Below are 71417 nucleotides of genomic sequence, written 5' to 3' on the forward strand. Positions count from 1 at the left end.
CAGACAGAAGAATGGCCTCTTTGGAACTCTCCTCTTGGGAGAGAATGTGGGAGATTAGAGAGAGAGATTAGAGTGTTCTAGAGGTTCTACTAGGGGAGTTGGTGTATAATACTGTATTCGTAGATACAACTCAAACCCAGATTACAACTGACAGGCCTATATCCTCTTGAGTTGAGGTGTGAATGTGGGATACCACAGTGAATTAATAGGGTCATTTATATGCCTGTGTGTGCAGATTTATAGTTGTCTGGTGTGAGAGCATTCTATTCCACAGACTCTCACAAACCCCAGAAGCCCTGTCATGACATTCCTCGTGTGTGTGTGTTGCCGACTATCTGTGGAGTGTATATGGTGGGTTTTGTTAACAGTGCTGACTCTCCTTCAGACCCGCTGTGTGTGTATGTGTGTGACTAGACTCTCCCTTGCTGAGTCAGTGGGAGTGTGTATGAGGATTCTGACTCTGAACTCTAACCCCTGTGACTTGCCTGACAGTTTGTAACATTCCCCAAAGAATGAGAGCAGGAGGAGACGGGGAGAAAGGAGAGCATTTTGGTTGTGGGTTTTTATATGGAAAACACAGGAGGGATGGAGGGATGGTAGGGAGAGAAGAGAAGAGAGATGGGCCTTTAAGTAGGGAAGAGAAGAGAGGGATGGGATGTGAATCTAGAGGGGAGAGATGTGATAACAGCAAGAGATGAGGAGAGGACTTCAAAGCTGTTGATCTTAATGAGGTGTTAAATAACTCACCCAAATCACCCTACTGTCATAACCACCTACCACACTCACACTCAAAGCAAACACACACATCTGTGACGCAGTAGCTGCAGTAGCAGCTCTGAGAACTGTTCAGTTCAGAGGATAGGTGAAGGGAGACTATCTTCCACCCTGGCTGTTTACACACACCTCAGTGAGACACACACACCTCAGTGAGACAGGCAGGCTCTGCCCTGATAAACAGATGTGCTCAAGTGCCTGGGCTGTGAGGCGGCCTGAATTCTGGTATTCAGAGAACCTCTCTCTCCCTCACACACGTGTAGCTATCACATTAACGCAACTCTCACTCTCTTGTGAACTGTCAGAGTAGAAGGACGAAGGAGAGTGAAAGACTATACTGTTCGGAGGGTGGGAGGAATGGGTGCTTGTGTTCCAGTTGTGAGTCTGGCCCTGTGTCAACTGGCTTCAATCAGCTGAACTTCTCCCAGATCCCTAGGCTGAGATTGCACACACACACACACACACACACACTCACACAACCCCTTCCATTGATAACTACGGCCGTCAACGTAAATCTAGCTTCATCGTGATTATTGTACAGAGTAAATTCATGGGCAACATGGACCACGTGCAAAATGCTGAGAGCCATAGTAGCTTCAACACACCTCACCTTATCACATCTACATCAGCCTCTACTAGTGAGCAGAGGACACTGAGCACAGCCTTGGGGCTAGAGGGGGTGAAGGATGGGCAGACTGGAGTCTAGTCAGCTCCAGGGTTTATGTCTTTGGGGGGAGTAATTACACCCTATTCAGAACCCTGTTGTGGGCAACAGCTTGGCCCCAGACCCCAGATAGCTTTTAATTAAGTAGGAAGAGCAACAAAGGGAGATCTGAAAGTGTGATTGTTTGTAGTGACTGAGATTAGCAACAGAATATGTGTTTTGACAGCTTTAGACAGGAACATGTTTTTAAGGAGAAGCTGTGATTAGTGTGGAAATCAGGTGGATTCCATTCAGTTAGGAGTCTCTTTACTCTACTGTAGCAGTGCAGTTCTCTCGTGCCGTTCGTCTCAACCCTGTCATTACCAGTCTGAGTCAAAGAAAAGAAATAAGAAAGGAACACAGATTTGTTTGTCAATTAAGCGCTTGAACCGCTGCATGCGAAGGCTAAGCCAAAGATATCATCCTGTTTTGAAGTGGTGTGAGAAAGAGGCTAATCTAGCTATTAGCCTTGGCTAATGAGCCTAGGTACGGGCTCTGCTAACAATACATGTTGTAACAGGCAGGTTACTCTCGCTAGGTCTCTCTCACACACACACACACACACACACAGTGGCAGGGGGGTTAGAGACCCACATGGAGCCAGTGTGTCTGTCACTTAAGGACAACAACAACAGTAGAGAAAGGAGGGATGGAAGGAGGGATGAAAAGAGGGAGGCAGGATACCAGATACCTCCTGTTCCAGGCTTTGATGTTTGGACACACACTAACACAACATAAACATGTATGAACTGGGTTCTTTATACGGTCTCTCTCACACACAAAGCTAGTGTATACATTACTATGAGCCCTTCCTCCCTAATTAAAGTGCCACCAGCTGCCTGTGATACAGACGCTCTCTCTCTCGTGGCACAGAACAGAGCCACACACCCAGAGTATGTGGCAGGGTGTTTGTGCTGTGGCCTGTGTGGATGTCTGTTCAGCCCAGGGCTGGGAACCAATGAGACTCTGACGTGCATATTCTACTGATTACATCCTCAGGGGTAACAAGCTCTTATCCACAAACTCAACCTCTCTTCCAGAAATGTGTGTGTGTGTGTGTGTGTGTGTACACACACGTGTACCCTGCCAGCACCACTGACTCCACTCGGCAACACAACTCATAGTCCCTGTGTGAGCTGAATCCTAATAGGCCTGGAGGACAGCTGGAAATCACTGTTTTAATTTGATACCCAGATACAGCACTTTGTTTCTTTCATCTCTCTAACTTTCCTTCCTACCAGAAATATACGTTCCACTGCTCTACCCAATGTTCTAGGGTTTATTTCATGAGGTGTGTGTGTGTTAGACATTTGTGTCCTTTCACGTGTATACCTCAGTAGATTGGAGGGGTTGACTAGAGGGAGGGAGGGTGAAACAACCACCACCACAACAACAGTTTAAAATCTAGAACTGAGATGGAGGGAGAGCTTAAAGAATCATAAAGTCAATGGAGGGTGAAGATGAAAATGAACCTCCATCTGGAGGGAGGAAGAAAGAAGTAGGAAGAGACAGAATCAGGGGTGAAGAGTCACTAGAGGAGTAAAAACAGTCACACCCACTGACACTCCAACAGGTGGAGAGGGAAAGAAGGAGAGGGACAAAGAGAGAGATGATAACTAACCCATTCAAATGACTTGTGTAGGAAGGGAAAGAGAGAGATTAAATGACTTGTGCAGACAGCGCATGTATATGACAGACAGACAGAGAGACAGAAGGAGAAACTGTCACTCAATCTATTCTCCATGGACACAGCTGGCCAGTGAAACTCTACTCTTAAAACAACATGAGTGGAACGCTCCAGAAAACTGATGAGGGATCGGCAGAAAGAGTGTAGGCGTGTAGTGGTGTGTTCTTGTCTAAATAAATACATCAAACAAGTTCAGCCAGTGACTCCTGATTGGCTACTCAGTAATTCTCATTGTCTGGGTGACAGGTCTACACTAAGACTCACGCAATCACACACACACACACACACACACACTGTCTGTTTGGGCTGAGTCTTATTAACAGCTTTTTGTGTTTATGATTGTCTGTGAGTGTTTATTATGAGTGTGTTTATGATTGTCTCTGAGTGTTTATTATGAGAGTGTGTTTATGATTGTCTGTGAGTGTTTATTATGAGAGTGTGTTTATGATTGTCTGTGAGTGTTTATTATGAGTGTGTGTTTATGATTGTCTGTGAGTGTTTATTATGAGAGTGTGTTTATGATTGTCTGTGAGTGTTTATTATGAGTGTGTGTTTATGATTGTCTGTGAGTGTTTATTATGAGTGTGTTTATGATTGTCTGTGAGTGTTTATTATGAGTGTGTGTTTATGATTGTCTGTGAGTGTTTATTATGAGAGTGTGTTTATGATTGTCTGTGAGTGTTTATTATGAGTGTGTGTTTATGATTGTCTGTGAGTGTTTATTATGAGTGTGTTTGAATAAGTCAGTTCTTCCATGCGTGTTTGTTCATGTGAGAGGAACAGCCCACCCAAACATGGGCTCAACTCTGTCATCTGGCTGGGAATGGGCTGTGATGATATTTCATAATGTTGCGTTTGTTCCTTCAGTCAGTCAGAGACGACTACTAGATGTAAGGTCATCTAAAGATAATTGCCAGCCATGTCACTAACCACTTTTCTTCTCTTCTCTCGCTCCCTAGTTTCCTATGGGATGAGTACACAGTGGAGGTGAAAATCAACGACTACCTGGACATCATCTGTCCTCACTACACGCGCGGGGAGCTGCCATCCCAGGAGGCCGAGCGGTACGTGCTGTACATGGTAGAGAAGGAGGACTATGAGGTGTGTAAGCCCCACTCCTTCGACCAGCTGCGTTGGGAATGTTCCCGGCCCTTCGCTGCCCACGCCCCCGAGAGGTTCTCCGAGAAGTTCCAGCGCTTCACCCCCTTCACCCTGGGCAAGGAGTTCAGACAGGGAGAGAGCTACTACTATATCTGTAAGTATATCAATACTATAGTAGTACTACACATTAACTAATACCACTACTGTCTATGTGCAGTACTTCTGAATGAATACTATCACTTAACTGTACAATAGACTACTCTAACACAATGCTTGGGTATTTGTACTAAACATCTCTTCTCCCTCTTCAGCCAAGCCGCTGCATCACCACGGCCAGGAGTGTCTGAGACTGAAGGTGGATGTGGTTGGACCTCATGGTGAGCTCCATTCCCCTGTCTCCGTCAACATGCTAGCATTAGCCTCTGTTAGCTTTAGCCTTTAGAGGGTTTTCCTACGGTAGCATTAGCTTCCGTTAGCATCAATGGCTAGGCTTAGTGTTCCCCATATTCAGTGGTGTTCATACAATCAAGTTCTTACCAATGACTTCTTGTCTTCTACAGGTTCTGGGAAGGCCAAGGCTGACAAAGACAAGGATGGGGCGATGGAGGAAGTGATGGATGGAGGAAAGGGAAAGATGGGGGGAGGAGTGCACAACCCCTCCAACAGGCTTCCAGCCGGTACGTCTCCCTTCTGTCCATCCAGTGAGACAGTCAGATGTACAGTAGAATTGTTCCACTTGTTTCTGATAATAACATGTTCTCTCTCTCTCTACAGATGACCCTACTGTGTTGGAGCCTAAGGTTCAGAAGAGTGTGGGTAGTTCAGGTGTTCAGCTGGTCTCCCTGTCGGTCTTCTTCACCCTGTTCCCCGTCCTACTATCCCTGTTACTATATTGACTGAGTTAAAGACCTAGCTACAACAGAGACACTGTCAACCCAATGCTGGACATTGGCACAGAGAAGATTTTTATATATATTTTTATATTTGCAACTGGACTGAGCTGCTGTGTGTGTGTGTGTGTGTGTGTGTGTGTGTGTGTGTGTGTGTGTGTGATTGGAACGTGGATCGTTCCAGAGACGATGATCTTCAAGAGTATTTTCTGAAGGATGTTTTTCTACATGTTTTTGTAAATGAAAGAGGATGGATGCTATTCTCCATTTGATCTGTATGGACACTTGGAAACCCCACTGACTCTGGAACAGATCTAACTGGAAACGTGATGTACTAATCATTATTAGAAAACTGACAAAGGGATAACTGTTTTCACGATTACCCTGAATTGAAGTTTAACAGTGATATACACTGGGTGTAAAAAAACATGATCAGTACCTTCCTAATATTGAGTTGCACCCCCTTTTGCCCTCAGAACAGCCTCAGTTCGTCAGGGCCTGGACTCTACAAGGTGTCGAAAGCGTCCCACAGGGATGCTGGTCCATGTTGACTCCAATGCTTCCCACAGTTGTGTCAAGTTGGCTGGATGTCCTTTGGGTGGTGAAAGATTCTTGATACACACACAGGAAACTGTTGAGCGTGAAAAACCCAGCAGTGAAACAGTTCTTGACACACTCAAACCGGTGTGACTTTGTACCTACTACCATACCCCGTTCAAAGGCACTTCAATATTTTGTCTTACCCATTCACCCTCTGAATGGCACACATAAACAATCCATGTCTCAATTGTCTCAAGGCTTAAAAATCCTTCGTTAACCTGTATCCTCCCCTTCATCTACACTGATGGAAGTGGATTTAGCAAGTGACATCATTGTCTGACATGGAAAGAGCTGGTGCTCCTAATGTTTTGTACACTCAGTGTATAATGTGGGTACATATGGTTCAATCTGAAATAGTTTGAGCCAAAGCCTACAGTAGTCCTCTGAAACAGCCTCATGTTTCCTCCTCTACATGTAGAGACTTGCTGTATATAGATGTATATGTATTAACTGACCCTCCTCTACATGTAGAGACTTGCTGTATATAGATGTATATGTATTAACTGACCCTCCTCTACATGTAGAGACTTGCTGTATATAGATGTATATGTATTAACTGGCCCTCTAAGCACGGTTAATGTCTTGTTTAGTGTAGTAGATACTATGTTTCTTCTTGACATGTCACTAAAATCAAACTACAGTGTATTTGTCACGTCCACAGGATACAGCAGGTGTGAGCAGTACAGTAAAATGTTTACTTGCAAGCTCTTCCTCAACAATGCAGTATTCAATTATAATTCACTGTACAAAACCCAATGATGTGACAGATGCATACTCTAAAGCACAGATTATCACACACTAGAACAAAACACACATTCTATGTTGTAGATATACACAGATATCTACATAACCAGATCCTCTGTCATTGAGATGGTACAACAGCTTCTTGTGAACAAATTGGGATTGTTTTAGTCATTGCTGGTTTGCTTTTGTATGTCTTTATGGTTTAGTGTTGAACAGATGTGTGTGTGTGTGTGTGTGTGTGTGTGTGTGTGTGTGTGTGTGTGTATAGGAACGAGATGGAGGGAATGGGAGTTGAGGGGAAGAAGGAGAGCAAAGCGCTAATGACAGGATTCTGAGTGGGTGTTGTGATTGCATGATGGCTGGGAGCTGTGCTTCCTTCCTTTACTGATGGTCATTCATTGCATACTCTGATATACTGTAAACAACGTCACACAAACAACATAACCGGTACACTGGACATTATGGTGTGTGCACAGCACAGTAGGTTGGTGGCACCCTAATTGGGGAGAACTGACTCGTAGTAATGACTGGAGTGGAATCGGTGGATTGGTATCTCATACATAAACACCTGGTTGCCAGGCGTTTGATGCCATTCCATTAGCTCCGTTCCGGACATTATTATGAGCCGTCTTCCCCTCAGCAGCCTCCTGTGGTTTACAGGTGTTACACAAAATGCAAAGGAAATCCCTACATACAGACACTGTATTGTAATTTGTTTTTGTAAATATTTGTATGGAAAATTTGTACATAGAAAAATATAGAAATAACAGCATTTGTTTAAAATGTGAAAACTTTAATGTAATTAAAAAACAGTGATATAATAAATCTGACTTGAGTGCTTTCAATTCTCACATTTTATAGCCAAAGGTAAAGACATTGATGGTCACACTTTCAAAGTTGTTACTTTTGACAATTCACAGCTGGAGTTAATCTTTCACTGCAACATTCTGTCACCCCCCCCTCTGCCCTCTGAAGAAATCTCATCCTTTCGCCAACTCCCCTCATGTCTTTCCTGTGCGTTTCTCACCTTCCCTCGCTTTTGCGATTTCTGTCTTTCACCCTGGGCTGGTTTTCTCTGGCTATAACATCACAGCCCTCTGGCCAAACATCGGTGTGGAGAGGGATGAGAGAGATACTATTTGGCCCTAAACAGAGAGTACACAGTGGCAGAATACCTGACCCCCTGTGACTGACCCAAACTTAAGGAAAGCCTTGTAACGAGTGCGCTGAGAGTCGGGAAGCAAGTTCAGGGAGTGAGTGTTTTAATAAATAAACAATTAAATACCAAACAAGAAACGCACAGAAATGATGATGCCTGGGGAAGGAACCAAATGGAGTGACCTATATACTCAGGGAGTGATGGAGTCCAGGTGAGTCTGATGACATGCAGGAGCGCGTCACAATGGTGACAGGTGTGTGCCATAACGAGCAGCCTGGTGACCTAGAGGCCGGAGAGGGCGCACACGTGACACTTTGACTATGTACAGACTCAATGAGAATTGCCTTGCTATTGAGAAAAGCTGCCATAGTCAGACATGGCTCTTGAGAAGACAGGCTATGTGCACACTGCCCACAAAATGAGGTGGAAACTGAGCTGCTCTTCCTAACCTCCTGCCCAATGTATGACCATATTAGAGAGATACATATTTCCCTCAGATTATACAGATCCACTGTTCATTTTTATTGTTTATTTCAGTTTTGTGTATTTTCTACTTCACTTGCTTTGGCAATGTTAACATGTGTTTCCCATACCAAAAAATACTCTTGAATTGAAAATAATAATAATAATTTGAGAGCACAGGGGGAGGAGAGAGGGTTGACAGGAGACCATGAGCAAACTGACTCCTGGGTATGAAAGTGCTACTCTCGCTCTCTCCCTCATACTCTCCCTTGCCCTTCTGTTTGATATCTTGTCTCTTCTCTCCCCTCCCTCCCTTTCTCAATCCAATTCAAAGGGCTTTATTGGCATGGGAAACATGTTGACATTGCCAAAGCAAGTGAAATAGATACACTTTTTTTTTAAAGGAAGTTAAAAAGTTCCAAAGGAATAGATATTTTGTCAATTAGGGTGTGCAGGGTGAGTACGTGGTCTGTCGTATGGTAATTCGGTAAAAAAAGATTTTTGCTCAGTACATTGTTTTCACTGAATAAATGTATGAGTCTGCTGTTAAGGATAATGCAAAGGATTTTCCCAAGGTTGCTGTTGATGCATATCCAACGGTAGTTATTGAGGTCATTTGTCTCCACTTTGTGGTTTGCGGTGATCAGTCCTTGGATCCAAATATTGGGGAAGATGCCAGAGCTGTGGAGGATGTTAAAAAGTTTAAGTATAGCCGATTGGAATTTGTTGTCTGTATATTTTATCATTTCATTTAGGATTACAACGCCACAGGCCTTTCTGGGTTTGTTTTTTGTATTCTGTAGTTAATTCAATGTAATCGGAGAATCCGGTGGGTTCTGGTAGCCTTTATTAGCTGATTCTAAGATTTGAATTTGTGAATGTATATGTTTTTGATGTTTGTTCTTAGTTATAGAGTCAAAAAGATTGGAGAAGTGGTTTCTCCATACATCTCCGTTTTGGATAGATTGCTCTTCGTGTTGTTGTTTGTTGTTTGTGTTCCAGTTTTCCCAGATGTGGTTAGATTCTATGGATTATTAAATTACATTAAGCTGTTTTCCTACGTGCTGTTCCTTCTTTTTCCGTAGTGTATTTCTGTATTGATTTAGTGATTTACAATAGTGAAGGCGTAGTCTCATGTTTCTGGGTCTCTATGTTTTTGGTTGGTTAGGTTTCTCATTTTCTTTCTTTGTTTTTTTGCATTCTTCATCTAACTCTCTCTGCCCTGTCTCCTGTGAAAACTCCACATCCCCTGGCACCATGTTGAGTTGGACTGCAGGGCTGCCCATATAGGTAGTACCACCTATATGTACCAACCCATCTTAATATTTTCTTTAAATTGGCCAGTCTGAGATATGGCTTTTTCTTTGCAACTCTGCCAAAAAGGCCAGCATCCCAGAGTCGCCTCTTCACTGTTGACGTTGAGACTGGTGTTTTGTGGGTACTATTTAATGAAGTTGCCAGTTGAGGACTTGTGAGGCGTCTGTTTCTCAAACTAGACACTCTAATGTACTTGTCCTCTTTCTCAGTTGTGCACCGGGGCCTCCCACTCCTCGTTCTATTCTGGTTAGATTCAGTTTGCGCTATTCTGTGAAGGGAGTGGTACACAGCGTTGTACGAGATCTTCAATTTCTTGGCAATTTCTTGCATGGAATAGCCTTCATTTCTCGGAACAAGAATAGACTGACAAGTTTCAGAAGAAAGTTCTTTGTTTCTGGCATTTTTATCCTGTAATCGAACCCACAAATGCTGACGCTCCAGATACTCAACTAGTCTAAAGAAGGCCAGTTGTATTGCTTCTTTAATCAGGACAACAGTTTTCAGCTGTGCTAACACAATTGCAAAAGTGTTTTCTAATGATCAACTAGCCTTTTAAAAGGATAAACTTAGATCAGCTAACACAGTGGGCCACTGGAACACAGGAGTGACGGTTGCTGATAATGGGCCTCCATTAAAATCAGCCGTTTCCAGCTATAATAGTCATTTACAACATTAACAACGTCTACACAGTTTTTCTGATCAATTTGATATTATTTTAATAGACAACAAATGTGCTTTTCTTTCAAAAACAAGGACATTTCTAAGTGACCCCAAACTTTTGAACAGTAGTTTATATTTATATAATTAAATACAGTAATATGAGATCTGTATTTAAAACGTTTACATTTGAATTTTAGTCATTTAGCAGATGCTCTTATCCAGAGCGACTTACAGTAAGTGCATTTATCTTAAGATAGCTAGGTGAGACAACCACATAGCACAGTCAAATATACAGGATGCTAACATTCCATTCCAGCTAAACAATGTATATATAGCATTTTGCACCAAAAAAAATCATACACATCTAAAATCTATTAATTAAAAATCGGAGAAGTTATATTTTACACACAGATGAAGGTGCCCATAAGCAATCATATGTGATGAAAAGGCGCTGGTGGAAGAGTTGGTGGATATAGCATTTTGGAAATAAACTCTTCCTTTGTTAAAGAAGACTGTAATGGGGACATTTAAGATACAGAAACAGTCCTTGACTTTTTCCACATTTTGTTGGGTTACAAAGTGGGATTAAAGTGGATTTAACTTTCATTTTTGATTAACGATCTACACAGCATACTCTGTAATGTCAAAGTGGAAGAAAAATTCTGACATTTATTACAATGTTGAAAAATAAAACACTAATACCTTGATTACATAAGTATTCAACCCCCTGAGACAATACATGTTAGAAACACAATGGGCAGCGATTACAGCTGTGAGTCTTTCTGGGTAAGTCTCTAAGAGCTTTGCACACCTGGATTGTGCAATATTTACCCATTATTATTTTAAAATTCTTCAAGCTATGCCAAGTTGGTTGTTGATCTTGCCATAGATTTCAAGCCAATTTATGTCAAAACTGTAACTAGGCCACTCAGAATTCAATGTTGTCTTTGCAATTCCAGTGTATATTTGTCCTTGTGTCTTAAGTTATTGTCCTGCTAAAAGGTGAATTTGTCTCCCAGTGTCTGTTGCAAGGAAGACTGAACCAGGTTTTCCTCTAGGATTTTGTCTGTGCTTAACTGAATTACGTTTCTTATCCCTAGTCCTTACCAATGACAAGCATGCCCATAACATGATGCAGCCACCACCATGCTTGAAAATATGAAGAGTGGTACTCAGTGATGTGTTGTGTTGGATTTTCCACAAACATAATGCGTTGTATTCAGGACAAAAAGTTAATTTATTTGCAAAAATGTTTTACAGTATTACTTTAGTGCCTACTTTTGTTGAAAAAAGGATGCATGTTTTGGAATATTGTCTATTCTGTGCAAGCTTCCTTATTTTCACTCTGTTATTTAGGTTAGTATTGCGGAGTAACTACAATGTTGTTGATCCCTCCTCAGTTTTCTCCTATCACAGCTCTTAAACTTTGTAACTGTTTTAAAATCACCATTGGCCTCATGGTGAAATTCCTGAGCAGTTTCCTTCCTCTCTGGCAAATGAGTTAGGAAGGACACCTATATCTTTGTAGTGATTGGGTGTACTGATACACCATTCAAAACCTAATTAATAACTTCACCATGCTCAAAGGGATATTCAGCGTCTTCTTAACAATCGGTGCCCTTCTTTGCGAGGCATTGAAAAAACTCCCTGGTCTTTGTGGTTGAATCTACTCGATTGAGGGACCTTACAGATAATTGTATGTGTGGGGTACAGAGATGGGTTAGTCATAAAAAATATATGTTAACCACTATTATTGAACACAGAAAGAGTCCATGCAACTGATTATGTGACTTGTTAAGCACATTTTTACTCCTGAATTTATTTCGGCTTGCCATAACAAAGGGGTTGAATACTTATTGACTCAAGACATTTCAGCTTTTCATTTTGTATTAATTTTCGAAATGTTTCTACAAACAAAACACATTTATGACATGGGGTATTGTGTGTAGATCAGTGACACAAAATCTCTAATAAATCTAATGTAAATGCAGGCTGTAACATAACGACATGTAGAAAAAGTCAAGTGGTGTGAATACTTTGTAAAGGTATTGTAACTAAAGTTCATATTCAGTTTAGACAAACATGTTTAGCATATTTGGAGTTTCTTTATTACACTTAATTTCCATTGTTCTGTTTGTGAAACTCAAGGTGTGAGTTGATGGTCACTAGTGTGGGTTGATGGTCACTAGTGTGGGTTGATGGTCACTAGTGTGGGTTGATGGTCACTAGTGTGAGATGATGGTCACTAGTGTGGGTTGATGGTCACTAGTGTGAGTTGATGGTCACTAGTGTGGGTTGATGGTCACTAGTGTGGGTTGATGGTCACTAGTGTGGGTTGATGGTCACTAGTGTGGGTTGATGGTCACAAGTGTGAGTTGATGGTCACTAGTGTGGGTTGATGGTCACTAGTGTGGGTTGATGGTCACTAGTGTGGGTTGATGGTCACTAGTGTGAGTTGATGGTCACTAGTGTGGGTTGATGGTCACTAGTGTGGGTTGATGGTCACTAGTGTGAGTTGATGGTCACTAGTGTGGGTTGATGGTCACTAGTGTGGGTTGATGGTCACTAGTGTGAGTTGATGGTAACTAGTGTGAGTTGATGGTCACTAGTGTGGGTTGATGGTCACTAGTGTGGGTTGATGGTCACTAGTGTGGGTTGATGGTCACAAGTGTGAGTTGATGGTCACTAGTGTGGGTTGATGGTCACTAGTGTGGGTTGATGGTCACTAGTGTGGGTTGATGGTCACTAGTGTGGGTTGATGGTCACTAGTGTGAGTTGATGGTCACTAGTGTGGGTTGATGGTCACTAGTGTGGGTTGATGGTCACTAGTGTGAGTTGATGGTCACTAGTGTGGGTTGATGGTCACTAGTGTGGGTTGATGGTCACTAGTGTGAGTTGATGGTAACTAGTGTGAGTTGATGGTCACTAGTGTGGGTTGATGGTCACTAGTGTGGGTTGATGGTCACTAGTGTGGGTTGATGGTCACTAGTGTGAGTTGATGGTCACTAGTGTGAGTTGATGGTCACTAGTGTGAGTTGATGGTCACTAGTGTGGGTTGATGGTCACTAGTGTGAGATGATGGTCACTAGTGTGAGTTGATGGTCACTAGTGTGGGTTGATGGTCACTAGTGTGAGTTGATGGTCACTAGTGTGAGTTGATGGTCACTAGTGTGGGTTGATGGTCACTAGTGTGGGTTGATGGTCACTAGTGTGGGTTGATGGTAACTAGTGTGAGTTAATGGTCACTAGTGTGAGTTAATGGTCACTAGTGTGGGTTGATGGTCACTAGTGTGGGTTGATGGTCACTAGTGTGAGTTGATGGTCACTAGTGTGAGTTGATGGTCACTAGTGTGAGTTGATGGTCACTAGTGTGGGTTGATGGTCAATAGTGTGGGTTGATGGTCACTAGTGTGGCTTGATGGTCACTAGTGTGAGTTGATGGTCACTAGTGTGAGTTGATGGTCACTAGTATGAGTTGATGGTCACTAGTGTGGGTTGATGGTCACTAGTGTGAGTTGATGGTCACTAGTGTGAGTTGATGGTCACTAGTGTGAGTTGATGGTCACTAGTGTGGGTTGATGGTCACTAGTGCAGGTTGATGGTCACTAGTGTGGGTTGATGGTCACTAGTGCGGGTTGATGGTCACTAGTTTTTAGTTGATGGTCACTAGTGTGGGTTGATGGTCACTAGTGCGGGTTGATGGTCACTAGTGTGAGTTGATGGTCACTAGTGCAAGTTGATGGTCACTAGTGTGGGTTGAAGGTCACTAGTGCAGGTTAATGGTCACTAGTGCGGGTTGACGGTCATTACTGTGAGTTGATGGTCTCTAGTGTGGGTTGACGGTCATTAGTGTGAGTTGATGGTCACTAGTGTGGGTTGATGGTCACTAGTGCGGGTTGATGGTCACTAGTGTGAGTTGATGGTCACTAGTGTGAGTTGACGTTCATCAGTGTGAGTTGATGGTCACTGATGTGAGTTGACGGTCACTAGTGTGGGTTGATGGTCACTATTGCGGGTTGACGGTCACTAGTGTGAGTCGATGGTCACTAGTGTGGGTTGATCAAATACAATTTTATTGGTCATGTACACATATTTAGCAGATGTTTTTGCAGGTGTAGCGAAATGCTAGTGCGGGTTGATGGTCACTAGACTTGATAATTACCCGTATCTGTTGACAATGATTGACGCAAGAATGGATGTCCAAGTACAAGGACTGAGGACACACTGATTATTCACTGTTGTATTGTATTGATATCATTCTGAACACTGTGTGATTCTGTAGCAGCTGACAAAGTCATTGCCTTTTTGTTTTGACTTCCTACAAGCCTCTTGGCTCCTGTTTACAGAACATTTGGTGCTGTCTGATTAAGATATTAAGGTTCTGTCTCCAAGAGACATTTTCTCTGCTTCATGCTCGGTGGTGTCTCCCTGTTGCAACTTGTAATAAACCAGGTTGATTTTTGATTGACTTCATCTACAACTGCTCTCCTTTTTGTTCACATGGAAATGTTTATTACACAGGCAAAACATGATTTAGGAGCCGTTCCACTTCACACTGTAGTGACTGAGATGAGTTCCCCCTCGCAATGTACAAAACCCTATTGCTCATTATTATCCTATATAGCATAAAGGTGGATATTGTGAAGAGGGTGTATGTGGTATAAAGTTACACTGTTTAGAACATTCCAGGCTATATTTGGGTATTTATATTGGATCTCAGTGATGATACAGCAGAGGAGGTCATTCATTCCAACCCAGCATGCCTCCAAGGTGAAAACTTCACACTGTGCCCAGACTACACTACTAGACATCCCAGTATTCTGACTGTCGTCTTGTTGTCTGTCCCATAGAGGAATATGTCATTAGGATATTATTTGCTAAAGATGGGAGTTATATACAGCTATTATGGAGCACAGATATAGTATCCGAGCTGACAAGATAAAAATCTGTGGTTCTGCCCCTGAACAAGGCAGTTAACCCAGTGTTCCTAGGCCGTCATTGTAAATAAGAATTTGTTCTTAACTGAATTGCCTAGTTAAATAAAGGTTAAGGGGGGGGGGGGGGGAGTACCTGCTAGCAGTAGGAGTAGTAGGTTTTTGCAGCAGTAGCCTACCTACCCCAAAACAGACTGTGGTTTTACACTATTTGATCAGAGTATCATGATCTCCCCCTCCTGCACATTTGACATAGACTATATTCTGCTGTTTTCATCTAAATGAGTGCTGCACATTTGACATAGACTATATTCTGCTGTGTTCATCTAAATGAGTGCTGCACATTAGACATAGACTATATTCTGCTGTGTTCATCTAAATGAGTGCTGCACATTAGACATAGACTATATTCTGCTGTGTTCATCTAAATGAGTGCTGCACATTAGACATAGACTATATTCTGCTGTGTTCATCTAAATGAGTGCTGCACATTTGACGTAGACTATGTTCTGCTGTGTTCATCTAAATGAGTGCTGCACATTAGACATAGACTATATTCTGCTGTGTTCATCTAAATGAGTGCTTTTAGTGACCTTATAATATGTCCCTGGACACTGATGTAGCGGTGCACTCGGCAACATCTAAATCCCATTATTGGTGATCACAGATGCAACTTCATGTCTCCAGGGAGAGGAGGTGGATAGCGTTGTCCGTGGACACTGATCTAAGGTCAGTTAATCATTCTTTCCCTTAATTGTTTTAAGGTTCATGTTTTGGGAGAATGGCTGATCCAAGATCTGTACCTAAAGTCCATGCTGGATTACAAGCTAAATCATCCATCGTCATATTGGGTAGCCTAGTGGTTAGAGCGTTGGACTAGTAACTGAAAGGTTGCAAGTTCAAATCCCTAAACTGACAAGGTACAAATCTGTCGTTCTGCCCCTGAACAGGCAGTTAACCCACTGTTCCTAGGCCGTCATTGAAAATAAGAATTTGTTCTTAACTGACTTGCCTAGTTAAATAAAATAATAAATATTGACCATCATTTCATTGGTGGAAACCTATCCATCCTCTCATCCTTATCTGCCAATCAGAGTGCAGAATTATTTCAGAATACTGTGGCGTATTCATTAAGCCGTTAAAGAACCAAACTGAAGCAAACAGAGCAAAACGAGATTTTCTATTGGACACGTGAAGTTAGGTGTCTCTCTTTACGTTCTGTTTGCTTCCGTATACGAAACGTTTTGCAACAGAATGGGCGAAATTAATACGCCCCTGATTACAAACACGGAACTACAGTGTCGTTAGAACGACGTCAACGTTGAGTCGCTGATGCAGATGTCAACTATTTGCACGATAGCTGATTTGATATTCATAGCGAAATTACTCACAATTTAGACACATACCTAGCTATCTAGGTAGTGCTCCACATATTCCCCTTTCCGATCTATGGAGTTTTTGCAGTTTCTATCATGGGCGTGTATCGTATTTACAGTCGGGATGTTCTCGACTGGACTGTAAGTTTGAAAGCTTTCTTGCTTTTCAGAGAAACTATCTGGCTAAGTAGCAAACGTTAGCTAGATACCTATTCTTTATTGCCAACATCGCAAACTTGCGCAGAGACCAAATTCAGTTCTAATTTGCTTGTTTGTATTGAATTAAACTTTGGAAACATAGCTAGCTCGGTGTTGGTTAGCTAGCTAGCTAGTTCACCCTTATCTCACAGATATGAGTTAATCAAATATTTGCTTAGTTATTCGTTCAATGCCTGAGGCTTGTGTAAATAGAATACTCAGGACAGGTGATAATAAAATAATGTTTTAGTTCAGTTGCATCCTTTTTCTTATGCTAGATTTGCAAGCAGGTCTTTTAAAAGTGTGTGTGTGTGTGTGTGTGTGTGTCAGGACGGACCTGAAGAAGATGAGAGCTTCCAAAAGTGCAGATAACGTCCAGTTCCTCCCCTTCCTCACCACATGCCTCAAGTAAGCTGTGTGTGTGGTGCCTAGGCAACGTGCCAGTAACCACTGATTAAACCTGGGTCATCTGCACAAGTCATACTGTGTTAGCCCACTGAGCTAAAGTCTTGTCTGTCTCTATAGTAACCTGGGCTGGCTGTATTATGGGATACTGAAGACGGATGGGACTCTGGTCCTGGTTAACACCATAGGAGCCTGTCTACAGTCCCTCTACATCCTCTGCTACTGCCACTACACCAATGACAAGGTGAGTTGACCACAGTGTTTTATAGTCTCTCCTACTGCCACTACACCATTGACAAGGTGAGCTGACCACAGTGTTTTATAGTCACTTATCACATAGATACGGCCAGACCTGAATCCCCCAGGAGTGCATTCGTTTGTCTTAGAGATGGTCTGGTGTTCATTTCTGTAGATATCATAATGATGGTTTTCTGTAGATATTCAAGGTTTGTTTGCTTTAGTTCATTGTTTGTATTTTTCCGTTAGGGTTTGAAGTACGCTTTTAGTATATCTGCCCACTGGTTCCCTGCTTGAAGCCTAGTTTTAGGGTGTGTGCCAAAATGGTTCAAATTAGTATGGGGTCAGTAAACGTGTGTGTGTGTGTGTGTGTGTGTTCGTTCCAGAGGCGAGTGACCTCTCAGACATTACTAGCAGGAGGAGTGGTCTGTGGAGGCTGGCTGTACTTCAGTGTTGTCCTGCCTCAGGGAGAGTCTCAGCTGGCCCAGCTAGGTCTCACCTGCAGCCTGTTCACTATCAGCATGTACCTGAGTCCACTCGCTGACCTGGTAAATATGCAAACCCTTTCTTACAGTGTTTATACAATATGCACCCTATGTCCACGCATTGGACACAGTCTTCCACGCACTGGTGAAGAAACTTTTATACAACTTTAATACAAAGTTCAGATAACATACACTCACTAGCCTGGCAAACAGACCTATTTTTCCAATGTTCTGATACCTACCACCCTGATACCCACAGTTCTCAGATTCCTCACATACTCTCATAAATATGTAAGGTAGACCAACAACAGGCCAATTAGATTCCATCGTCAGAACATGACCACCTCTCTCATCACGCTCTCTCCCCTTGCCCTTTGCCTCCTCTCGTTGCCTCTGTTTCTGTTTATTCCTCCGCCGGGCTGCATGATATGGGCAAAAAGTTGAATTGTGATTATCTTTTGGGGGGTACAAATATTGCGATATATACTGAACAGAAATCTAAACTCAACATGCAACAACTGAGTTACAGTTCATATGAGGAAATCAGCCAATTGAAATACATTCATTAGGCCCTAATCTATGGATTTCACATGACTGGGCAGGGGCGCAGCCATGGGTGGGCCTGGGAGGGAATAGGAAGTGTGCTGCTTGAGTGACAGGGGGTGGGGCTTGGTGTGTGGGAAGCAGCTGCAAGAAGAGAGACACACTGAGTAAACTATAAAAACGGATGTTACACGTGGCTTTTCAAATTATTGCATGCAATATGGATCTCTTCCTATATGGATATTGCACATGTCAATATTGCGATTTTGATGTGAATTTGATTAATTGTGCAGCCCTGCCCTCCACCTTCCTGTTTGTCTCATTCTCCCTCTGTCTGTCTCATATGGTCCTGTGTCAATTTTCTGCCTTTCATCTGTGTCTTCCTGTTCTGGGTTTGTGTCTTATCCCATCTGCTGTCTTTTTGTATACATTGGAATTGTGTCAATTCATCACCCCCTCCTCTCTCTCTCTCCCCCTCTCTTCTCTCTGTCAGATGGAGATAGTGCGTACTGGTAGTGTGGAGCGTTTGTCCTTCTCTTTGACTGTAGCTACCTTCCTCACCTCAACATCCTGGACGCTCTATGGACTACAGCTGCAAGACTACTATATCATGGTGTGTGTGTGTATACAGTGCATTCTGAAAGTATTCAGACCCCTTGACTTTTTCCACGTTACAGCCTTATTTTGAAATGTATTCAATATTTGTTTCCCTCATCAATCTACGTACAATACCTCATAATGACAAAGCAAAAACACGTTTTATAAACATTTTTGCAACTGTATTAATTTATTAAAAATAACACAACTAAAATATCACATTTACATAAGTATTTAGACCCTTTACTCTGTACTTTGGCAGTGATTACAGCCTCGGGTCTTCTTGGGTATGACACTACAAGCTTGGCACACCTGTATCATTCTTCTCTACAGATCAGCTCTGTCAGGTTGGATGGGGATTGTCGCTGCACACCTATTTTCTAGTCTCTCCAGAAATGTTTGATCAGGTTCAAGTCTGTGCTCAGGCTGGGCCACTCAAGGACATTCAGTGACTTGTCCTGAAGCCAGTTCTACGTTGTATTGGCAGGGTTGTTGTCCTGTTAGAAGGTGAATCTTCACCTCAGTCGGAGGTCCTGAGCGCTCTGGTGCAGGTTTTCATCAAGGATCTCTCTGTACTTTGCTCCGTTCATCTTTCCCTCGATCCTGACTAGTTTCCCTGTCCCTGCCGCTGAAAACCTCCCCACAGCATGATGCTGCCACATTCATGCTTCACCGTAGGGATGGTGCCAGGTTTCCACCAGACATGGCCACGATACCGTAAAATCCTGATTTGGAGGAGTGCTGCAGAGATGGTTATCCTTCTGGAAGATTCTCCCATCTCCACAGAGGAACTCTGGAGCTATGTCAGAGTGTTCTTGGTCACCTCCCTGACTAAGGCCCTTCTCCCCCGATTGCTCATTTTGGCCGGGTGGCCAACTCTAGGAAGAGTCATGGTGGTTCCAAAATTCTTGATAGTGATGGAGATCACTGTGTTCTTGGAGACCTTCAATGCTGCATAAATGTTTTGGTAACCTTCCCCAGATTTGTGCCTTGACACAGTCCTGTCTCGGACCTCTACGGACAATTCCTTCGACCTCATGGCTTGGTTTTTGCTCTGACAACTGTGGGACCTTATATAGACAGGTGTGTGCCTTTCCAAATCATGTCCAATCAATTGAATTTACCACAGGTGGACTCCAAGTCCAATCAAGGACTCCAATCAAGAAACATCTCAAGGATGATCAATGGAAACGGGATGAACCTGAACTCCATTTCTTTCTGTTTCATAGCAAAGGGTCTGAGTACTTATGGAAATAAGGTATTAGTTTTTTTTTATCTAGTTCTTGCTTTGTCATTATGGGGTATTGTGTGTAGATTGAAGAGAGAAGAAATGTATTTAATACATTTTTAGAATGAGGCTGTAAAGTAACAACGTGTAAAAAGTCAAGGGGTCTGAATAATCAAATGTATTTATATAGCCCTTCGTACATCAGCTGATATCTCAAAGTGCTGTACAGAAACCCAGCCTAATACCCCAAACAGCAAGCAATGCAGGTGTAGAAGCACGGTGGCTAGGAAAAACTCCCTAGAAAGGCCAAAACCTAGGAAGAAACCTAGAGAGGAACCAGACTATGAGGGGTGGCCAGTCCTTTGCCAAAGCACAGCCCCCACACCACTAGAGGGATATCTTCAACCACCAACTTACCATCCTGAGACAAGGCCAAGTATAGCCCACAAAGATCTCCACCACGGCACAACCCAAGGGGGGGGGGGGGGGGGGGGGGGGGGGGGCGCCAACCCAGACAGGAAGATCACATCAGTGACTCAACCCACTCAAGTGACGCACCCCTCCTAGGGACGGTATGAAAGAGCCCCAGTGACTCAGCCCCTGTAATAGGGTGAGAGGCAGAGAATCCCAGTGGAAAGAGGGGAACCGGCCAGGCAGAGACAGACTGTATGTGAGACATGGTAGGGGCTAGATGGAAGGGGACTGTTAAATGATTGTAAATTACCTTTAGGGAAAGGGGATACCTAGTCAGTTGTACAACTGAAATGTGTCTTCTGCATTGAAGCCATCCCCTCTGAGGCAGAGCGGTGCGGAGAACTGCCTTAATCGACGTCCAGGTCTTTGGCGCCCGGGGAACAGTGGGTTAACTGCCTGCCTTAGGAACAGAACGACAGATTTTTACCTTGTCAGCTCGGGGATTCGATCCAGCAACCTTTCGGTTACTGGCCCAACGCTCCTACCCGCCAGGCTTTACCCTCTTTGTGTTTGTTTGTGTGTTCCAGGTTCCAAACACACCAGGCATTGTGACCAGTCTCATCCGGTTCTTCCTGTTCTGGAGATTTGCATCTGTCAATCAAGGCGTGCCATCCTATAAGCTCATCGAAATCTAAGTGGCTGGAGACTCACACCAATGGTTACAAGGGAGAGAGATAACAGGCTTCTTGACCCTATCATGGTCAGGCTGTCAATCACTGATATTGTTACTCATATTGTAAATGATTCATGATCACTCCTACCCACCAGGGGTTTAAGAAGACTTTCTCCTCTCAAGGCAGAAGCTGTCCCTAATCACAGATCTAGGATCAGAGTACCCTAGCAATGGGGGATGAAAAATGATGAATAAATATCTGACCCTGTATCAGTGGTTAGGGGCATCTTCCTCGTCTTTCTCCCTCCACCACTTCCTTTTTGTGCCTTCTGTACTAGTCTGGGACATCATTACTGAGAACTCAACCATGGGCGGGACAGTCCTGCCCTGTCAATCACAGCAGTCTCTGTTACCCAGTGGGAGGTTTTTTGCTCAGCATCAATGCGCTGCTATTGGTTGAATCGCTCTAACTAATAGGGCAGGATGATCCCGCCTCTAGTGGGGTTTGAGACCCCCTCACCTTTATAGTTGACTTGTCTGTCCTCATCACTATGGTGCCCTGTGAACTAGGGGTGAACAACTGTTCCTGGTAGCCACAGTATCTGCTGGGTTGTTATCCTTCTCTTTTAACTAGACTGATGTACAGTGCATTTGGAAAGTTTTCAGACCCTTTGTTTTTTTCCACATTTTGTTACGTTACAGCCTTATTCTAAAATGTATTCAATTGTTTCTTTTCCTCATCAATCTACACACAATACCCTATAATGACAAAGCAAAGAGGTTTAATTGTTTTTATTTTGTACATTTATAAAATGGAAATATCAGATTTACATAAGTATTCAGACCCTTTACTCAGTACTTTGTTGAAGCACCTTTGGTAGCGATTACAGCCTCGAGTCTTCTTGGGTATGACACTATGAGCTTGGCACATCTGTATTTGGGGAGTTTCTCCCATTCTTCTCTGCAGATCCTTTCAAACTCTGTCAGGTAGGATGGGAACGTTGCTACACAACTATTTTCAGGTCTCTCCAGAGATGTTAGACCGGGTTCAAGTCCAGCCTTGTCTTGGCTGTGTGCTTAGGGTCATTATCCTGTTGGGAGGTGAACCTTTGCCTCAGTCGGAGGTCCTGAGCACTCTGGTGCAGGTTTTCATCAAGGATCTCTCTGTACTTTGCTCCGTTCATCTTTCCCTCGATCCTGACTAGTCTCCGAGTCCCTGCCGCTGAAAAACATCCCCACCGCCTGATGCTGCCACCACCATGCTTCACCGTAGGGATGGTGCCAGGTTTCATCCAGATATGATGCTTGGCATTCAGGCCAGGAGTGGCTTCTGTCTAGCCACTCTATCATAAAGGAGTGATTAGTGGAATGTTGCAGAGATGGTTGTCCTTCTGGAAGGTTCTCCCATCTCCACAGAGGAGCTCTGTCAGTGTTCTTGGTCACCTCCCTGACCAAGGCCCTTCTCCCCCGATTGCTCAATTTGGCCGGGCGCAGCTCTAGGAAGAGTCTTGCTGGTTCCAAACTTCTTCACTTTAAGAAAGATGGAGGCCACTGTGTTCTTGGACCTTCAATGCTGCAGAAATGTTTTTGTACCTTTCCCCAGATCTGTTCCTCTTCACAATCCTGTCTCGGAGCTCTATGGACAATTCCTTTGACCTCATGTCTTGGTTTTTGCTCGGACATGCACTGTCAACTGTGGGACCTTATATAGACAGGTGTGTGCATTTCCAAATTATGTCCAATCAATTGAATTTACAGCAGATGGAGTCCAATCAAGTTGTAGAAACATCTCAAGGATGGAAACCGGATCAATGGAAACAGGATGCACCTGAGCTCAATTTCGAGTCTCATCGCAAAGGGTCTGAATACTTATGTAAATAAAGGTATTTCTGTTTTTTTTATAGATTTGCAGAAATGTATATAAGCCTGTTTTCACTCTGTCATCATGGGCTATTGTTTAAGCTTGGTGAGGATTATTATTATATATAAAATCCATTTTAGAATGAGGCTGAATAATACTTTCTGAAAGCACTGAATACCTGGATAACCAGACGTCTAAGGTCACCTGGATAACCAGACGTCTAAGGTCTAGACTCGCTAGTTAATCAGTTATATGAATGGATCAGTTAAGTACCACGGAGAGAGGAAGAGGCAGGACTGTGTGCTCCTAGTAGTACTAGTTGTAGCTGGGGTGTAGAGCCCTCAGTTGTCCATCCCTACTAGGGTTGCCAAACTCCAGGAACTTGTTTTTCCAGACATCCCGGTTGGAGGATTCACAGAATCTGAAGGGAATAAGAAGAAAATCTGGAGCCCTCCAACCAGGATTTCTGGAAAACCAGATAATTTATTGAAAGTTCCTGGAGTTTTGCAACCCTTTCCCTACTCTAAGCAGACATGGCATGTACTCTACATCATCGGTACTTGGTCTCTAAATCCATGAACTGAGGGAAGACTAAGAATTCCATTCGTATTGTGTTTCATACACAAAGTTTTTATTTGGGTCGTATGTCTTCGTGTGCATGTGCACGTTGTGTTTGTATTTTGGTCGTACAGTGCCTTGCGAAAGTATTCGGCCCCCTTGAACTTTGCGACCTTTTGCCACATTTCAGGCTTCAAACATAAAGATATAAAACTGTATTTTTTTGTGAAGAATCAACAACAAGTGGGACACAATCATGAAGTGGAACGACATTTATTGGATATTTCAAACTTTTTTTACAAATCAAAAACTGAAAAATTGGGCGTGCAAAATTATTCAGCCCCCTTAAGTTAATACTTTGTAGCTGCGATTACAGCTGTAAGTCGCTTGGGGTATGTCTCTATCAGTTTTGCACATCGAGAGACTGAAATTTTTTCCCATTCCTCCTTGCAAAACAGCTCGAGCTCAGTGAGGTTGGATGGAGAGCATTTGTGAACAGCAGTTTTCAGTTCTTTCCACAGATTCTCGATTGGATTCAGGTCTGGACTTTGACTTGGCCATTCTAACACCTGCATATGTTTATTTTTGAACCATTCCATTGTAGATTTTGCTTTATGTTTTGGATCATTGTCTTGTTGGAAGACAAATCTCCGTCCCAGTCTCAGGTCTTTTGTAGACTCCATCAGGTTTTCTTCCAGAATGGTCCTGTATTTGGCTCCATCCATCATCCCATCAATTTTAACCATCTTCCCTGTCCCTGCTGAAGAAAAGCAGGCCCAAACCATGATGCTGCCACCACCATGTTTGACAGTGGGGATGGTGTGTTCAGCTGTGTTGCTTTTACGCCAAACATAACGTTTTGCATTGTTGCCAAAAAGTTCAATTTTGGTTTCATCTGACCAGAGCACCTTCTTCCACATGTTTGGTGTGTCTCCCAGGTGGCTTGTGGCAAACTTTAAACTACACTTTTTATGGATATCTTTAAGAAATGGCTTTCTTCTTGCCACTCTTCCATAAAGGCCAGATTTGTGCAATATACGACTGATTGTTGTCCTATGGACAGAGTCTCCCACCTCAGCTGTAGATCTCTGCAGTTCATCCAGAGTGATCATGGGCCTCTTGGCTGCATCTCTGATCAGTCTTCTCCTTGTATGAGCTGAAAGTTTAGAGGGACGGCCAGGTCTTGGTAGATTTTTGTATCCAAATCCGGCTTTAAACTTCTTCACAACAGTATCTCGGACCTGCCTGGTGTGTTCCTTGTTCTTCATGATGCTCTCTGCGCTTTTAACGGACCTCTGAGACTATCACAGTGCAGGTGCATTTATACGGAGACTTGATTACACACAGGTGGATTGTATTTATCATCATTAGTCATTTAGGTCAACATTGGATCATTCAGAGATCCTCACTGAACTTCTGGAGAGAGTTTGCTGCACTGAAAGTAAAGGGGCTGAATAATTTTGCACGCCCAATTTTTCAGTTTTTGATTTGTTAAAAACGTTTGAAATATCCAATAAATGTCGTTCCACTTCATGATTGTGTCCCACTTGTTGTTGATTCTTCACAAAAAAACACAGTTTTATATCTTTATGTTTGAAGCCTGAAATGTGGCAAAAGGTCGCAAAGTTCAAGGGGGCCGAATACTTTCGCAAGCACTGTATGTCTTCGTGTGCATGTGCACGTTGTGTTTTTTTGTTTTTATTGGTTTACTTTTGTCCAAACTAAATATACTGTCAGTATATTGTCTGTGCTCTTGTTGTTGATGCATTGGATTGTGTATAGGGTATTCTACATATGCTATTTTAATGGGATATTATCACTCTGGAAATAAGGGAGTTGGGGCTTTGCTGCTTCTTCAGACTGATTGAATAAATGTTTTATACTGTTATCCAGTGTTTTTCTTTGTGTGGATAAAGAGTATCCACATAGGCCTACTGCTAACATGAATAGGTACAATTTGATTGGCTGAATATGCAGACATATTGAATGAGGTGAGAGCACTGCACTTGACCATGTGGAACACCAGTGGTGTATTCATTAGTCAGTTGCAAAACGTTTAGCAACAGAAACCGTTTACTCTGAAAGTAAGTTTCTATTGGACAAATTCAGGTAGGTCCCTCCCCGTTTTGGTTCTGTTTGCTTCCTAGAGTAAACAGTTTCCGTTGCAAAACACTTTCGCAATGGAATCTGACTAATGAATACACCCCTGCTCTTGTAGTTATGTGGGGTTTGTTTGTGTTTTAGGGTTAATGAGGTTACCCTTAGATTTGTTTGTGTGGAAAGCAGTGTGTGAGACCTTGCGTGATTGGGTGATACTGGGAATGAGCTTGTGTGAGTGAGACAAAGCAGTGTGATTGTTCTGCAATGAGAATGTGTTGATGTGTGTGCGCATGAGTAAGTGTGTTTTCCTAGCCAACACTGCCTGATTGGGCAGCTGTGGGAACGGCTGTGTTTCGGGTTTCTCAGCGTGTGTGTGTGTACCAGCTTCTCTTCCTGTACTCAAAAGATCCAGCCTCCCTACTGAGAACAGACACAACACCAAGAGAGTGGGAGTGGGGAAAAAGAGGGGGAGGAGAGAGAGGGGACATGGAAAAGGAAGATGGGAGGAATAGGGTCAATGGAACATCAGAGATTGACAGAGTGTAACAGGAGATGTAAGAGAGAAGGAAAGGATCAAGGAAAAGGATAGAGAGACCTAGCTATTCCACAGGGAGAGAGACCTAACTATGCCACAGGGAGAGAGAGAGACCTAGCTATGCCACAGGGAGAGAGAGAGACCTAGCTATACCACAGGGAGAGAGAGAGACCTAGCTATGCCACATGGAGAGAGACCTAGCTATGCCACAGGGAGAGAGAGACCTAGAGAGGCAGCCTACAGGTGTGACTACTAGATGGTCTGGTTTTGATTCAACTGGAAATAGAAGAGGATATCTCAGTATAAACACTAGAGCTCTACTCTAGGAGGAAGAGATGAGGGATCTGAAGGCGTTCACATGCTTCTTGTGGGGAACAGTTTGTTCATATTATTTGTTCATATAATATATAAATTATGTCTTTCTTCGTTTTGGTCTTCGGCAAGGTTTGTTTTTGCTGTTTGCGCACACTTTGTTTTCTCGAGGCCAACTGAAGATCTGGAGCCAAAGTCTGCTCCCCTTCATCATCATTGGTCAACAGTACGAATTATTCAATGATGTGAAAAACTCACCAGAAGTGGGCGGGCAGAAAGGACGTGCAGAACAGTGACTTTATTTTAGCAAGATAGACCGTCTCCGATCATCTTTGTTGATAGCAATGTTGTGTTTCCATAAGTGGATGAATTGATCTAATGTAGTATGTATGGTAAAGCCTCAACCCTTAGCTATCTCTTCCATTTCAAATTAGCAAAAAAAAAAAAAAAGTGAATAATGACAAAATATGTGTTTTGTGTGACTACAGCACCAGCGATAGAAGGCAACAATAGAGACACGTTCTTATTGAGCGAGGCACTGGCTTCGGTTGGGTCATTATAATTCAAAACAATACATTCTAAAATAAATCACACACACGCCTCGCACGGTCGCCTTTGGTGAGTTTAGGCCATTAGATCTCCTCTGCAAAAACGTCTAAATTAATGACAGATTTCTTGAGATATCTTTGTTTAATTCTGACAATTTTGAGGGAGTGTATATTGTTGCGGGTGTAGTGAAATGCTTGTGTTCCTAGCTCCAACAGGGAAGTAGTGTCTAACAATTCACAACAATACAAACATCTGAAAGTAAAAGAATGGAATTAAAAAATATATAAATATTAGGACGAGTGGCATTGACTAAAATACAGTAGAAGAGAATACAGTATATACATACGAGATGAGTAAAGCATTACCTTTAAGGGAGTATGCGAGCGCACTTGTTTGGCTTGGCGCCTTTAGGGGGGAGGGTGTAAGGAAAGGGTGTAGGGAGCGCAGGGGGGGTTCTCTGATATAAACTAGGAATAATACAGAGAGATGAAGGGAATAGTTGATGAGAGAAGGAGGGGCTGATTGGAGGGGTGTAGTCCCAATGTAAGGAGAGAGATAGGGACAATAGAAGGATCTACTGTATGGAGACACACAGACTAGACAAAGCTACAATGGGTTAATACACACCCATATGATCATTGTGATTGTGTACGTGTCTTGGGGAGAGAGAGTTAGGGTATGGTTGTCTGGGGAGTACGGGCTAGAGGGGGACAAGATGTTGTGTGTTTAATCACTGGAACAATGGCAGTCTGCTCACAAACAGGATCCCTCTGTTTCCTGAGTCTCGCTCTCTCTCTCTCTCTCGCTCTCGCTCTTACACACACACACACACACACACACACACACACACACACACACACACACACACACACACACACACAGAGAGAGATATATATATCTTGCCTCACTCATCTCATATGTATGTACTGTATTTTATACCATCTATTGCATCTTGCTTTTGCCGCTCGGTCATTGCTCATCCATGTATTTATATGTATATATTCTTATTCCAATCCTTTACTTAGATTTGTGTGTATTAGGTAGTTGTTGAAATTGTTAGATTACTGTTAGATATTACTGCACTGTCGGAACTAGAAGCACAAGCATTTTGCTACACTCGCATTAACATCTGCTAACCATGTGTATGTGACCAATAACATTTGATTTGATTTGATTAAGCCTTCACTTCACTGGTAATGTCAAATTGAGATTGATTAATCTGAAGGATCAAATTATTCTCAGCAGAAACAGATTTAATAAGAACAGCAGGGGCTGAAGGGTGTAACACGGTGCAGACTCAGCATACACACACACACACACACACACACACACACACATACACATACACATACACACATACACACACACACATACATACACATACACATACACATACACATACACACACACATACACATACATTGACAGAGTCAGCATGTGCACTCTCTACAATCAGTAAAAACACACCTGTCCCAGCTGTTGTTTTGAAGAGAGAAACAGGGCGAAAGAAAGAGGGAGTAATGTGCTTCTCTCTCATTTATTTCTGTCACCCCCTCCTCTCTGTCTCTCTCTCCTCACCCCCTCCTCTCTCTCTCTCCTCACCCCCTCCTCTCTCTCTCTCATCTCCCCCCCCCTCCTCTCTGTCTCTCTCTCCTCACCCCCTCCTCTCTGTCTCTCTCTCCTCACCCCCTCCTCTCTGTCTCTCTCTCCTCTCCCCCCTCCTCTCTGTCTCTCTCTCCTCACCCCCTCCTCTCTGTCTCTCTCTCCTCTCCCCCCTCCTCTCTGTCTCTCTCTCTTCACCCCCTCCTCTCTGTCTCTCTCTCCTCACCCCTTCCTCTCTGTCTCTCTCTCCTCACCCCCTCCTCTCTCGCTCTCCTCACCCCCCTCTCTGTCTCTCTCTCCTCACCCCCTCCTCTCTCTCTTTCCTCACCCCTCATCTCTGTCTCTCTCTCCTCACCTCTCCTCTCTGTCTCTCTCTCCTCACCCCCTCCTCTCTCTCGCTCTCTCCCTCTCTCTCTCTCCTCACCCCCTCCTCTCTCTCTCTCCTCACCCCCTCCTCTCTCTCTCCTCACCCCCTCCTCTCTCTCCCTCTCCTCTCCCCCCTCCTCTCTGTCTCTCTCTCCTCACCCCCTCCTCTCTGTCTCTCTCTCCTCACCCCCTCCTCTCTGTCTCTCTCTCCTCACCTCTCCTCTCTGTCTCTCTCTCCTCACCCCCTCCTCTCTCTCGCTCTCTCCCTCTCTCTCTCTCTCCTCACCCCCTCCTCTCTCTCTCTCCTCACCCCTCCTCTCTCTCTCTCCTCACCCCTCCCCTCTCTCTCTCTCCTCTCCCCCCTCCTCTCTGTCTCTCTCTCCTCACCCCCTCCTCTCTGTCTCTCTCTCCTCACCCCCTCCTCTCTGTCTCTCTCTCCTCACCCCTCGTCTCTGTCTCTCTCTCCTCACCCCCTCCTCTCTCTCTCTCTCCTCACCCCCTCCTCTCTCTCTCCCCTCACCCCCCTCTCTGTCTCTCTCTCCTCACCCCCTCCTCTCTGTCTCTCTCTCCTCACCCCTCGTCTCTGTCTCTCTCTCCTCACCCCTCATCTCTGTCTCTCTCTCCTCACCTCTCCTCTCTGTCTCTCTCTCCTCACCCCCTCCTCTCTCTCGCTCTCTCCCTCTCTCTCTCTCCTCACCCCCTCCTCTCTCTCTCTCCTCACCCCCTCCTCTCTCTCTCCTCACCCCCTCCTCTCTCTCTCTCTCCTCTCCCCCTCCTCTCTGTCTCTCTCTCCTCACCCCCTCCTCTCTGTCTCTCTCTCCTCACCCCCTCCTCTCTGTCTCTCTCTCCTCACCTCTCCTCTCTGTCTCTCTCTCCTCACCCCCTCCTCTCTCTCGCTCTCTCCCTCTCTCTCTCTCTCCTCACCCCCTCCTCTCTCTCTCTCCTCACCCCTCCTCTCTCTCTCTCTCTCTCCTCACCCCTCCCCTCTCTCTCTCTCCTTACCCCTCCTCTCTGTCTCTCTCTCCTCACCCCCTACTCTCTGTCTCTCTCTCCTCACCCCCTCCTCGCTGTCTCTCTCTCACGCCCTCCTCTCTCTCTCTCCTCATCCCCCCCTCTCTCTCTCCTTACCCCTCCTCTCTCTCTCTCCTTACCCCTCCCCTCTCTCTCTCTCTCTCTCTCCTCACCCCCCCTCTCTCTCTCTCCTCACCCCCTCCTCGCTGTCTCTCTCTCCTCACCCCCCCTCTCTCTCTCTCCTTACCCCTCCTCTCTCTCTCTCTCTCCTTACCCCTCCTCTCTCTCTCTCTCCTTACCCCTCCTCTCTGTCTCTTTCTCCTCACCCCTACTCTCTGTCTCTCTCTCCTCACCCCCTCCTCTCTGTCTCTCTCTCCTCACCCCCTCCTTACCCCCTCCTCTCTCTCTCGCTCTCTCTCTCCTCACCCCCTCCTCACTGTCTCTCTCTCCTCACCCCCGCTGTCTCTCTCTCTCCTCATGAGTGTGTGAAATAGACCATTTTCCTGTCCTGAAAAGCATTCAAAATGTAACGAGTGCCTTTGGGTGAACAGTAGACGTTTTGTATTCAGAACCTATCTGTTTGTGAGAAATATAAATGGGATCAAATTTGGTTTATATTCAAAATTTGGGCGAACTAGACTACCTAGACTTTTTCAATTCAAAACGATTAACTGGAATGAATCAATAAACACAGTAGCTGACATAGACTGTGAGTACATGTTTAATTAGGCCTACAGTTGCATAGGGCAGGACTACACAATGCAAACCTGCATAAAGCAAGCTAAACCCAGTGTGTTTTACTGTCCAATCATGCTGCTTTCTCTGTGTAGGAAACCCCCCTAGTCCTTCTTTAAAACATAATTCCTATGAACAAGTACAATGTTGCAGCAGTTTTACAGGGTTTTCATTCTCTACAAGGCCAGGAGTTTTTCCAGGAGTTTTTTAAAACCATGTGACTATTAGACAAACTCTGTCCCATCAAGGCCCATATTAAACAGATGAATCATGTCATACTGTGTAAAGTCTGGAGTTTCACCTGGTTAGGTTACCAGATCAGGAAAAACTACGGGCCCCAGAATGCATTTTTCACCACACTACTCTGGGACCTGAGGTGCCACTTCTGGATAGGAGATTGACAAGTCATACAGATTGAGAGACAGATACTTAAAGCTGCACTATGTACATTTTGGGGAGACCTGAACACATTTACATGCATTATAGATCTGTCATTCTCCATACCTTAAGGGAACATTTCGGCATTTCGTGTATGATTAGTGAAAAAGTCCATATTGCAAATGTACGGTCCCTTACTAGACGTCCAAAATCGTTTGTAAAATTTGCGGTCGGCGTCGGGCCGTGCGGTAGGGCCGGACCTACCGGGAAGTCATCAAATTAACTTTGTCGGACATTCGGTTTCCGTTTTATAAAATAAACAAGTTTTGGACCATTTTTCCGCTATCCCGAAAATTCCCACAAGAGGGCATACGGAATCATATGGCAATTTGGCAAAACATCACGAATCACGACGGGGCCTTATCTCGAAAACGGAAAATATTTCGAAGCCGAAACTTGGTGAGTGTAGATTTGGCATAATGGGCAGTTGGCCCAGAAGAAGATGGCGTCTAGGCCTCAACGGTTTTTGAGTTATGGCCATTTTTCTGGGATTAAAGGTCCAAAATGGAAATAGAGAAATTATTTTTCCACTTCAGGTCAAAGTCAAGGAGCCTCCGGTGTCAATAAAAAAAGAACCAGCCATTTATCTATCGTCATTTAAGAGAAACGGAACAATGACAACTTGGTGATGTTCACAAATAGGCGTTTTTTTTTCTTCAACGGTTACAGATCCAGTTGCAGGGTGTTCATACGAATCTTTTTAAAGTGTGCTGCGGAGCTCTGCGAGATTTCTGTGATTTTCTATGATTTTCTGAAATAACACACAAATCAAATCAAATCAAATTTTATATGTCACATACACTCAGATGTTAATGCGGTTCTTAACTAACAATTCCAAAACTAATGTCTTGTAAGTATTATGTAAAAGCATACCACTTCAGGTCAAAGTCCCTCCGGTGTCAATTTATCTATCGTCATTTAAGAACGGTTACAGATCCAGTTGCAGGGTGTTCATAAAGTGTGCTGCGGAGCTCTGCGAGATTTCTGTGATTTTCTATGATTTTCTGAAATAACACACACATACTAAACCCTCCGTAAATAACTCAGTTCTTAACGTAAAGACTTAAAACTCAGTATTATGTAAAAGCATACCCCAATGAGGATATGTGGTGACTTATGCCTGTGCCAACCGGAAGTGCCATAAATGGTGTCTCAGGGGCTGTTTTGAGGGGTTAAAAAAGTCTGATCTTTCCAAAACTTCATATGTGTGATTAGGCAACCCCCATGAACTGTAAATCAGTCATTTGTCCCCCAAAAAATCAAAGGAAAAAAAATCACACTAAAACACAACTTGGATGGAGGGACGTATTGGGGTGCGTAGAGACAGACAGTGGCTGCAATAGTTAGCTTTGTTCGAGCTAAAAAAGAACCGTCAGACCTAGAGTTCCGAAACTTTAGAAACCTGTTCTAGACCTCCGGTCGATGGTGCGTGGTGAGTTACGTGGCTCTAGACGGTTCTCGGACCGAGAAACAGCCTCGTACATTTGCAATACTTTCAATTCATTTTTGCATCACGAAAATGACGACATTTAGAAATGTCCCAGAGTCGCAAGACTAGGTGCATTGCGAACGTCTCGGCCCATATAGACAGACCCCAACGTTTCTGTCCGATAGCTCATTCAAGGACCCCGTAGCAAGTCATGGAAAATAGTGGATTTTCAGCACCAATTAGGGTTTTTCTCGGACACCAAATGACCTATCGAGCCGAAACTTGTGATTCGGGGTCGCCTCAGCTAGGCCAACACATAACATAAGAAATGGACCCGCAGCTAGAACGTAACTACGTGTTTTATGTCTTTTTTATGGTTTGAACCGAAGGCGTTGTGAATTTTGGGCCAGCTCTGAAGTATGTAATAGTTGGCTACTAAACGAGTTGGAAAAAGTGGGTTTGGTGTCAGTTTGTATCAGTTTGGTGTCAGAATGATATCTAATTGACTGATGGACTCTTGTCCACTTAACTCTTTTACATTTGCAATATGTTTAAACAGTGAGGTACCATCACCAAAAGCGACATTGTGAAATCTACCCTAACGAGCGATTGAGATGAACCAGAATCACTGCAAAGCCATCCCGAGTTCATTGGGCCAGTCAATTTCACATTCCTGCAGGATTTTTATAGCATGACAAATTCGTGATGGTACCTGCCCATTGAAACATATTGCAAATGCACAGTGACTTTGAAAAAGTAAGGAAACATAATCAAATGGACATAATGAAATCAACATTTTTTTATTTTTGGGTGACCAGTTGCACGTGCATTTGCAATATGATTCTATAGTGAAAAAACATCACCAAAGTCACATTCTGAAATCTACCCTAACGGGCAATTGAGATGAACCAGAATCACTGCAAAGCCATCCCGAGTTCATCGGGCCAGTCAATTTCACATTCCTGCAGGATTTTTATAGCATGACAAATTCGTGATGGTACCTGCCCATTGAAACATATTGCAAATGCACAGTGACTTTGAAAAAGTAAGGAAACATAAACAAATGGACATAATGAAATCAACATTTTTTTATTTTTGGGTGACCAGTTGCACGTGCATTTACAATATGATTCTATAGTGAAAAAACATCACCAAAGTCACATTCTAAAATCAACCCTAACGAACGATTGAGATGAACCAGAATCACTGCAAAGCCATCCCGAGTTCATCGGGCCAGTCAATTTCACATTCCTGCAGGATTTTTATAGCATGACAAATTCGTGATGGTACCTGCCCATTGAAACATATTGCAAATGCACAGTGACTTTGAAAAAGTAAGGAAACATAAACAAATGGACATAATGAAATCAACATTTTTTTATTTTTGGGTGACCAGTTGCACGTGCATTTGCAATATGATTCTATAGTGAAAAAACATCACCAAATTCACATTCTGAAATCAACCCTAACGAACGATTGAGATGAACTAGAATCACTGCAAAGCCATCCCGAGTTCATCGGGCCAGTCAATTTCACATTCCTGCAGGATTTTTATAGCATGACAAATTCGTGATGGTACCTGCCCATTAAAACATATTGCAAATGCACAGTGACTTTGAAAAAGTAAGGAAACATAAACAAAAAAAAACACTTTTTTGGGGGGGGGTTACCAGTTGCACATTTCAGATCACCAGTTGCACATTTCAGATCACCAGTTGCACATTTCAGATCACCAGTTGCACAGAGGAAAATCGTTACTTTTGACTTTGACTTTTGACTTCCTATGACATCATATTGCAAATGGACAAAACATATGCCTTATGCACAAGTAAAACAAAAAAAATATATGATAATACAAGTTGACAAAGGTATAGTTTGAGCAAAGTATAGTTTGAATTTTGAGCATGACAAATTCGTGATGGTACCTGCCCATTAAAACATATTGCAAATGCACAGTGACTTTGAAAAAGTAAGGAAACAAACAAATTGACATAATGAAATCATCATTTTTTTTTTTTCGGTTACCAGTTGCACGCGCATTTGCAATATGATTCTATAGTGAAAAAACATCACCAAATGGACATGATGAAATCAACACAACGAGTGATGGAAATGAACAACTATCACTGCCCTGCCATCCCGAGTTTATCAGTTCAGTCAATTTTGGCCCCCCAAAAAATTGACGTTTGACTTTGACTTTTGACTTCCTATGACATCATATTGCAAATGGACAAAACATATGCCTTATGCACATGTAAAACAAAAACAAAATTATGATAATACAAGTTGACAAAGGTATAGTTTGAGCAAAGTATAGTTTGAATTTTGAGCATGACAAATTCGTGATGGTACCTGCCCATTAAAACATATTGCAAATGCACAGTGACTTTGAAAAAGTAAGGAAACATAAACAAATGGACATAATGAAATCACCATTTTTTTATTTTTCGGTTACCAGTTGCACGTGCATTTGCAATATGATTCTATAGTGAAAAAACATCACCAAATGGACATGATGAAATCAACCCAAACGAGCGATTGAGATGACCCAGAATCACTGCAAAGCCATCCCGAGTTCATCGGGCCAGTCAATTTCACATTCCCGCAGGATTTTTATAGCATGACCAATTCGTGATGGTACCTGCCCATTAAAACATATTGCAAATGCACAGTGACTTTGAAAAAGTAAGGAAACATAAACAAATGGACATAATGAAATCACCATTTTTTTTTTTCGGTTACCAGTTGCACAACAATGCATGTGCATTTGCAATATGATTATATAGTGAAAAAACATCACCAAATGGACATGATGAAATCAACACAACGAGTGATGGAAATGAACAACTATCACTGCCCGGCCATCCCGAGTTCATCAGTACAGTCAATTTTGGCCCCCCCAAAAATAGACTTTTGACTTTGACTTTTGACTTCCTATGAAATCATATTGCAAATGGACAAAACATGTGCCTTATGCACAAGTAAAACAAAAAAAAATTATGATAATACAAGTTGACAAAGGTATAGTTTGAGCAAAGTATAGTTTGAATTTTGAGCATGACAAATTCGTGATGGTACCTGCCCATTAAAACATATTGCAAATGCACAGTGACTTTGAAAAAGTAAGGAAACATAAACAAATGGACATAATGAAATCATCATTTTTTTTTTTTCGGTTACCAGTTGCACGCGCATTTGCAATATGATTCTATAGTGAAAAAACATCACCAAATGGACATGATGAAATCAACACTAACGAGCGATTGAGATGAACCAGAATCACTGCAAAGCCATCCCGAGTTCATCGGTCCAGTCAATTTCACATTCCTGCAGGATTTTTATAGCATGACAAATTCGTGATGGTAAATGCCCACTGAAACATATTGCAAATGCACGTGCATTTGCAATATGATTCTATAGTGAAAAAACATCACCAAATGGACATGATGAAATCAACACAACGAGTGATGGAAATGAACAACTATCACTGCCCGGCCGTCCCGAGTTCATCAGTTCAGTCAATTTTGGCCCCAAAAAAATTGACTTTTGACTTTGACTTTTGACTTCCTATGAAATCATATTGCAAATGGACAAATCATATTCCTTATGCACAGGTAAAAAAAATAAAATTATGAAATAAAATTTTACAAAAGTATATTCATACACTTCTTACACATGATTAATTGTCTTAAAATCGAAACAATTTCGAAAAACGGTCCAGAAAGCACTTTTTTTTAGTTTTTAAAGTTTAAAAAAAAAACAAATTTTCGACTTTTGACATCCTATTAAATCATATTGCAAATGGACAAAACATATGCCTTATGCACAAGTAAAAAAAACAATAATAATTATGATAATAAAATACGAATAAAGTATGTTGATACAGTTCTTATACGTGTGTAATTGACAAAAATTCGAAAGAATTTTGAAAAACGGTCCAGAAAGCACTTTTTTAAGGGTGTGTGAAGTTTTTTATAAAATTTTGACATTTTTGACTTTTGACTTTTGACTTCCTCTGAAATCATATTCCAAATGGAGAAAACATATGCCTTATGCACAAGTAAAAATAAAATAAAAAAAAGATAATAAAGAATGACTAAAGTATGTTGATAAAGTTCTTATACATGTGTAATTGACACAAAAATCGAAAGAATTTTGAAAAACGGTCCAGAAAGCACTTTTTTAAGGATGTGTGAAGTTTTTTACCAAATTTTGACATTTTTGACTTTTGACTTTTGACTTCCTATGAAATCATATTGCAAATGGACAAAACATATGCCTTATGCGCATGTAATTAAAAAAATAAAAATATGATAACAAAATTGGACAAAAGTATATTCATACAGTTCTTACACGTGTAATTGACAAAAAAATCGAAAGAATTTCGAAAAACGGCCCAGAAAGCACTTTTTTAAGGGGTGATAAGTTTTTTTTTTTTAATCATTTTTTCAAAATTTTGCTTTTGGATGTTGACTTGGGTTGCATTTCCAATATGAAAAACCCCGGTGGAGCGCACTCGCCCACTGTTGGATTTTTGAAGTGTTACAATTGGCAATTGCCATATGGCATTTGCCATATACTTTGCACGAATCAACGCCGCTTTGGGTGGTATTGGACATCGTGTATATGGTTTGTCCAATGCCAATATCTTGCCATTCATTTTTGTCCAATTCAGGGGGGTATTCCCTTACATGCATTATAGATCTGTCATTCTCATTGGAAGCAAGTCTAAGAAGCTGCAGATCTGTTCTATTTGCTCTATTTCTATGTTTTCCTTTCTTAAGTGTTGTTTTAGCATCTTTTACTTCTCTTAATCAGACAGCTAATAGTCTTGTCTTGTCCTGTCTCTGTTGTCTGTTGGTAGTGATGGACAAGGCTAGCTGTGCTCCCCTCTTTGCACATCAGATATTTAATAGGTCATTTAAAGCTGGGATTGACACCTGCCAGACTATGACCTCAGGGAGAGGGGTAGGGGTCAGAATGTTGCTCCTGTAACAGTGGAGATCAGACGTCACAGAGTCTAAAGAGTCAGACATGTTGTTTTTCTGCTGTCAGTGTCCAACTGTCTCCCTCTTCCTTGTTATTGCCACTGACTTTCCCCTTATCTTGATCATCTCGCTCACTCTCTCTCTCTCTCTCTCTCTATCTCTATCTCTTTCTATCTCTCTCTCCCCCTCTCTCTGTCTCTCCCCTCTCTTTATCTCTCTGTCAATTCAATTCAATTCAAGGGCTTTATTGGCATGGGAAACGTGTTAACATTGCCAAAGCAAGTGAGGTAGATAAAATATAAAGTGAATATATAAAGTGAAATAAACAATAAAAATTAACAGTAAACATTACACATACAGAAGTTTCAAAACAATAAAGACATTACAAATGTCATATTATATATACAGTGTTTTAACAATGTACAAATGGTGAAGGACACAAGATAAAATAAATAAGCAGAAATATAGGTTGTATTTACAATGGTGTGTGTTCTTCACAGGTTGCCCTTTTCTCGTGGCAATAGGTCACAAATCTTGCTGCTGTGATGGCACACTGTGGAATTTCACCCAGTAGATATGGGAGTTTTTCAAAATTGGATTTGTTTTCGAATTCTTTGTGTATCTGTGTAATCTGAGGGAAATATGTATCTCTAATATGGTCATACATTGGGCAGGAGGTTAGGAAGTGCAGCTCAGTTTCCACCTCATTTTGTGGGCAGTGTGCACATAGCCTGTCTTCTCTTGAGAGCCATGTCTGCCTACGGCGGCCTTTCTCAATAGCAAGGCTATGCTCACTGAGTCTGTACATAGTCAAAGCTTTTCTTAATTTTGGGTCAGTCACAATGGTCAGGTATTCCGCCGCTGTGTACTCTCTGTGTAGGGCCAAATAGCATTCTAGTTTGCTCTGTTTTTTTGTTAATTCTTTCCAATGTGTCAAGTAATTATCTTTTTGTTTTCTCATGATTTGGTTGGGTCTAAATGTGCTGCTGTCCTGGGGCTCTGTAGGGTGTGTTTTTGTTTGTGAACAGAGCCCCAGGACCAGCTTGCTTAGGGGACTCTTCTCCAGGTTCATCTCTCTGTAGGTGATGGCATTGTTGTGGAAGGTTTGGGAATCGCTTCCTTTTAGGTGGTTATAGAATTTAACGGCTCTTTTCTGGATTTTGATAATTAGTGTGTATCGGCCTAATTCTGCTCTGCATGCATTATTTGGTGTTCTACGTTGTACACGGAGGATATTTTTGCAGAATTCTGCGTGCAGAGTCTCAATTTGGTGTTTGTCCCATTTTGTGAAGTCTTGGTTGGTGAGCGGACCCCAGACCTCACAACCATAAAGGGCAATGGGCTCTATGACTGATTCAAGTATTTTTTGCCAAATCCTAATTGGTATGTTGAAATGTATGTTCCTTTTGATGGCATCGAATGCCCTTCTTGCCTTGTCTCTCAGATCGTTCACAGCTTTGTGGAAGTTACCTGTGGCTCTGATGTTTAGGCCAAGGTATGTATAGTTTTTTGTGTGCTTTAGGGCAACAGTGTCTAGATGGAATTTGTATTTGTGGTCCTGGTGACTGGACCTTTTATGGAACACCATTATTTTGGTCTTACTGAGATTTACTGTCAGGGCCCAGGTCTGACAGAATCTGTGCATAAGATCTAGGTGCTGCTGTAGGCCCTCCTTGGTTGGTGACAGAAGCACCAGATCATCAGCAAACAGCAGACATTTGACTTTGGATTCTAGTAGGGTGAGGCCGGGTGCTGCAGACTTTTCTAGTGCCCGCGCCAATTCGTTGATATATATGTTGAAGAGGGTGGGGCTTAAGCTGCATCCCTGTCTCTCTCTATCTCAATTCAATTCAAGGGCTTTATTGGCATGGGAAACATGTGTTAACATTGCCAAAGCAAGTGAGGTAGATAATATATAAGGTGAATATATAAAGTGAAAAACAATAAAAATTAACAGTAAACATTACACATACAGAGGTTTCAAAACAGTAAAGACATTACAAATGTCATATTGTTTTAACAATGTACAAATGGTTAAATGACAAAATATAAAATAAATAAGCATAAATATGGGTTGTATTTACAATGGTGTTTGTTCTTCACTGGTTGCCCTTTTCTGGTGGCAACAGGTCACAAATCTTGCTGCTGTGATGGCACACTGTGGAATTTCACCCAGTAGATATGGGAGTTTATCAAAAATGGATTTGTTTTCGAATTCTTTGTTGATCTGTGTAATCTGAGGGAAATATGTATCTCTAATATGGTCAAAGCTTTCCTTAAGTTTGAGTCAAATAGCATTCTAGTTTGCTCTGTTTAATTTTGTTAATTCTTTCCAATGTGTCAATTAATTATCTTTTTGTTTTCTCATGATTTGGTTGGGTCTAATTGTGCTGCTATCTTGGGGATCTGTGGGATGTGTTTGTGTTAACCTTTTTTGGAACACCATTATTTTGGTCTTACTGAGATTTACTGTCAGGGCCCAGGTCTGACAGAATCTGTGCAGAAGATCTAGGTGCTGCTGTAGGCCCTCCTTGGTTGGGGACAGCAGCAAACAATAGACGTTTGACTTCAGATTCTAGTAGGCTCTCTCTCTCTCTCTCTGTGTGTGTGTGTGTGTGTGTGTGTGTGTGTGTGTGTGTGTGTGTGTGTGTGTGTGTGTGTGTGTGCGTGCGTGCGTGCGTGCGTGCGTGCGTGCGTGCGTGCGTGCGTGTGTGAATGCCTGTCTGCATGCATGTCTGCCTGCATTCCTGTCTGCATGCCTGTCTGCCTGCCTGTCTGTGTTCCTGCATGTAAAATGGAGAGATAGCAGAGGGGTGCTGTGATTGTCTTAAACAGCACACACACACACACACACACACACACACAACACACACACACAGCACACACAAAGCAATGCCTTTATTATTTTGGAACTTTTGTGAGTGTGATGTTTACTGTTTTATTGTTTATTTCACTTTAGTTAATTATCTATTTGACTTGCTTTGGCAATGTAAACATATGTTTCACATGCCAATAAAGCCCCTTGAATTGAAAATTGAAAGTGAAAAAAACAATAGAGAGTGATAAGTAGACACAACACAGATCATCTTAAACAACACACATGTAAGGGAGTGAAGCCCCAACCTCAGACACCTGCAGGCTGATAGAGAGGTAGGTGTGAGATGCTGTAGGAGCAGGGCAGACTGATAGAGAGGTAGGTGCGAGATGCTGTAGGAGGAGGGCAGACTGATAGAGAGGTAGGTGTGAGAGGCTGTAGGAGCAGGGCAGACAGATAGAGATGTAGGTGTGAGATGCTGTAGGAGAAGGGCAGACTGATAGAGAGGTAGGTGTGAGATGCTTTAGGAGCAGGACAGACTGATAGATAGACTGATAGGTATTTGTTTAGCAAGCGTGATAACACCACTTTCCTCTGGTATTTGTTTAAGAAGCGTGATAACACCACTTTCCTCTGGTATTTGTTTAGCAAGCGTGATAACACCACTTTCCTCTGGTATTTGTTTAGGAAGCGTAATAACACCACTTTCCTCTGGTATTTGTTTAGGAAGCGTAATAACACCACTTTCCTCTGGTATTTGTTTAAGAAGCGTGATAACACCACTTTCCTCTGGTATTTGTTTAGGAAGCATAATAACACCACTTTCCTCTGGAATTTGTTTAGGAAGTGTAATAACACCACTTTCCTCTGGTATTGTTTAGGAAGCGTAATAACACCACTTTCCTCTGGTATTAGTTTAGGAAGCGCAATAACACCACTTTCCTCTGGTATTTGTTTAAGAAGCGTGATAACACCACTTTCCTCTGGTATTTGTTTAAGAAGCGCAATAACACCACTTTCCTCTGGTATTTGTTTAAGAAGCGCAATAACACCACTTTCCTCTGGTATTTGTTTAAGAAGCGTGATAACACCACTTTCAACTGGTATTTGTTTAGAAAGCGTAATAACACCACTTTCCTCTGGTATTTGTTTAAGAAGCGTAATAACACCACTTTCCTCTGGTATTTGTTTAAGAAGCGCAAATACACCACTTTCCTCTGGTATTTGTTTAAGAAGCGTGATAACACCACTTTCCTCTGGTATTTGTTTAGGAAGCGTGATAACACCACTTTCCTCTGGTATTAGTTTAGGAAGCGTGATAACACCACTTTCCTCTAGTATTTGTTTAAGAAGCGTGATAACACCACTTTAATCTGGTATTAGTTTAGGAAGCGTGATAACACCACTTTCCTCTGGTATTAGTTTAGGAAGCGTAATAACACCACTTTCCTCTGGTATTAGTTTAGGAAGCGCAATAACACCACTTTCCTCTGGTATTTGTTTAGGAAGTGTAATAACACCACTTTCGCCAGACACAAGTAAAAACTCTTATGTAAGTGTAGCAGCCTATGTAGTCTACTAACAACAGCTGCATAGTCTAGACTACTATGTACCCTGTCCCTCTGACCACCTGTAGTCTACTAACAACAGCAGATGTATAGTCTAGACTACTATGTACCCTGTCCGTCTGACCACCTGTAGTCTACTAACAACAACAGATGTATAGTCTAGACTACTATGTACCCTGTCTGTCTGACCACCTGTAGTCTACTAACAACAACTGTATAGTCTAGACTACTATGTCCCTGTCCGTCTGACCACCTGTAGTCTACTAACAACATCAGCTACATAGTCTAGACTACTATGTCCCTCTGACCACCTGTAGTCTACTAACAACAACAGCTGTAGAGTCTAGACTACTATGTCCCTCTGACCACCTGTAGTCTACTAACAACAACAGCTGCATAGTCTAGACTACTATGTACCCTGTCCCTCTGACCACCTGTAGTCTACTAACAACAACAGATGTATAGTCTAGACTACTATGTACCCTGTCCGTCTGACCACCTGTAGTCTACTAACAACAACAGATGTATAGTCTAGACTACTATGTACCCTGTCCGTCTGACCACCTGTAGTCTACTAACAACATCAGCTACATAGTCTAGACTACTATGTCCCTCTGACCACCTGTAGTCTACTAACAACAACTGTATAGTCTAGACTACTATGTCCCTGTCCGTCTGACCACCTGTAGTCTACTAACAACATCAGCTACATAGTCTAGACTACTATGTCCCTCTGACCACCTGTAGTCTACTAACAACAACAGCTGTAGAGTCTAGACTACTATGTCCCTCTGACCACCTGTAGTCTACTAACAACAACTGTATAGTCTAGACTACTATGTCCCTGTCCGTCTGACCACCTGTAGTCTACTAACAACATCAGCTACATAGTCTAGACTACTATGTCCCTCTGACCACCTGTAGTCTACTAACAACAACAGCTGTATAGTCTAGCATACTATGTACCCTGTCTGTCTGACCACCTGTAGTCTACTAACAACAACTGTATAGTCTAGACTACTATGTCCCTGTCCGTCTGACCACCTGTAGTCTACTAACAACATCAGCTACATAGTCTAGACTACTATGTCCCTCTGACCACCTGTAGTCTACTAACAACAACAGCTGTATAGTCTAGCATACTATGTACCCTGTCTGTCTGACCACCTGTAGTCTACTAACAACAACTGTATAGTCTAGACTACTATGTACCCTGTCCGTCTGACCACCTGTAGTCTACTAACAACATCAGCTACATAGTCTAGACTACTATGTCCCTCTGACCACCTTTAGTCTACTAACAACATCAGCTACATAGTCTAGACTACTATGTCCCCCTGACCACCTGTAGTCTACTAACAACATCAGCTACATAGTCTAGACTACTATGTCCCTCTGACCACCTTTAGTCTACTAACAACAACAGCTGTATAGTCTAGACTACTATGTCCCTGTCCGTCTGACCACCTGTAGTCTACTAACAACATCAGCTACATAGTCTAGACTACTATGTCCCTCTGACTACCTGTAGTCTACTAACAACAACAGCTGTAGAGTCTAGACTACTATGTCCCTCTGACCACCTGTAGTCTACTAACAACAGCAGATGTATAGTCTAGACTACTATGTACCCTGTCCGTCTGACCACCTGTAGTCTACTAACAACAGCAGATGTATAGTCTAGACTATTAAAGCCCCTGTCCGTCTGACCACCTGTAGTCTACTAACAACAGCAGCTGTATAGTCTAGACTATTAAGGCCCCTGTCCGTCTGACCACCTGTAGTCTACTAACAACAGCAGATGTATAGTCTAGACTATTAAGGCCCCTGTCCGTCTGACCACCTGTAGTCTACTAACAACAGCAGATGTATAGTCTAGACTATTAAGGCCCCTGTCCGTCTGACCACCTGTAGTCTACTAACAACAGCAGATGTATAGTCTAGACTATTAAGGCCCCTGTCCGTCTGACCACCTGTAGTCTACTAACAACAGCAGATGTATAGTCTAGACTATTAAGGCCCCTGTCCGTCTGACCACCTGTAGTCTACTAACAACAGCAGATGTATAGTCTAGACTATTAAGGCCCCTGTCCGTCTGACCACCTGTAGTCTACTAACAACAGCAGATGTATAGTCTAGACTATTAAGGCCCCTGTCCGTCTGACCACCTGTAGTCTACTAACAACAGCAGATGTATAGTCTAGACTATTAAGGCCCCTGTCCGTCTGACCACCTGTAGTCTACTAACAACAGCAGATGTATAGTCTAGACTATTAAGGCCCCTGTCCGTCTGACCACCTGTAGTCTACTAACAACAGCAGATGTATAGTCTAGACTATTAAGGCCCCTGTCCGTCTGACCACCTGTAGTCTACTAACAACAGCAGATGTATAGTCTAGACTATTAAGGCCCCTGTCCGTCTGACCACCTGTAGTCTACTAACAACAGCAGATGTATAGTCTAGACTATTAAGGCCCCTGTCCGTCTGACCACCTGTAGTCTACTAACAACAGCAGATGTATAGTCTAGACTATTAAGGCCCCTGTCCGTCTGACCACCTGTAGTCTACTAACAACAGCAGATGTATAGTCTAGACTATTAAGGCTCCTGTCCGTCTGACCACCTGTAGTCTACTAACAACAGCAGATGTATAGTCTAGACTATTAAGGCCCCTGTCCGTCTGATCACCTGTAGTCTACTAACAACAGCAGATGTATAGTCTAGACTATTAAGGCCCCTGTCCGTCTGATCAGGGTAAACGAAGTGGTAACGTTTTGTATTTATAAAAAATATAAATGGGATCAAATTTGGTTTATATTCAAACTTTGGGCGAACTAGACTACCTAGACTTTTTCAATTCAAAATGATTATTTATTTATTTATTTACTTAGGCAATTTAGTTAAGAACAAATTCTTATTTTCAATGACGGCCTAGGAACACTGGGATAACTGCCTGTTCAGGGGCAGAACGACAGAGTTTTACCTTCTCAGCTCGGGGATTTCACCTGGTTAGGTCAGCAGATCAGGAGAAACTACGGGCCCCAGAATGCATTTTTTGTCACACCACTCTGGGACCTGAGGTGCCACCTCTGGATAGGAGATTGACAACTCAAATCAAATCGTATTGGTGACATACACGTATTTAACAGATGTTAATGTGGGTGTAGTGAAATTCTTGTGTTCCTAGCTCCAACAGTGCAGTAGTACCTGCAACAGTGCAATAGTACCTGCAACAGTGCAGTAGTACCTGCAACAGTGCAGTAGTCACACAGACTGAGAGACACATACTTAAAGCTGCAATATGTAACTTTTTGGGAGACCCGAACAACTTTACATATGTTATAGATCTGTCATTCTCATTGGAAGCAAGTCTAAGAAGCTATAGATCTGTTCTATCTGCTCTATTTCTATGTTTTCCTTTCTTAAGTGTCGTTTTAGCATCTTTTACTTCTCTTAATCAGACAGCTAATAGTCTTGTCTTGTCCTCCCTCTGTTGTCTGTTGGTAGTGATGGACAAGGCTAGCTGTGCTCCCCTCTTTGCACATCAGATATTTAATAGGTCATTTAAAGCTGGGATTGACACCTGCCAGCATATGACCTCAGGGAGAGGGGTAGGGGTCAGACTGTTGCTCCTGTAACAGTGGAGATCAGACGTCACAGAGTCTAAAGTGTCAGACATGTTGTTTTTCTGCTGTTAGTGTCCAACTGTCTTGTCTCACACACACACACACACACACACACACACACACACACACACACACACACACACACACACACACACACACACACACACACACTCTGACCTTCACTTTTCTGACTTTCCTGTCCCTCCTTTTGTCCATGTAAGTGCATGTGCAGTTTCTGCGTGGGGGATTTATGGACAACAATGTGCAGACAGCAGCAGCCAGTGTGTTTCTATTCCCAGTTTAACCAGGGTTCTGTCACTGGAATGCCGCTCTCTTTCTGTTGACTTACATCAGCATTCTTCACTCAGGTCATTCAGGTTACACAGCTGAAGGTCTGTCTGTCTGTCTGTCTGTCTGTCTGTCTGTCTGTCTGTCTGTCTGTCTGTCTGTCTGTCTGTCTGTCTCTGTCTGTCTCTCTCTCTATGTCTCTCTCAGTTTCTCTTTTTCTCTCTCTATGTCTCTGTCTGTCTGTCTCTCTCTCGCTCCCTCTATGTTTCTGTCTGTCTGTCTGTCTCTCTCTCTCTCTCTCTCTCTCTCTCTCTCTCTCTCTCTCTCTCTCTCTCTCGATATCTGTCTCTCTCTCGCTCCCTCTATGTTTCTGTCTGTCTTGCTCTCTCTCTGTCTCTCTCTCTCTCTCTCGATGTCTGTCTCTCTCGCTCTCCTTCTCTATGTCTCTATGTCTTTCTCTCTCTCTCTCTGTCTCTATGTCTGTCTCTCTCTCTTTCTTACTAATATTGTACAACACAGTATGCCCTCAGGGCTTTACGTCCCAGGTCTGACTGTCCTGTTTCACCTCTACTCCTCTCCTGTCCTCTCCTCTCCTCTAATGGTGTACAGGAATTCAGTTTGACAGACAGACACCTCCGTCTCTAGTGGCCGACAGAGAGAGGAGAGACATTGTGAAATGCAGTTAGTAAACTGACAGAGACCAGGCAACAGTGGAAACATTGTAAACCTTGTGACTTGAATTAAACCACCACTTCATTGGCAGAACAAATCGGTGTGGATGTTCTTTCTGCTGATTCATATTGGTGAATTATTACCCATCACCCTGAAAGATAATGGATGTGTGATGATTATGATGATCATTAAACTGCAACATTTTGTTCAACAATAGATAGTAGATATATTTCCTCCTAGAGCCAGTTCTACTATAGACTCCAGTAGCCTCTTCCCTCTCCGAGGCCTGATCTGGTAAAGGAGTTATATACAGAATCCCACTGAATTCTCTTATCTGCTCAGACAAACAGGTGGTGGATTTAACAGCCAGGTCTCCCGTGATACAAGTCAGTATTCAACGTCCATCCATGTCTAAGGACATCGGGAGATGACGTGGAAACTGGACGCCAGGGGCTACAGTGAGCGCTGTTACATTCAAATAGGTTTCGGTTTGCTAGGACGTTGTGTAGCATCTGCCTCTATTTGAAAAGGTTGCAAGTTTGAATCCAGCGATAGAAAGTTATTTAAAATTGTTGTTGTTTTAAGCCTATACCAAACCTTAACCCTTACCTTAACCATTCAGAGTTAATACCTTAACCATTCAGAGTTAATAACTTAACCATTCATTAATGCCTAACCTTAACCCTTACCTTAACCATTCAGAGTTAATACCTTAACCATTCAGAGTTAATACCTTAACCATTCATTAATGCCTAACCTTAACCCTTACCTTAACCATTCAGAGTTAATAACTTAACCATTCATTAATGCCTAACCTTAACCCTTACCTTAACCATTCAGAGTTAATACCTTAACCATTCATTAATGCCTAACCTTAACCCTTACCTTAACCATTCAAAGTTAATACCTTAACCATTCATTAATGCCTAACCTTAACCCTTACCTTAACCATTCATTAATTCCTAACCTTGACCCTTATCTTAACCATTCAGAGTTAATACCTTAACCATTAATGCTATTCTTTAAGAATTTGGAGTTAATACCTTAACATAACCCTAACCTTAAAAACTCTGAGTTAATGTCTAAACTTAACCTTAAACACATCGAAATTTGACATTTGGAACAACTTCAACATTTGACCTTTGAGAAACATGGATGAACAACATATTCTGACCTGGCTGCTATAAGAGTTGACAGACACAGAGGATTTAAAGCAGTTGTTGCTGCAGTGGGATAAATCAGGGTCACACAGAGTGTTTCTAGGTAGTTTTAAACACATCTACTGTGAAACAAAAGTATATACCTCACACACATGGTTATGGGCTTAAAGAAAGAAGACACCTGTACCATGTCAGATATAGAGTTTATAGTTTGCATCTCAATATTACACTTTATATACAAAAACGTTTGACATAGAAACACCAGATTTTGTTAATTAATTACGAAATTATGAAAAATATTAATAACATTCCACCCATAAGGCCACTAGGTAATTTAACTGCAGGAAAGGGCTACATCTTTGTGGAGAACCAATAATGTTTTTCTAGTCAGAGTAAGACACACACACACACCCTGAGGAAGTGGTCCTGTCTGAAAAAGCTAGATCACCTCTGTGTGTGTGTGTGTGCGGGTGCGTGTGCGTGTGCGTGTGTGTGTGCGTGTGTGTGCGTGTGTGTGTGCGTGTGTGTGTGTGTGTGTGTGTGTGTGTGTGTGTGTGTGTGTGTGTGTGTGTGTGTGTGTGTGTGTGTGTGTGTGTGTGTGTGTGTGTGTTACACATACAGATGTGCTGATGGCAGAAAACAGGAGACACAGCTGTTGAGGGAACTGTGGTGTTTTGCTTGGAATACTGATGCTATCGCACAGGTGGCTAGTGGCACCTTAATTGGGGAGGACGGGCTCATAGTAATGGCTGGAATGGAATCAGTGGTATGGTATCAAATACATCAAACACATGGTTTCCTTGTTATGAGCCATCCTACCCTCGCCAGCCTCCTAGTATTCTGCACTGTAGGCACTTCAAGTAAGCCACTACTCATCTGTAAATATTCCTACAAGGATACAAGAGGCGTATCTCATACTTCATTGTTATAGAATTAGTTATTCACACGAAGTAAAGTGGGTTGTGAGATTAAATGACTACAAGCAGTAGACAGATTTATTCATCAGGAATGTGTGTATGTTTCAGGTTTTGTGATCTATATTACATTTTCTATGTGTCAGATATTGTTAGGCCCATCATAAGCCCAGATTTATTATATATTTCCAGTGTTGTCTAGTGGCCGTCTTTGGTGATGAATTTGACCAGATCTGCAAACTCCATCATATCGAGCTTGTGATCTCCATTTCCATCATAAGCCACAATGAACTCCTCCAGCAGCTGATCATTCAGCGCCTACAGAGAGAGAGAGAGAGAGAGAGAGACAGAGACCAAGACATAGAGAGAGAGAGACAGGAGGAGAGAGAGAGAGAGAGAGAGAGAGAGAGGGTGAGAGAGAGAGAGAGAGAGAGAGAGAGAGAGACATAGAGACATAGAGAGACATAAAGAGAGAGAGAGAGAGTTTAGGATTCTGCTCTCTCAGTTCAGTACACACACACACAAGCACAAGCACACATACACACACACACCTGGACCTGGCTGAACTCATTGGAAAGGAGGCTGCGGAGCTGTTCGGTGGTGAGAGATTCTCCGTCTGAGCTGTAGCTGAGGAACAGAGCTCTCGTCATGGGCCTGCTGGAGCCCTGCGGAGTGGCTGGAGGGAGATAAAAGATGGAAGGGGGTGAGACACTTATTGCTCTTAGGAATGTCCATCCTCCCATCCAGCAAAGACAAATACAAAGAAAATTGTGTTAAATAAGGATACTATTTTGACTGCTCACTTTTCTCAGTTTGGGCCATGGAGACAAGACAAGAAAGAGCCAGCACTGCCCCCAAGTGGCGGAGAAATGCCATTGCAGTAACCTGTAAAAGGCAATAAAAGATATTCAAAATGGGCCTTTGTATTTATTTATTTTTTATTTTCACCTTTATTTAACCAGGTAGGCTAGTTGAGAACAAGTTCTCATTTGCAACTACGACCTGGCCAAGATAAAGCAAAGCAGTGTGAACAGATAACAACACAGAGTTACACATGGAATAAACAAACATACAGTCAATAACACAATAGAAAAAAATTAAGTCTATATACAGTGTGTGCAAATTGCGTGAGGAGGTAGGAAATAAATAGGCCATAGTAGCGAGTAATTACAATTTAGCAAATTAACACTGGAGTGATAGATGAGCAGATGATGTGCAAGTAGTGATACCGGTGTGCAATAGAGCAGAAAAGTAAATAAAAACAATATGGGGATGAGGTAGGTAGATTGGGTGGGCTATTTACAGATGGACTATGTACAGCTGCAGTGATCGGTTAGCTGCTCAGATAGCTGATGTTTAAAGTTAGTGAGGGAAATGTAAGTCTCCAGCTTCAACGATTTTTGCAATTCGTTCCAGTCACAGGCAGCAGAGAATTGGAAGGAAAGGCGGCCAAAGGAGGTGTTGGCTTTGGGGATAACCAGTGAGATATACCTGCTGGAGCGCGTGCTACGGGTGGGTGTTGTTATTGTGACCAGTGAACTGAGATTAGGCAGAGCTTTACCTAGCATAGACTTATAGATGACCTGGAGCCAGTGGGTCTGGCGACGAATATGTAGCGAGGGCCAGCCGACTGGAGCATACAGGTCGCAGTAATGGGTGGTATAAGGTGCTTTAGTAACAAAACGGATGGCACTGTGATAGACTGCATCCAGTTTGCTAAGTAGAGTATTGGAAGCTATTTTGTAGATGACATCGCCAAAGTCGAGGGTCGGTAGGATAGTCAGTTTTACTAGGGTAAGTTTGGCTGTGTGAGTGAAGGAGGCTTTGTTGCGAAATAGGAAGTTGATTCTAGATTTGATTTGGGATTGGAAAAGTTTGAGTCTGGAAGGAGAGTTTACAGTCTAACCAGACACCTAGGTATTTGTAGTTGTCCACATATTCTAGGTCAGAACACATTGTTAGAAATGTGTGCAAAGTTGAACATGAAAGCCCAAGATAGACTGAGATCACACCACCAAATAATACTCACTCAGACACACATACCTAAAATATTTGTAAAACCTCACATGAGATATGTAGCTCTTTGACAGAAATACTGTCGCTTGTTTCGCTGTTCCTCTTTTTCCTCCATCTGTTTTACAGATTAAAACCTGTTCTGTCACTTCAAAGCAAAGTGTTGGTGTTCACCTGGCTGGTATTCACCTGGCTGGTATTCACCTGGCTGGTATTCACCTGGCTGATGTTCACCTGGATGGTGTTCATCTGGCTGGTATTCACCTGGCTGATGTTCACCTGGCTGGTGTTCATCTGGCTGGTATTCACCTGACTCCTATTCACCTGGCTGGTGTTCAGCTGGCTGGTGTCACCTGGCTGATGTTCACCTGGCTGGTATTCACCTGGCTGGTGTTCACCTGGCTGGTATTCACCTGGCTGGTAATCACCTGGCTGGTATTCACCTGGCTGGTGTTCACCTGGCTGGTATTCACCTGTTTGGTGTTCACCTGGCTGATGTTCACCTGGCTAGTGTTCACCTGGCTGGTATTCACCTGGCTGGTGTTCTGCTGGCTGGTGTTCACCTGGCTGGTATTCACCTGGCTGGTATTCACCTGGCTGATGTTCACCTGGCTGCTATTCACCTGTCTGATGTTCACCTGGCTGGTGTTCAGTTGGCTGGTGTTCACCTGGACCTGGCTGGTGTTCTGCTGGCTGGTGTTCACCTGGCTGGTATTCACCTGGCTGGTATTCACCTGGCTGATGTTCACCTGGCTGCTATTCACCTGTCTGATGTTCACCTGGCTGGTGTTCAGCTGGCTGGTGTTCACCTGGACCTGGCTGGTGTTCACCTGGACCTGGCTGGTGTTCACCTGGCTGATGTTCACCTGGCTGATGTTCACCTGGCTGCTATTCACCTGGCTGATGTTCACCTGGCTACTATTCACCTGTCTGATGTTCACCTGGCTGATGTTCACCTGGCTGATGTTCACCTGGACCTGACTGATGTTCACCTGGACCTGGCTGGTATTCACCTGGTTATTATGATGTTACTCAGTGATTATTATGATGTTACTCAGTGATTATTATGATGTTACTCAGTGATTATTATGATGTTACTCAGTGATTATTATGATGTTACTCAGTGATTATTATGATGTTACTCAGTGATTATTATGATGTTACTCAGTGATTATTATGATGTTACTCAGTGATTATTATGATGTTACTCAGTGATTATTATGATATTACTCAGTGATTATTATGATGTTACTCAGTGATTATTATGATGTTACTCAGTGATTATTATGATTTACTCAGTGATTATTATGATATTACTCAGTGATTATTATGATGTTACTCAGTGATTATTATGATGTTACTCAGTGATTATTATGATGTTACTCAGTGATTATTATGATGTTACTCAGTGATTATTATGATGTTACTCAGTGATTATTATGATGTTACTCAGTGATTATTATGATGTTACTCAGTGATTATTATGATGTTACTCAGTGATTATTATGATATTACTCAGTGATTATTATGATGTTACTCAGTGATTATTATGATGTTACTCAGTGATTATTATATAGTTACATGCTACAGTCAGGTGTGTCTTGAGCTATTCTGGTGGCCCATTATGAGACTGTGGAACATTGATTGTCAGAACAATGGCTGCCTGGGCGGATACACTGCCAATCCAGTTCTGGCAGTTTGGCGCTTGGCAGCATATACACACGTTGACATGCGCAAATAATAACACTCCTGTTTACCTGGCATTTAAACTGGGCAAAGCCAAGTGCTGAGAGCCATTTCCCACATATATTGTCCCATTAGTCTATGAAAATATGACAACTTTATAATATAGCCCATGCCAGGCCCATCTGGAACATTCTCATATGACAGACATACTATTGGCATTGTTCGGGCACAGGGAGAGAACACATGAAAACGGAGACAGGTGTGTGAGAAAGAGAGGAGAGGGAAAGAGAGAACACACATGCCCAGGTTCATGTGTTTTCTCAGAGGAGATCAGGTGTAGCTAGCAGCAGGTCTCTTACCTGTATGAGGCTGGTCAGGTGGCGCAGTGGCTGTTCAGTGTGTGAGGACCGGAGATTACCAGAGGGAGTGTGTGTGTTCTATTTAACTACCTGGATACTTCCTGCTCCTTCTCTGTTGCTTTGACAACAGCCACAGAGGCAAGGCTTTGTTTTTAACCCTCACTCCCTTCTCCCTCCCCTCCAAGTTAACTCCACCTTGTGGATCTAGGTGAGCAGACTATGGTGAGGACTGTACCTAGACCTCCAATTAATAATAATAGTAACTCTAGCAGCTAGCCCTTTGGTAACCATGGTGATATTTCTGATACCTTGCTGCTTTATATTTACTTACCTTTGAGTCATTTATCAGACGCTCTTATCCAGAGTGACTTACACGAGCAATTAGGGTTTAGTGCCTTGCTCAAGAGCAATCTATCCATTTTTCACCTAGTTGGCTCAGGGATTCAAACCAGTGACCTTTCGGTTACTGGCCCAACGCTCTTAACCACTAGGCTACCTGCCGACCCTACTTACTAGAGGACACAAAACAGACAGAAAGAAGTAACAGGTTTGATTGTCCCACATGCACAGCATCAGATAAACATGACCTGCTTTTGGTCTGTGCAAAATGTTCCCTCTTTTATCACACACTGCCAAGGCTATCTGGAACTTTCCACAGAGGACACGTGTCAACATCTCATGTATTGGTTCAATAAGACCCGTGTGTATAAAGAAGAGGACTGAGCCCAGTAGACTACATTAGATCTGAAGAGGTATTTTTTCAGAATGAGGGGTGCTGGAGCTCTGCTGGTGTTGCTGTACTGTCTGTCTGGGACATGGAGAGAGTAGAGGGGACAGAGAGAAGGATATCACTGAACAGGGTCACAGTGAAGGATGAGAGAGCAGGGAGAGTGATGCTGAACCGTTGACCACCCAGCCTGACATCTGGACTGAACTGAAGGGGTATCATCGGATGGGGCCACAGTGTCTCCTGACCCCTCCTGTCTCAGCCTCCAGTATTTATGCTGCAGTAGTTTATGTGTCGGGGGGCGAGGGTCAGTTTGTTATATCTGGAGTATTTCTCCTGTCTTACCTGGTGTCCTGTGTGAATTTAAGTATGCTCTCTCTAATTCTCTCTTTCTCTCGGAGGACCTGAGCCCTAGGACCATGCCTCAGGACTGCCTGGCATGATGACTCCTTGCTGTCCCCAGTCCACCTGGCCGTGCTGCTGCTCCAGTTTAAACTGTTCTGCCTGTGGCTATGGAATCCTAATCTGTTCACCGGACGTACTACCTGTCCCAGACCTGCTGTTTTCAACTCTCTAGAGACTCTTCATGATCGGCTCTGAAAAGCCAACTGACATTTACTCCTGAGGTGCTGACTTGCTGCATCCTCGACAACTACCGTAATTTCCGGACTATAAGCCGCTACTTTTTCTCCACACTTTGAACCTCACGGTTTATACAATAACGCGGCTAATTTATGGATTTTTCCCGCTTTCACAAGATTCATGCCACCAAAAAACTGAGCACCGTCACATAATGTGACGTAAATCGAGCGTGCTCAAACTTCCCATCATTCTGATTACGGTAGTCATTTTGTCACCCTCATCATGGCAAAGACACGGAGAAAAGCATATGATGCAGCTTTCAAGTTGAAGGCGATCGATCTGGCTGTTGGAAAAGGAAATAGAGTTGCTGACAGTGTGGAGCATTGTCAAAAAATCCACTATCATCAACGGGTTTAGGCTGGGAAAGGCTGGACTGCTGCGTGTTGAAGAGGGCAGCGATCCAACATCGGATGAAGCAATTCTGAGGCTATTCAACTCCGACACCGAAGGAGATGACTTCAGTGGTTTCAGTGCACAGGAGGAGGAAGATAGTGACCAATGACTTTCTTGGTAGGCTACTGTTTACTGCAATTTTTTAATATTTTTGTTACAAGCCGTATTTCGTTAAAAGCCTATTTATTTTTGTTACAAGCCGTGTTTCGTTTAAAGGCTGTGTAAAGTTCATTTGTTTCAATGTACCGGTAGGCACCTGCGGCTTATAGACATGTGCGGCTCATTTATGTACAAAATACATATTTTTTAATAATTCAGTGGGTGCGGCTTATATTCAAGTGCGCTTAATAGTCCAGAAATTACGGTACTGTGATTATTATTATTTGACCATGCTGGTCATTTATGAACATTTGAACATCTTGGCCATGTTCTGTCATAATCTCCACCCGGCACAGCCAGAAGAGGACTGGCCACCCCACATAGCCTGGTTCCTCTCTAGGTTTCTTCCTAGGTTTTGGCCTTTCTAGGGAGTTTTTCCTAGCCACCGTGCTTCTACACCTGCATTGCTTGCTGTTTGGGGTTTTAGGCTGGGTTTCTGTACAGCACTTTGAAATATCAGCTGATGTACGAAGGGCTATGTAAATACATTTGATTTGGTTTGATTTGAAGGAGCTGAGGAACATGGTGGTGGAATTGAGAGAGGAGCTGAGGAACATGGTGGTGGAACAGAGAGAGGAGCTGAGGAACATGGTGGTGGAACAGAGAGAGGAGCTGAGGAACATGGTGGTGGAACAGAGAGTGGAGCTGAGGAACATGGTGGTGGAACAGAGAGTGGAGCTGAGGAACATGGTGGTGGAACAGAGAGAGGAGCTGAGGAACATGGTGGTGGAACAGAGAGTGGAGCTGAGGAACATGGTGGTGGAACAGAGAGAGGAGCTGAGGAACATGGTGGTGGAACAAAGAGAGGAGCTGAGGAACATGGTGGTGGAACAGAGAGTGGAGCTGAGGAACATGGGGGCCAGAGTGACAGCCAGTGAGGGTCAGGCGGTGGAACTGAAGAGAGAGAACTCAGGTAAAGAAGGGTGTTTGTGTATAATAATAGCAAATTCAGGATGTAGGGCAATTGGGACTTCAACCCTAGTCCCTGCAAGTGTCAGTCCAACGTCTTAGCCATTACACCAAGAGATCCAAACTTTTGTACCACGGGCACTACACTATGTTCATTGCATGTGGGTTAGCTTCTTTTTCATTCAGTAGGGATTAAAAAGCCTCATGTTATTGTAGTTTGAGACCGGACTGAGTGCCTGTAAGAGCCATGTGGAGGAGCTGAAAGGAGAGGTGGAGGAACTGAAAGGAGAGGTGGAGGAACTGAAAGGAGAGGTGGAGGAACTGAAAGGAGAGGTGGAGGAACTGAAAGGAGAGGTGGAGGAGCTGAAAGGAGAGGTGGAGGAGCTGAAAGGAGAGAGGGAGGAGCTGAAAGGAGAGGTGAAGGAACTGAAAGGAGAGGTGGAGGAACTGAAAGGAGAGGTGGAGGAGCTGAAAGGAGAGGTGGAGGAACTGAAAGGAGAGGTGGAGGAACTGAAAGGAGAGGTGGAGGAACTGAAAGGAGAGGTGGAGGAGCTGAAAGGAGAGGTGGAGGAGCTGAAAGGAGAGGTGGAGGAGAGGTGGAGGAGCTGAAAGGAGAGGTGGAGGAGCTGAAATGAGAGGTGGAGGAGCTGAAAGGAGAGGTGGAGGAGAGGTGGAGGAGCTGAAAGGAGAGGTGGAGGAGCTGAAAGGAGAGGTGGAGGAGCTGAAAGGAGAGGTGAAGGAGCTGAAAGGAGAGGTGGAGGAGAGGTGGAGGAGCTGAAAGGAGAGGTGGGGGAGCTGAAAGGAGAGGTGGAGGAGCTGAAAGGAGAGGTGGAGGAGCTGAAAGGAGAGGTGGAGGAGCTGAAAGGAGGTAGAGGAGCTGAAAGGAGAGGTGGAGGAGCTGAAAGGAGAGGTGGAGGAGCTGAAAGGAGAGGTGGAGGAACTGAAAAGAGAGGTGGAGGAGCTGATATGTGCTAGTTCCTGAAATAGAACATCATCCACATAACACCTCAATGTAACTGTTGAATTGTTTATTCCTTTTTCTCATGACGTTTACAAACATTCTGCCAGCATGGAAAAGTCTAAATGAGGGAGATGCTACAGTCTAAAGTCATTCAAGTGCTGTAAGGTATAAGACTGTATTTTACAACCATTCAGGACAGACAGAACAGAAAGCATGGTTGTTACAGCCAGACCTCCGAGCAACAGATTGGATTGGACTGGACTGGACTTTCTCTATATAAATATCAGTGGAGGCTGCTGAGGGGAGGACGGCTCATAATAATGACTGGAATGGAGTGGAATAAAACACATGAAAACCATGTTCTTGATACCATTCCATTCACTCCATTCCAGCCATTATTATTAGCTGTTCTCCCCTCAGCAGGCTCTACTGATATATATACAGTACCAGTCAAAGGTCTGGACATACCTACTCATTCAAGGTCTTTTTCTTTATTTTGACTATTTTCTACATTGTAGAATAATAGTGAAGACATAAAAACTATGAAATAACACATATGGAATCATGTAGTAACCAAAAAAGTGTTAAACAAATCAAAATATATTTTATATTCTAAAAAGTAGCCACCCTTTGCCTTGATGGCAGCTTTGCACACTGTTGGCATTCTCTCAACCAGCATCATGAGGTAGTCACCTGGAATGCATTTCAATTAACCTCTTTGGGCTAGGGGGCAGTATTTTGACGCCTGGATGAAAAGCGTGCCCAAAGTAAACTGCCTGTTACTCAGGTCCAGAAGCTAGGATATGCAAATAATTGGATAGATTTGTATAGAAAACACTCTAAAGTTTCTAAAACTGTTAAAATAATGTCTGTGAGTATAACAGAACTGATATGGCAGGCGAAAACCTGAGGACAAACCATCCAGAAAAAAAAAGAATTCAGCCCACCACTGATTCCAATGGCTGTCATGTTTAATATGAAGAGAAAACATCCAAGATTGCAGTTCCTAGAGCTTCCACTAGATGTCAACAGTCTTTAGAAAGAGTTTCAGGCTTGTTTTTGGAAAAATGAGCTAGAATTTGTAGCTTTTCTAAGTGGCTCCCATTTTTGCTGTAGTGTTTTAATGAGCGTGGATGAGAGCACGTACTTTGTTGTTTATCTCCGGTAAAGACAATAACAATTCTCCGTCTTAAATTTTATCGTTTATTTACGTATTAGGGTACCTGAGGTTTGATTATAAACGTTGTTTGACTTGTTTGGAGAAGTTTATTGGTAACGTTTGGGATTCATTTTGTATGCATTTTGAAGGAGGGAAACCAGTGGATTATTGAATGAAGCGTGCCAGCTAAACTGAGTTTTTGGGACTTTATCAAACAAAATGACCTTTTGTGATGTAGCTGGGACCTTTTGGAGTGCCAACAGAAGAAGATATTCAAAGGTAAGGCATTTATTTTATCGCTATTTCTGACTTTTGTGGCGCACCTGCCTGGTTGGAAAATGTTTGAAATTATTTTGTGTGTCCTCAGATAATCACATGGTGTGCTTTCGCCGTAAAGCCTTTTTGAAATCTGACAAAGCAGCTGGATTAACAAGAAGTTCAGCTTTTTTCTGATGTATGACACTTGTATTTTCATGAATGTAGAATATTACTATTTCTATAATTTGAATTTCGCACTCCTGTTGTCGAGGTGGGTCTCTAGCGCCACATCTAGCACAAAGAGGTTTTAACAGGTGTGCCTCATTTGTGGAATTTATTTCCTTCTTAATGCATTTGAGCCAATCAGTTGTGTTGTGACAAGGTAGGGGTGGTATACAGAAGATAGTCCTATTTGGTAAAAGACCAAGTCCATATTATGGCAAGAACAGCTCAAATAAGCAAAGGGAAACGACAGTCCATCAAGACTTTACAACATGGCTCTCATGAGGAAAGGAAGACCCAGAGTTACCTCTGCTGCAGAGGATCAGTTCATTAGAGTTAACTGCACATCAGACTGCAGCCCAAATAAACGCTTCGCAGAGTTCAAGTAACAGACACATCTCAACATCAACTGTTCAGAGGAGACTGCGTGAATCAGGCCTTCATGGTTGAAATTCTGCAAAGAAACCACTACTAAAGGACACCAATAATAAGAAGAGACTTGCTTGGGCCAAGAAACACGAGCAATGGACATTAGACTGGTGGAAATCTGTCCTTTGGTCTGATGAGTCAAAATTTGAGATTTTTGGTTCCAACTGCAGTGTCTTTGTGAGAAGCAGAGTTGGTAAACGGATGATCTCTGCATGTGTGGTTCCCACCGTGAAGCATGGAAGAGGAGGAGTGATGGTGTGGGGGTGCTTTGCTGGTGACACTGTCTGTGATTTATTTAGAATTCAAGGCACACTTAACCAGCATGGCTACCACAGCATTCTGCAGCGATACACCACCCCATCTGGTTTAGTGGGACTATCATTTGTTTTTTAACAGGACAATAACTCAACACACCTCCAGGCTGTGAAAGGGCTATTTGATCAAGACTGATGGACTGCTGCATCAGATGACCTGGCCTCCACAAATATATTTGTTTAACACTTTGGTTACACTTTGGTTACTACATGATTCCAAATGTGTGATTTCATAGTTTTCATGTCTTCACTATTATTCTACAATGTAGAAAATAGTCAAAATGCACTTTTGACACGTACTGTGTATATATATCTCCCTCTCTCTTTGTCTCTCACTCTCTCTCTCACACACACGTAAACACATGCATTCAAGTAGAAATACACACTCTCTCACACACACACACACACTCAATATACTGTATGAATACTGACAGTCTGAGCCTCGACCCTGTAAGATCTATCTTTTTAGTAATAATCTGTTGAGTAAAAATGTATTATTGCCAGTCATAATAATCATAAAAGCTATGAATAAAAAGCTATAAAACAGTATAAATATTCAGCCAGCTCAGATGAGAATGATAAAATAAGTATTATAATTTTAATTCAGGTGAACACACACACATCCTAAATCTTCCCATTGACATCAACGCATGATTTACGCAAAATCCTTTCTATCAATAATGTGTAAATCCCATTCATCTCTATTTTGTCTCAAAATATAGAATAGATATTTATACCCTCTTGATTTGTAATACATGTTTGAAGCTTATGAGAGAATCTTCCACAATGTGAGCATTTTGGTTCGGTTTCAAACAATAAGATCTATGTGAAGTGCAGGTAGCATGAGTCCTAACAGATAACGTCCCACTCATGAGTAATTTACCAGTTAACATCCCACCCATGAGTCATTTACCAGTTAACATCCCACCCATGAGTCATTTACCAGTTAACATCCCACCCATGAGTCCTAAAAGATAACGTCCCACTCATGAGTCATTTACCAGTTAACATCCCACCCATGAGTCATTTACCAGTTAACATCCCACCCATGAGTCATTTACCAGTTAACATCCCACTCATGAGTCATTCACCAGTTAACATCCCACTCTTGAGTCATTTACCAGTTAACATCCCACTCATGAGTCATTTACCAGTTAACATCCCACTCATGAGTCATTTACCAGTTAACATCCCACCCATGAGTCATTTAACAGTTAACATCCCACCCATGAGTCATAACGTCCCACTCATGAGTCATTTACCAGTTAACATCCCACCCATGAGTCATTTACCAGTTAACATCCCACCCATGAGTCATTTACCAGTTAACATCCCACTCATGAGTCATTCACCAGTTAACATCCCACTCTTGAGTCATTTAACAGTTAACATCGCACTCATGAGTCATTTAACAGTTAACATCGCACTCATGAGTCATTTAACAGTTAACGTCCCACTCATGAGTCATTTAACAGTTAACGTCCCACTCATGAGTCATTTAACAGTTAACGTCCCACTCATGAGTCATTTAACAGTTAACGTCCCACTCATGAGTCATTTAACAGTTAACGTCCCACTCATGAGTCATTTAACAGTTAACGTCCCACTCCCACTCATGAGTTAGTTAACGTCCCACTCATGAGTGATTTAACAGTTAACGTCCCACTCATGAGTGATTTAACAGTTAACGTCCCACTCATGAGTCATTTAACAGTTAACATCGCACTCATGAGTCAATTACCAATTAAGATCCCACCCATGAGTCATTTACCAGTTAACATCCCACTCATGAGTCATTTACCAGTTAACATCCCACTCATGAGTCATTTACCAGTTAACATCCCACTCATGAGTCATTTACCAGTTAACATCGCACTCATGAGTCATTTACCAGTTAACATCGCACTCATGAGTCATTTAACAGTTAACGTCCCACTCATGAGTCATTTAACAGTTAACGTCCCACTCATGAGTGATTTAACAGTTAACGTCCCACTAATGAGTCATTTAACAGTTAACGTCCCACTCATGAGTCATTTACAAGTTAACGTCCCACTCATGAGTCATTTAACAGTTAACGTCCCACTCATGAGTCATTTACCAGTTAACGTCCCACTCATGAGTCCTTTTCAGATGCAACACAGCAACAGTTGGAATCACAGAATACACGTATCCTGATGTAACCTGCAGAACACTTTATAATCCCCTGGATTCCGGGACATTGACATTCTTCTATTCTGCATAATGTACATCATCAACAGTTGCAGACATTACAAATGAAACCTAAACATAAACAAGTAAACATCAAGTTGATGAAGGGTCTTTCCACATCATTCCACTCCATACTTCTTCAGTTACCTAAATTGGTGGCGCGTGATTGGATGGTGACCCTTCTGTGCAGTGGCTCCTCTGTGCTCCGATTGGCCACCAGCTCCTGCAGCTGCAGTGCCCCTCCACCAATGAAACAAAAGGCCGGGCACACAGGGGCAGAGCAATCCACATGCCCCTCCCACAGGGTACGCAGCGAGTGGGCGTCGTAGAACGTGACCCGCCCCTTTTCGAAGTCCAGACAAACCCCCAGGCGCGGGGGCAGGGGGGCAGTAGGAGGGCCATGGTTGTTCCCATGGGTACTATGGGTACTGTGGTGTAAGTTTGCTGCCCCCTGGGGTAAGAGGACCTTGCCCATGCCCATGGTGAGGAAGCAGAAGGGAGGGGAGGAGTCTGGGGAATCCTCAGCCCCACTGTCATGGCCACTGTCTGGGTCATAGCTGGAGAGAGGGAAGGGTCGGGGAGAGAGAGGGGAGGGGGAGAGAGAGGAGGGGGGAACGGGAAGAGAGAGGGAAGGGGTCGGGGAGAGAGAGGGGAGGGTGAGAGAGAGGAGGGGGGAACGGGAAGAGAGAAGGGGGACCGGGGAGTGAGGAAGAGGGAGGACGGGGGAGACTGAGTTTACTTGGTTAGTTTTAGTGTCATTGGAACCACTTCTTTACTACCCCCTACCTCTACCTCCCTCTGTCCCCCTACCTCTGTCCCCCTACCTCTACCTACCTCCATCTGTCCCCCTACCTCTACCTACCTCCATCTGTCCCCCTACCTCTACCTCCCTCTGTCCCCCTACCTCTACCTCCCTCTGTCCCCCTACCTCTACCTCCCTCTGTCCAACCTACCTCTGTCCCCCTACCTCTACCTACCTCCATCTGTCCCCCTACCTCTACCTACCTCCATCTGTCCCCCTACCTCTACCTCCCTCTGTCCCCCTACCTCTACCTCCCTCTGTCCCCCTACCTCTACCTCCCTCTGTCCCCCTACCTCTACCTACCTCAATCTGTCCCCCTACCTCCCTGTCTCCCCTCCCTCTCCATCCCTACCTCTACCTCTATCTGTCCCCCATACCTCTATTTCCCTCTGTCCCCCCTACCTCTGTCCCCCTACCTCTACCTACCTCCATCTGTCCCCCTACCTCTACCTCCCTCTGTCCCTCTACCTCCCTCTGTCCAACCTACCTCTGTCCCCCTACCTCTATCTGTCCCCCTACCTCTACCTCCCTCTGTCCCCCTACTCTACCTCCCTCTGTCCCCCTACCTCTACCTACCTCAATCTGTCCCCCTACCTCCCTGTCTCCCCTCCCTCTCCATCCCTACCTCTACTTCTATCTGTTCCCCCTACCTCTATTTCCCTCTGTCCCCCCTACCTCTACCTCTATCTGTCCCCCTTCCCTCTCCATCCCTACCTCTACCTCCCTCTCTCCACCCTCCTTCTCCATCCCTACCTTTACCTCCCTCTGTCCCCCTACCTCTACCTCCCTCTGTCCCCCTACCTCTACCTCCCTCTGTCCCCCTACCTCTACCTCCTTCTGTCCCCCCTACCTCTACCTCACTCTGTCCCCCTACCTCTACCCCTCTGTCCCCCTACCTCTACCTCCCTCTGTCCCCCTACCTCTACCTCCCTCTGTCCCCATACCTCTACCTCCCTCTGTCCCCCTACCTCTAGCTCCCTCTCCATCCCTACCTCTAACTCCCTCTCTCCCCCTACCTCTACCTCCCTCTGTCCCCCTACCTCTACCTCCCTCTGTCCCCCTACCTCTACCTCCCTCTGTCCCCCTACCTTTACCTCCCTCTGTCCCCCTACCTCTACCTCCCTCTTCATCCCTACCTCTACCTCCCTCTGTCCCCCTACCTCTACCTCCCTCTGTCCCCCCTACCTCTACCTCCCTCTGTCCCCCCTACCTCTACCTCCCTCTGTCCCCCTACCTCTACCTCCCTCTGTCCCTCTGTCCCCCTACCTCTACCTGTCCCCCCTACCTCTACCTCTATCTGTCCCCCTTCCCTCTCCATCCCTACCTCTACCTCCCTCTGTCCGCCCTCCCTCTCCATCCCTCCCTCTACCTCCCTCTGTCCCCCCCCTCTCCATCCCTCCCTCTACCTCCCTCTGTCCCCCCTCCCTCTCCATCCCTCCTTCTCTTCCCCCCTCTCTCTCCATCTCTCCCTCTACCTCCCTCTCCCTCCCTCCCTCCCTCTACCTCCCTCTCTCCTGTCTCACCGGGGGCTGGCCATGTCCTGGGGAAGGTGGAACCACTCCTGGAGCTTGGCCTCCTGTCCAACTCCCACCTGAGGAACGCAGAGAGAAAAATGACAAATTAGATTGAGTAAGTTACACACACCCACGCACGTATGCACACACACACACACACACACACACACACACACACACACACACAAAATCTCTATTTCTCACCTTGACCAGGTAGGAGCCAGGCTCCACCGAGCATGCCCAGTAGTGCCTTCCCTGGGTGATGGCCAGGTCGCCTATGAGGAGGTCAGAGGTCAGGTGACAGGAAGTGAGGGAGCGGTCAGCGGCCTGCAGAAGAGAGAGGCCGGGCACGCTGCGGGCATACGTCTGTCCTTTACCCAGAGCCAGTCGGTCAGCATGCAAACCCCAGCGAGAGTCCAGAGAGAAACACAACACTGACGGAGGAGGGAGAGGGGGAGGAGGGAGAGGGAGAGGAGGAGAGGGAGGGAGGGGGAGGAGGGAGAGGGGGAGGAGGTGAGGGAGAGGGGGAGGAGGAGAGGGAGAGGGGGAGGAGGGAGAAGGGGAGGAGGGAGAGGGGGAGGAGGGGGAGAGGGAGAGGGGGAGGAGGGGGAGAGGAGGAGGAGGTGAGGGAGAGGAGGAGGAGGAGAGGGAGAGGTGGGGGAGAGGGAGAGGGGAGGAGGAGGAGAGGGGGAGGAGGAGGAGAGGGAGGAGGAGGGGGGAGGAGGAGGAGAGGGAGAGGGGGAGGAGGGGGAGGAGGAGAGGGGGAGGAGGAGGAGGAGGAGGAGGAGGAGAGGGAGAGGAGGAGGAGGAGAGGGGGAGGAGGAGGAGGAGGAGGAGGGGGAGGAGGAGGGGGAGGAGGGGGAGGAGGAGGAGAGGGAGAGGGGGAGGAGGAGGAGAGGGGGAGGAGGAGGAGAGGGAGACGGGGAGGAGGAGAGGGGGAGGAGAGGGAGAGGGAGAGGGGGAGGAGAGGGAGAGGGCGAGGAAAAGGAGGGACAGTGAGAGGAGGAGGAGGGAGACGAGGATGTAGAGGAGAGGTAGGGGAAGAGGAAGAGGAGGGAGAGAGGGGGAGGAGGAGGAGAGGAGGAGGAGTAGGAGAGGGGGAGGGAGAAGGAGAGGAGGAGAGGAAGAGGAGAGGGGGAGGAAGGGGAAGGGTTTGATATAGCATCAGGGAGAGGAGCAGAGGAGCAGACCTGCTTACATCTACAGGAAACTGATGCATTCTGGAGGAATAAATACACCCCAGGAAAGAGAGGGAACGAGGAGAGCAGGAAATAAGAGAGAGGGAGTTCTAAAGAGGGAGAGAAACCTAGCCCAATATAGGTATGACTGCTGATCACTGATCAGGTTTTGAGAAATGAATAAACTAATCTCCTTTAGTGAGCCACATGAACACTTAATAACACAGGAGACTGGGGGAGTGTTTATACAGTATGGACAGTGTGAGGACAGAGAGGGAGAGATGTTGATGAAGAGAGAGAGAGAGAGAGGTAGGAGAAGGACAGAGAGGGAGAGATGTTGATGAAGAGAGAGAGAGAGGAAGGAGAAGGACAGAGAGGGAGAGATGTTGATAAAGAGAGAGAGAGAGAGGTAGGAGAAGGACAGAGAGGGAGAGATGTTGATGAAGAGAGAGAGAGGTAGGAGAAGGACAGAGAGGGAGAGATGTTGATAAAGAGAGAGAAAGAGGTAAGAGAAGGACAGAGAGTGAGAGATGTTGATAAAGGGAGAGAGAGAGAGAGGTAGGAGAAGGACAGAGAGGGAGAGATGTTGATGAAGAGAGAGAGAGAGGTAGGAGAAGGATAGAGAGGGAGAGATGTTGATAAAGGGAGAGAGAGAGAGAGGTAGGAGAAGGACAGAGAGGGAGAGATGTTGATGAAGAGAGAGAGAGAGGTAGGAGAAGGACAGAGAGGGAGAGATGTTGATAAAGATAGAGAAAGAGGTAAGAGAAGGACAGAGAGTGAGAGATGTTGATAAAGGGAGAGAGAGAGAGAGGTAGGAGAAGGACAGAGAGGGAGAGATGTTGATAAAGAGAGAGGTAAGAGAAGGACAGAGAGGGAGAGATGTTGATTAAGAGAGAGAAAGAGGTAGGAGTAGGACAGAGAGTGAGAGATGTTGATAAAGAGAGAGAGAGAGAGAGAGAGAGGTAGGAGGACAGATAGGGAGAGATGTTGATAAAGAGAGAGAGAGAGGTAGGAGAAGGACAGAGAGGGAGAGATGTTGATAAAGAGAGAGAGAGAGAGAGGTAGGAGAAGGACAGAGAGTGAGAGATGTCGATAAAGAGAGAGAGAGAGGGGTAGGAGAAGGACAGAGAGGGAGAGATGTTGATAAAGAGAGAGAGAGAGAGGTAGGAGAAGGACAGAGAGGGAGAGATGTTGATAAAGAGAGAGGTAAGAGAAGGACAGAGAGGGAGAGATGTTGATAGAGAGAGGTAGGAGAAGGACAGAGAGGCAGAGATGTTGATGAAGAGAGAGAGAGTGGTAGGAGAAGGACAGAGAGGGAGAGATGTTGATAAAGAGAGAGAGAGAGAGAGTAGGAGAAGGACAGAGAGGGAGAAATGTTGATAAAGAGAGAGAGAGAGGTAGGAGAAGGACAGAGAGGGAGAGATGTTGATTAAGAGAGAGAAAGAGGTAGGAGTAGGACAGAGAGTGAGAGATGTCGATAAAGAGAGAGAGAGAGAGAGAGAGAGGTAGGAGAAGGACAGATAGGGAGAGATGTTGATAAAGAGAGAGAGAGAGGTAGGAGAAGGACAGAGAGTGAGAGATGTCGATAAAGAGAGAGAGAGAGAGGGTAGGAGAAGGACAGAGAGTGAGAGATGTTAATAAAGAGAGATAGAGAGAGAGGGTAGGAGAAGGACAGAGAGGGAGAGATGTTGATAAAGAGAGAGAGAGAGAGAGGTAGGAGAAGAACAGAGTGAGAGATGTCGAGAGAGAGAGAGGTAGGAGAAGAGAGAGAGAGAGAGAGAGAGAGAGAGATGTTGATAGAGAGAGGTAGAAGAAGGACAGAGTGAGAGATGTCGATAAAGAGAGAGAGAGAGGTAGGAGAAGGACAGAGAGTGAGAGATGTCGATAAAGAGAGAGAGAAGTAGGAGAAGGACAGAGGGAGAGATGTCGATAAAGAGAGAGAGCGAGGTAGGAGAAGGACAGAGAGGGAGAGAAGTTGATGAAGAGAGAGAGAGGTAGGAGAAGGACAGAGAGGGAGAGGTGTTGATGAAGAGAGAGAGAGAGGTAGGAGAAGGACAGAGAGGACGAGGTGTAGATGAGGAGAGAGAGAGAGGTAGGAGAAGGACAGAGAGGGAGGGATGTCGATAAAGAGAGAGAGAGAGAGAGAAAGGTAGGAGAAGGACAAAGAGGGAGAGATGTTGATGAAGAGAGAGAGAGAGAGAGAGGTAGGAGAAGGACAGAGAGGGAGAGATGTTGATGAAGAGAGAGAGAGAGGTAGGAGAAGGACAGAGAGGGAGAGATGTTGATGAAGAGAGAGAGAGAGGTAGGAGAAGGACAGAGAGGGAGAGATGTTGATGAAGAGAGAGAGAGAGGTAGGAGAAGGACAGAGAGGGAGAGGTGTTGATGAAGAGAGAGAGAGAGGTAGGAGAAGGACAGAGAGGGAGAGATGTCGATAAAGAGAGAGAGAGAGAGGTAGGAGAAGGACAAAGAGGGAGAGATGTTGATGAAGAGAGAAAGAGAGAGAGAGAGAGGTAGGAGAAGGACAGAGAGGGAGAGATGTTGATCAAGAGAGAGAGAGTTAGGAGAAGGACAGAGAGGGAGAGATGTTGATGAAGAGAGAGAGAGAGAGAGGTAGGATAAGGACAGAGAGTGAGAGATGTTGATAAAGAGAGAGAGGTAGGAGAAGGACAGAGGGAGAGATGTTGATAAAGAGAGAGAGAGAGAGAGGTAGGAGAAGGACAGAGAGGGAGAGATGTTGATAAAGAGAGAGAGAGAAGTAGGAGAAGGACAGAGTGAGAGATGTCGATAAAGAGAGAGAGAGAGAGAGGTAGGAGAAGGACAGAGGGAGAGATGTCGATAAAGAGAGAGAGCGGTAGGAGAAGGTCGGAGAGGGAGAGATGTCGATAAAGAGAGAGAGAGAGAGGTAGGAGAAGGACAGAGAGGGAGAGATGTCGATAAAGAGAGAGAGAGAGGTAGGAGAAGGACAGAGAGTGGGATGGTAGGATTCTTCTGAGTACAGAGGGTTAGCAAGGTGAAAGAGAGGAAGGAGAGATAGGGAGATAAAGGGATGGAGGGATGGAGAGAGGATGGAGGGATGGAGAGAGGATGGAGGGATGGAGAGAGGACGGAGGGGTGGAGAGAGGGTGGAGGGATGGAGAGAGGACGGAGGGATGGAGAGAGGATGGAGAGAGGATGGGGGATGGAGAGAGGATGGAGGGATGGAGAGAGGATGGAGAGAGGATGGAGGGATGGAGAGAGGATGGAGGGGTGGAGAGAGGATGGAGAGAGGATGGAGAGAGGATGGACAGATGGACAGAGGATGGAGGGATGGAGAGAGGATGGAGGGGTGGAGAGAGGATGGAGAGAGGATGGAGGGATGGAGAGAGGATGGGGGATGGAGAGAGGGCCAGGGGGTGGAGAGAGGATGGAGGGATGGAGAGGGGATGGGGGATGGAGAGAGGATGGAGAGAGGATGGGGGATGGAGAGAGGATGGTGGGATGGAGAGGGGATGGGGGATGGAGAGAGGGCCAGGGGGTGGAGAGAGGATGGAGGGATGGAGAGAGGATGGAGAGAGGATGGAGGGATGGAGAGAGGATGGAGGGGTGGAGAGGGGATGGAGAGAGGATGGAGAGAGGATGGAGAGAGGATGGACAGATGGACAGAGGATGGAGGGATGGAGAGAGGATGGAGGGGTGGAGAGAGGATGGAGGGATGGAGAGAGGGCCAGGGGGTGGAGAGAGGATGGAGGGATGGAGAGGGGATGGGGGATGGAGAGAGGATGGAGAGAGGATGGGGGATGGAGAGAGGATGGAGGGATGGAGAGGGGATGGGGGATGGAGAGAGGGCCAGGGGTGGAGAGAGGATGGAGGGATGGAGAGAGGATGGAGAGAGGATGGAGGGATGGAGAGAGGATGGAGGGGTGGAGAGGGGATGGAGAGAGGATGGAGAGAGGATGGAGAGAGGATGGACAGATGGACAGAGGATGGAGGGATGGAGAGAGGATGGAGGGGTGGAGAGAGGATGGAGAGAGGATGGAGGGATGGAGAGAGGATGGAGGGATGGAGAGGGGATGGGGGATGGAGAGAGGGCCAGGGGGTGGAGAGAGGATGGAGGGATGGAGAGAGGATGGGGGATGGAGAGAGGATGGAGAGAGGATGGGGGATGGAGAGAGGATGGGGATGGAGAGAGGATGGTGGATGGAGAGAGGATGGAGGGATGGAGAGGGGATGGAGAGAGGACCAGGGGGTGGAGAGAGGATGGAGGGATGGAGAGGGGGTGGGGGATGGAGAGAGGATGGGGGATGGAGAGAGGATGGAGGGATGGAGAGGGGATGGGGGATGGAGAGAGGGCCAGGGGGTGGAGAGAGGATGGAGGGATGGAGAGGGGATGGGGGATGGAGAGAGGATGGAGAGAGGATGGGGGATGGAGAGAGGATGGAGGGATGGAGAGGGGATGGGGGATGGAGTGAGGACCAGGGGGTGGAGAGAGGATGGAGGGATGGAGAGAGGATGGAGGGATGGAGAGAGGATGGAGAGAGGATGGAGGGATGGAGAGAGGATGGAGGGATGGAGAGAGGATGGAGGGATGGAGAGAGGGCTGGGGGGTGGAGCTGGGTTACAGAACAGAGGGAGTGGGTTATGCAGAGAGAAGATGAGGGAATTGAGAAGGTGAAGGGATGGATTGGGACAAAAGAGGTATTGACTTTGTTAAACAATTCCCCAACAATAATTGTATCATGAATTGCGTACGGACGTGTCTGTGTGTGTGTCTCACCTGGTGCGGGTGGTGTGTGCAGGTAAACCTCTTCGCTGTACTCGCCAAACCCCGCCTTATTGCTTCCTTTCACCCTTAACACGTACACACTGTCCATCTCCAGCCTGTCAATCACAGCACTAGTCCCGCCCACCTCCTCCAGGCGTTGCCACACCAGTGGAGCATTGGGACTCCTGACCTCTCCTCCCCAGCCTGCCTCGGTCAATCCCATTCGCCGCTGGAACTCCACGGAGAAGTGCCAGGCAGGGGCGGAGTCCTGGGGGAGTCGCCAGCACAGGAACAGCTGGTCATAGGCCAGCGTGCGCTGAGTGTCAATCACAGGAGCCAATGGGGCTGTAGCAGGGGCGGGGCAGAGAAGAAAAAGGAGTTATATTGGTGGATGGGATGAGTTAGCTTTCAGATCTAACCTCTTACACGGACGGACCTCTTATGTATCCCATGCTGCTGATGAGTTTCACTTCTCTGGAGGCGTCCATGTGGAAGTGTCTGAAGGAGGGATCAGCCGAGAGAGAGAAACACTGCAGATTCTCTATGGCTTTCACCAGCCTGGAGAGAGAGAAAGAGAGATTCAGAGAGAGAAAACGAGAGAGAAAGAGCGAGAGAGAAAATAGAAACGGGGAGAGAGAAAATATAGAGGGGGGCGTGGCTGGTAAGTGTCAAGTGTTGATATTGCACCTGTTATTTACCCACGGTGTGTGTGCGCGCATGTGTGTCTTGCATCTACCACCCGTACCTGTTGTGGGTGATTCGTGCGGCCTGTACGAAGCAGGGTTGGTCGGTCTCTTTGAGCAGCTCTTGTGTGTAGGCCATTAAACCGCCGTGTTCCTGCAGACCCCTCCTCTCAGACACCTGGGCCGACAGGGCCTCCCCCCTCCTCAGCCGGGCCCCCTCCAGGGCCAGGGTCAACGCTCCCTGTCGCTCCACTAGAGACGCCCCCAGCTCCCTCACAGACTGGGACAACTGCTCCCTAACCAACGCACTGTTCAACTAGAGAGGGAGTTGAGAGGGGGTTTAAGGGGATGTGGTAGAGGGAGAGAGAGAGAGGGGGGATGAATGGAGGGGGTAGAGGGAGAGAGAGGGGGGAAGAAGGGAGAGGGTAGAGGGAGAGTGAGAGGGAGAGAGTGTGGGGGAGGGGAGAAGAAGAGAGGGGTAGAGGGAGGGAAAGAAGAGCATGGTTATACTGTGATGGAGAGAAAGAGGCAATCGAAGGATAGAGGGAAGAAAGTAGTGGATTGGACGAAAGAGAGACAGAAAGGATGGAGAGAGAGTTTACCTCCAAGTGTGTGATGGCACTCTCCAGCTGAGTTATCTGAGCCTTTACTGTGTCCTGATTGGCCAGAATGTAGTTGATCTCCTTGGTGATTTTGTCCTCAGGTGTTAAGAGAGACAGATGACAATATCAGCAAGCAAACATGTAGTTTCATGTTTTGACAGGCAGGCAGGCAGGCAGGCAGGCAGGCAGGCAGGCAGGCAGGCAGGCAGGCAGGCAGGCAGGCAGGCAGGCAGGCAGGCAGGCAGACAGACAGACAGACAGACAGACAGACAGACAGACAGATAGATAGATAGATAGATAGATAGATAGATAGATAGATAGATAGATAGATAGATAGATAGATAGATAGATAGATACCTTTAGTGCCTGGCAGGCCTGTGCGATGGGCGCCACCTTGTGGCCGTGGTGGACTCTGTGGAGCTTACAGACAGGACACAGCAGCCTCTGGCAGGAGCGACAGTACCACAACAACCTCTCCTGCTCATGCTCCAGACACGTTAGGACCTAATAGGGGAGAGGAGGAGAGGAGAGAGGAGAGGGCAAGAGGGGAGGGGTGGGAGAAGGAGGAGAGGAGAGAGGGCAAGAGGGGAGGAGGGGGAGAGGAGGAAGACAGGTACAGTAGAGGTGTGGATACAGGGGTGGGCAGGGAGGAGGGGAGGAGAGGAGGGGGAGAGGAGGAAGACAGGTACAGTAGAGGTGTGGATACAGGGGTGGGCAGGGAGGAGGGGAGAGGAGGAAGAC

General features: G+C 44.5%; 4 protein-coding genes across 5 annotated transcripts in view; 2 read left to right on the forward strand and 2 right to left on the reverse strand.

Moving 5' to 3' along the window:
* The window catches only part of LOC139388210 (ephrin-A1-like), a 12824-nt gene extending 5500 nt beyond the window's left edge, over positions 1 to 7324 (forward strand). The window contains exons 2-6 of one of the 2 annotated variants that reach the window (XR_011629258.1): positions 4124 to 4419; positions 4577 to 4642; positions 4826 to 4942; positions 5040 to 6192; positions 6244 to 7324. Coding sequence is in view for 1 of the 2 variants with exons in the window: in XM_071134767.1 (XP_070990868.1) it covers positions 4124 to 4419; positions 4577 to 4642; positions 4826 to 4942; positions 5040 to 5161 (601 nt within the window). In the remaining variant the exon portion in view is untranslated. Of the gene's footprint in view, positions 1 to 4123; positions 4420 to 4576; positions 4643 to 4825; positions 4943 to 5039 lie in introns of both variants that reach the window. The other variant, XM_071134767.1, reaches the window with a different exon arrangement.
* Positions 7325 to 16308: 8984 nt separating this feature from the next.
* LOC139405723 (sugar transporter SWEET1-like) lies at positions 16309 to 25494 on the forward strand. Its single transcript, XM_071148148.1, has 8 exons — positions 16309 to 16548; positions 16936 to 17013; positions 17131 to 17254; positions 17634 to 17795; positions 18769 to 18888; positions 21102 to 22174; positions 23289 to 23759; positions 25260 to 25494. Exons 1-6 carry the CDS (start codon positions 16481 to 16483, stop codon positions 21207 to 21209), a joined length of 660 nt encoding a protein of 219 aa, XP_071004249.1. The 5' UTR covers positions 16309 to 16480; the 3' UTR covers positions 21210 to 22174; positions 23289 to 23759; positions 25260 to 25494.
* Positions 25495 to 51062: 25568 nt separating this feature from the next.
* On the reverse strand, positions 51063 to 54142 carry LOC139405604 (spermidine/spermine N(1)-acetyltransferase-like protein 1). The gene is made up of 2 exons (XM_071148012.1): positions 54119 to 54142; positions 51063 to 51740 (listed from the first exon to the last, which is right to left on the reverse strand). The coding sequence occupies exons 1-2, from the start codon at positions 54140 to 54142 to the stop codon at positions 51063 to 51065; spliced, it is 702 nt and encodes a 233-aa protein (XP_071004113.1).
* A 6835-nt stretch (positions 54143 to 60977) lies between these two features.
* LOC139388418 (tripartite motif-containing protein 46-like) overlaps positions 60978 to 71417 on the reverse strand; it is a 24472-nt gene continuing 14032 nt past the window's right edge. Inside the window, exons 5-12 of the mRNA XM_071135068.1 lie at positions 71034 to 71180; positions 70677 to 70772; positions 70137 to 70390; positions 69828 to 69949; positions 69404 to 69736; positions 63677 to 63906; positions 63482 to 63549; positions 60978 to 61713 (exon numbers count right to left, since the gene is read on the reverse strand). Of these exons, the coding sequence (XP_070991169.1) occupies positions 61296 to 61713; positions 63482 to 63549; positions 63677 to 63906; positions 69404 to 69736; positions 69828 to 69949; positions 70137 to 70390; positions 70677 to 70772; positions 71034 to 71180 (1668 nt within the window). The 3' untranslated portion in view covers positions 60978 to 61295. The remainder of the gene's footprint in view (positions 61714 to 63481; positions 63550 to 63676; positions 63907 to 69403; positions 69737 to 69827; positions 69950 to 70136; positions 70391 to 70676; positions 70773 to 71033; positions 71181 to 71417) is intronic.

Source organism: Oncorhynchus clarkii, chromosome 3 (assembly GCF_045791955.1).
Source record: "Oncorhynchus clarkii lewisi isolate Uvic-CL-2024 chromosome 3, UVic_Ocla_1.0, whole genome shotgun sequence".
NCBI lineage: Eukaryota > Metazoa > Chordata > Actinopteri > Salmoniformes > Salmonidae > Oncorhynchus > Oncorhynchus clarkii.

Coding starts and splice junctions, on each gene's coding strand:
- LOC139405604 (XM_071148012.1), bottom strand. CDS start 54,142: ATGCAGCAAGTCAGCACCTCAGGA. Junction 51,741..54,118: donor AGCAAGTCAGCACCTCAGGA/GTAAATGTCAGT, acceptor CATAATAACCAG/GTGAATACCAGCCAGGTCCA.
- LOC139405723 (XM_071148148.1), top strand. CDS start 16,481: ATGGAGTTTTTGCAGTTTCTATCATGGGCGTGTATCGTATTTACAGTC. Junction 16,549..16,935: donor GGGATGTTCTCGACTGGACT/GTAAGTTTGAAA, acceptor TGTGTGTGTCAG/GACGGACCTGAAGAAGATGA. Junction 17,255..17,633: donor GCCACTACACCAATGACAAG/GTGAGTTGACCA, acceptor TGTTCGTTCCAG/AGGCGAGTGACCTCTCAGAC.